The sequence below is a fragment of the Salvia splendens genome, chromosome 3 (genome assembly GCF_004379255.2).
Source record: "Salvia splendens isolate huo1 chromosome 3, SspV2, whole genome shotgun sequence".
Lineage (NCBI taxonomy): Eukaryota > Viridiplantae > Streptophyta > Magnoliopsida > Lamiales > Lamiaceae > Salvia > Salvia splendens.
The window spans coordinates 4,203,560-4,274,107 of NC_056034.1; the positions used below are offsets into that span (position 1 = coordinate 4,203,560).

A 70,548-nucleotide genomic window follows, 5' to 3' on the forward strand; every position below is an offset into this window, starting at 1 on the left:
GACGCAAAAGAAGCGTCCCTATATTGAGTGCAAATTACTCCCTCCGTCCCCGAAAATTTGTCACTTATTTTCCTTTTCGCTCGTCCCCAAAAATTTGTCACCTTTCACTTTCATTTTTAGTAGTGAACCTCACATTCCACTAACCAATTTCCACTCACATTTTATTATAAAAACTACTACTACTACTACTATATAAAAATAGGACTCACATGCTACTAACTTTTTCAACCCACTTTCTATTACCTTTCTTAAAATCTGTGTCGGGTCAAATGGTGACAAAATATTATGGACAAAGGGAGTAGTATATAAAAATAAGGCCCACAATCAACTATTGTAGGAGTATAACTTTTTTAACACACTTTACATTAGACCATCCACAATAGGAATAGCCCAGCAATAGCCCAGCCATAGCCTAGCCACTGCCACATCATCAGCACTAAAAATCCTCCTGTCACATCATCAAAACAAGCAAATAGCCCAGCAATAGCCCAGCCATAGCCTAGCCACATAATATCCACATCACTATTAACAAATATATACAAAATGAAATAATTAACAATCACACAATATACGGAATTAAATTTACGACACAAAAACAAGAAAATTCACTAATATTAATAAAATTTAAAAAGTACATTAATTAAAAAAAATTACATAATTAAAAAAAACTAACGGCGGTCAATCCTCCGCGCCCATAACTCTTCAATTAAATCCTTTTGGAGTCGAATATGAGCCGTCGTTTGGCGCATGTCGGCATGTGCTTGTAGGAGGCCGGCTTCATCGTGAGGTACCCCACTCCGTACGTTGGGGGCGGCCACGCCGTGGCTTGGACCGGCTTCATTATCGTCGTTGACCCAATTGGTCAGTTCGCCACCTTCATCTTCGACAATCATGTTGTGCATGATAATACAGGCGTACATTATATCAGCAATGCATTGGACATTCCACAAACGCGTTGGACCCTTAATTGCCGCCCATCGAGACTGGAGCACACCAAATGCGCGCTCCACGTCCTTGCGCGCCGACTCTTGCCGTGCCGCAAAGTAGGCCTTCTTCTCATCTCCTGGGCATCGGATCGTCTTCACAAAGACGGGCCACCTAGGGTATATCCCATCCGCCAAGTAGTAGCCCATATCATGTTGGTTGCCGTTGGCGACAAAACTGATGGCCAGACCGACGCCCTGGCACTGCTCGTTGAAAAGTGGCGACGAGTTGAGGACGTTGAGGTCGTTGTTCGAACCAGCTATCCCAAAATACGCGTGCCAAATCCAAAGCCGGTAATCAGCTACGGCCTCCAGGATCATCGTGGGATTCTTTCCCTTGTAGCCGGACGTGTAGAACCCCTTCCAGGCTGCGGGACAGTTCTTCCACTCCCAATGCATACAATCTATGCTGCCTAACATACCCGAGAACCCATGCTGACTCCCGTGCATCCGCAACAGATCTTGGCAGTCTTCGGGGGTAGGCGTTCGGAGATACTGATCACCGAATACTTCTATCACTCCCAGACAGAAATTCTTCAGACATTGCAGGGCAGTCGTCTCACCGATGTGGAGATACTCGTCCCACATGTCTGCCGTGCCTCCGTAGGCCAACTGCCGGATTGCCGCAGTGCACTTTTGAATAGGTGTGTGGCCGGGTCTGCCAGCCGCATCGTGCCTGAAGTGGAAATACAGATATCGAGACTCCAATGCGTTGACAATACGCATAAACAGGTCCCTGCTCATCCTAAAACGACGCCTGAAAAGGTTGGCGTTGAACCGAGGCTCCTGTGCGAAGTAGTCTTCGTATAGGCGCTGATGTGCAGCTACGTGATCCCGATCATTCACACTGCGGCGGTGGACCACTGGGGGAGGTCGAGGTATCGCCGGCTGCAAGGCCCTTTCCATCCATTGATTTATCGCGTTGGTCGTATAGGCGTCCAACGCTTCGGCCATTCGACGTTCGTACTCCTCAGCATCCCCTCCGCTACCACCACTACCACCACCAGCGTTACTCATTTCGCGTTGTTGCTCTTGTACAGAAATCAAGATAGAGAGTACTCGTTAAAACAAGTGGTGCGAATGAAAATGACGAGCAAAGCGCTTATATATAGTGTTTCGGAAAAAAAAATTTTAAATTTCGCGCTAGGCGGTGCGCTGGGCGATCCGGGCGCTGCAATAGCGCCGAGCGGATCGCCGAGCGCACCGCGCAGCGCCACGCGACCGCCCAGCGCTGCGCGGTTTCTCTCTCCATTCGCCCGCTGGGCGACTGCAATAGACCGCCCAGCGCCGGCGCTCGGCTGAGCAGTCGGCTGGGCGGCATTGTGGATGGTCTTACTCCTTCCGTCCGCAAATATGAATCTCAATTTATTACTCCCTCACGTTTTCCTTTTTAGTTTGTCCTAACATGACACATTTCCTTTTTTGGAAACTTTCTCTCTCCAATTAACACACCCAACAACTTTTTCTCACTCCTATTAAAATATTCATCTTTATTTCTCTTTCTACTTTAATACTTACACCCACTTTTTCTCTCTCGAATTAAACACTTTAACCAATAACTCCTAAAATCTCATGCCGGCCAAGGAATGTGTCGTCTTAGCCAGGACGGAGGGAATACTATTATTATACTCCCCCCGTCCCTGAAAATTTGTCACTTATTTCCATTTTCGTCCGTCTCTAAAAATTTGTCACATTTCACTTTTACCATTTTTGGTAGTGGATCCCCACATTACACTAACTCATTCTCATTCACATTTTATTGTAAAACTAATACAGTATATAAAAGTAGGACACACATGCCGCTAATTTTTCAACTCACTTTCTATTACATTTTTTAAAACTCGTAGATGGCGGGAGTAAATGGTAATGAGACTTCATATTCTACTAATTCATTTTAATCATATACTACTATTATTTAAAGTCAAACTTATATTCCATTAATTTTTTTCATTCATTTTTTTAATATTTACTAAAATCTGTATTGGAATGAAGTAAAAGTGTCCACAACAGGGAGCCTGCGGCGGCGGGACGAGGACGAGGGCGACCAGGGCAGGGTGGGGTGGATGGGCATGTGTCGTGACTGCGGCGAGGATGGGGTGGTGGGGTCCTGGGGGGCGACCGCCAGAGCCGCGGCGGTGTTCTTCTTCCAGTTTTGTGATTTTTTAAAATTTTTAAAAGTTTTATCTATAAAATATATATTCTCAAATCATTTTTTGCATTACATTTCATTCTATTTTTTTTTTCAATTAATTTTGTTCCAATCAAATTAAAATATATCAATAATTGATAAAATAATGTGATTTGTAGTTGTGGATAAGTCTTTTATCACGCTTAATAAGTTTTTATGATTGTGGACAATTTTTTGTGATGGGTGAAAATTTTTTTATAGCTATGCCAGGCTATTGTGGACACTGTTAAGAAGGATATTTTTAAAACCATGTTGAGTCAAAGTAAATAGAAGGACGGGAGAAGGGAGTGGTGCAAATTGCAACTTGAAGAATAGGCACACCCTCACGCATCTAGGCTGGCCCTAGGCGGTTCCACCACGGAGGGTTGGCCCGCATGTGACGAACACGTGACAGTGGCTTTTTTATTGCTGCACCTACATAACGACAAAAAAAAAAAAAAAACCAGCATAATTTTCTTTAAAAAAATGGCAGTACCATTAAAATTTAAATTAAACAAAAAAAAAACAATAAGAAGATGAAGAAAAGTAGGAGGAGCGGGCCCAACACTCGGGGTGTCAAGACAAGATAGAGGGGGTCCGCCACGCGTCTAACGCTACGTGACAAATACGCGTCGCTTTCCGTGGCACTCCTTGTAATATTGTTCTTGACCTGAGGGCTTTTTCGTCAGTTCACACGATGTTTGTCGCCACGTGCGTTATCGTCGGCCGCACGCAGCCAGTACAAGCTACGTACAACCCTTCCCCCATTTGAATTTTGGTACCTCCTATAATTGTAGAAAATAACAAAATTACATTGGGTAGGAACAAATATTACCAATTTTGAATGTGCGAAAATATAAAAGCCAATGAGCCTGAATAACAGTATTGACCTTCAATCTCCAATAGGAGATTGTTAATTGATTATGAGATGAACGAGAAAATTTGGAGTGCTAAATCAATCTCCAGTAGGAGATTGTTAACATGTTACTACTATAGACGTAACTTTGTCTTGTTATCGAGTGAATACATTGTCAAAAATGACATTTTTAAAAATTATTTTCAATCTTTCTCTTTACACATATTAAAATAAAAGAAATATAAATTTGAAGTATTCATTTTTTTTTGTGTAAAGAAACTGTTCATATTTATAACTTCAAGCAACTTCATTTAATTTGGTATAAAAGTTTGTTCATGTCACTAAATATATATCCACATCTAAGTTTACGGCCACTAATGATAACGAACTAGTAACAACCACTTCACTTTTAATAAATCACAACAAAAATCTCAACGTTAAGGAAGGTGATTGTTTTAAAATAGCATTTCAAAACTGAAACGAACGGTTCAATTTGCAAGATTATATTTTGAGATTAATATGTGTTGTGTGAGTTAGTAAGATTGAACCACATAATTTAGTCTTAGATAGATATATGATAATAAGTTATATCTTCTTCCTCCAACTAAAATAATCCACGACCCAATCCTAGATAGATTATTGTATGGTAATTAGTAATAGCAACCGAACGTCGCCAAAGAGAATACTTGGAAATTCAATGCAAAGAAACTAAGATCATTATATGGAAAAGGTCAAATTATTCCCATCATTTTTGGTGTGTATTTGAAAATGTCTCACCGTTTTAGATGCAAAGAAACTAAGATCACCTGTAAAAATACTTTGGCGATTGGAATATTGACGTGACAAATGAAGTTGCATGTTGATTACTCAAAATTACACACCGATTACTTAATGATGTGTAATTTTGGTTGACACGTCGATATATTCCGATTGCCAGAAGTGTTTTGCATAATAATTTATCCTAAAATTGAAATAATGAGTACTATATGTAGAGTAATTATCCAATTAATGAGACATTTCTGGATAAACTCCTCATGAGACAAAATCAATCCGGTACTATCATTATATCAGGGTGTGTTTAGTTTTTTTAGGCTTAAAAGAAGTTTGTCATTTAAAAAAAATTGATGGTGTGAATGTCACTGATTAGTCATTAGCCATAAGGTGTTTTAAATGTTTCTTGTTAATTGTTTGTTTAATGCAATTAACAACCCTCTTACACTAAAGAAATGATTTTTTCAAAGAAGAATTCTTCTTTAGAGGACATTATATATCGTCGTCTCATTCTCACGTGACCAATCGCTCTCGACGCAGATGATGTTCATTGATGGAATACGTACTAAACAAGCCCAACAGCAGTAAAGCCCAAGAAAGAGTATCAGTTCGGCATGGCTAAAGAGTATCAGTCCGGCATGACTCAAGAGTTCAGTTCGGCACAACCACAGAGTTCGGCCCCAGCCTACAGCTCGGTAAAAGCCAACCAATCAAACTCTGCTCTCTGGTCGGCATCAAGCTCTACCCTCAGATCGGCAAAAGCTGCTCGGCAATAATTCAGCAGTCCGGTCTCAGTATTCGACCGAACTAGGAAATAGTGGACTCATGCAAGATTTCCACTTCCGCTACACCGACGATCTATTTAGTGGTGTCAAGCAGTCATTAACTCATGCAGGATAGTGGACCCATGCAAGGTCGCCACGACCTCCACGACATCCACTACCTAATAAATGCTGCATGCCACGATCTAGGTTCAATGTATAAATAGAACCTAGGTCAGATAGATAGCCTCTTCTGTTAACTTCTGTTAAGCTCTCTAGAGAAAAAATAGCAAATAGCAAGTCTGTATTGTTAGCTGTAGAAAACAGATCAAGCAATACAACTCTGCCCTCTTTTCTTCCCGTGGACGTAGATTTACCTCAAGTAAATCGAACCACGTAAATCTCTGTGTTGATCTTCCTTTATTTTTACGAGCATTCATCACCATCAAAAATTCGCGGATTCATCACTGGCGCCGTCTGTGGGAAACAGAGAACCAAATTTGTGATAAAGCGAATTTTTGACCCTTTTTCCACCCCAAAAAAAAAAATGCATACCAGATCACATACCACCCGTAATACCGTTCGTGATCACCGTGAGGAAGCTAGTCCAGCTCGCAGGTCTGAAAAACGGCCTCGGGAGACATCTACCTCCGGTTCTCACGAAGGAGGAACAAGCCACTCCAGGAGTCATCGCACCGAGTCTTCCCAGCAGCCCGATTTAAATGAAGCTGTCAAGCTGTTCTTGGCCGAGAAGCAGGAGGAGTTCTTAACCTTCCTGCAGAAGAGCCAACAGCCGGAGAAGACAACGGCGGATTCTCCCTCCTCATCCAGACATGAAAGTCACTACCGCAGTAGTGACGTGTCTTCCAGAAGAAAGAATCCTCAACCCCGACATGTTCCTGTTCCTCCTCGGTACCGGAACCACAGGAGAACTCCATCTCCTCCGTACCGAAGAGATGTCGGGTTCGCCATGTACGGAGCATTAAAGACTCCGTTCTCGGACGACATCACCCGAACTCCTTTGCCGCGGAACTACCGGACACCGTCAATGACTTATGACGGGCTAGAGGATCCTCATGATTTCTTGGGACGCTATCAATATAATATGGCGAACCAGGGTCTCAATGAGGTCCACATGTGCAAGCTGTTTCCCGAGCTGCTCGTCGGGAACGCCAGAAGATGGTTCGACAGCCTTCCTCAAGGCAGCATTAGATCCTACCGAGATCTAATGGATGCTTTCCACAGGAGGTTCTTTCAGAAAGCAGAAGCCCGGATCACTTCGGCTCAGCTGCTTTCCATTCGTCAAGGTCGCGACGAAAAAATCAGTGACTTCATGACAAGATTCCACAAGGAATGCCTGCAAGTAGACGATCTCAACGATCTGCTTGTCATCTCGGCATTCCAAAATGGAATCCTGCCCGGAGCTCTCTACAGGAAGCTCGTTGAGTGCGGTCCGCAGACAGCTCAGGAAATGTGGGACATTGCGGACCAGTACTCCCGGGCCGATGAGGCTGACCGTCTCAAACGGTCGTTAGACAGCTCATCGTCCCGAGAAGACAGAAGGAAGCCCGATCATAGCGATCGCGGGCATCCTCGCCGGACTCCATTTGAAAGAATTCAAAGGGCTCCGGTGCAAGACAGATTGGGACCCCGTCTCAATCCCGAGAAGCCGCCCGCTCAGTTCGTACCACTGAACAAGTCAAGAGCGGAAATTTTCGAACTACATTCCGATATGTTCGAAAGACCAAAGCGGATGACGAAATCAGCCGCGCGGCGACCTCAGGATCAGTATTGCTCCTTCCATCACACCCACGGTCACGATACCGAGGAGTGCCGAGATTTGGCTGCAGGTATTGATGTTCTTGTGAAAACAGGAACGTTAAAAAAATACCAAAGCAAGCAGCCGAAAAAGAACAAAAAGCAGAGAGGTGCGAACTGCAATCCTCAGGATCCGAAAAGGCATGAGGATCCCGAAGACGACGACGAGCCGCAATATGATGGAGTAATCCTGACTATTGATGCTCTCCCTGCCGGGAAGACCAAGTCGTCCCTAAAAGCAGAACGCAGAGGTTCCAATCAAGAGGAGCCAACACATAAAAGGCTGAAGAAAGACGAAGTGATTACATTTTCAGATGCCGATCCCGTCCCAGCCATCTCTCCTCACCAAGACGCTATTGTCATTCAAGCCGGAGTGGCAAACAAACTGATCCACAGAGTATTTGTGGATACAGGAGCGTCAGTCAGCATTCTCTTTAAAGAATGTTTCGATAAAATGGAAGTGGATCCGGCTCGACTCAGTCCGGCTCCGCTTCCTCTGAAAAGTTTCGCCCAGGAAGACACCCGCCCTGAAGGTATTATCAGCCTTCCGATTACGGTGGGAAAAGCGCCTACAAGCTCCAATACGATGATCGAGTTCTTTGTGGTGAAAGCTCGGTCCCCGTACAACATCATCCTGGGGAGAGACTGGCTCAACACAGTTCGGGCCGTTTGCTCTACTTATCACCTCACCATCAAGATCCCTACTAAAGGTGGGATAGCGGTCATCCGAGGTGATCAAAAGAGAGCAAAAGAATGTCTGCAGATTGCGCTTAAAAGTGCCGAGCAATCAGTTCGGCACCATCAAGCATAGCAATCACAGCAACCGGAGTCAGAGGCAAGCGAGATGACCGAAGTCACTTCAGAGCCGAACTCAATGACCGTTCAGTTATACGAAGATGATCCATCCAGAACGGTCAAGGTCGGCTTCGCAGGAACGCCTCTACTCCGGGAAAAGACCATTCAGCTCCTCAAGGAGTACAAAGATGTCTTTGCATGGTCTCCGTTGGACATGACCGGAGTGCCCCCCGAGGTAATCACTCATCGGTTAAATATTGATCCTTCGGTCCGGCCGATAAAACAGAAGCAAAGACTCTTTGCGGCAGAACGAAGTCAAGTCATCCATGATGAAGTCCGTCAATTATTGAAGGCGGATGTGTTATTCGAAGTGAAGTATCCTTCATGGGTGGCCAATCCTGTCATGATCAAGAAAAAGGAAGGAGGATGGCGGATGTGCATAGATTTCACCGATCTAAACAAGCACTGTCCTAAAGATTGCTATCCCCTTCCGAGTATAGATAAAAAAGTAGAAGCTTTGATCGGCTTCGAAATTTTCTGTTTTCTTGATTTATACAAAGGATATCACCAAATATTGATGGATGAGAGTGACGCTCCGAAAACAGCTTTCATTACCGATTTCGGCATTTTCGCTTATAAAAAGATGCCATTCGGTTTAAAGAATGCCGGAGCAACTTATCAAAGGATGGTAGACAAGCTTTTTCGGCACCTAATCGGAAAACAGGTTGAAGTGTATGTCGACGACATAGTTGTCAAAAGCAAAAGCACTTCGGAGTACGAAGACAACCTCAAATCTACTCTCAACGTGCTCCGAAAAGCCAACCTCAAACTCAACCCCCAAAAATGTACCTTTTTGGTAGATTCGGGAAAGTTTCTGGGTTGTTTGGTTTCAAAGGACGGACTCAAGGCAAACCCCTCAAAAGTTCAAGTCATTCAGAACATGGCAATGCCGAAGTCCATACATGACGTGCAAAGGCTAACTGGATGTCTAGCCGCACTGAATCGATTCCTTTCCCATGCAGCCGAAAAGCAACTGCCGTTCTTCAAGGTGTTGAAAAAGGCACCCAAGTTCGAGTGGGGAGCCGAGCAGAAAAAGGCCTTTGACGAGCTCAAAAGTTATCTAGCCGAGCTTCCTATTCTCTCTGCTCCAACCGAGGCCGAAGTAATATTCTTATACTTAGCGGCATCAGATCAAACCATCAGCGCGGTACTTGTACGAGAAGAAGGCCTAAAGCAGTTTCCCATCTACTTTACAAGCCGAGCATTAAGAGGTCCAGAAACAAGGTATCAACCTCTAGAAAAAATTGCTCTGGCGTTAGTAAATGCAGCAAGGAGACTGCGGCCATACTTCTATGCTCACAAGGTATGCATCTTAACCGATCTGCCTCTTCGGCAAGTTTTGACCAAGCCAGAAGCATCAGGCAGAATCGCCAAATGGGCCATAGAGCTGGGAGAACACTCAATCGAGTACCTACCTCGAAAAGCCATCAAGGGACAAGCCTTGGCAGATTTTCTTACAGAAGCCAAGTTCGATCAAGCAATCCCTGTCATTGCCGAACAGAAAAAGTCTGCCAGTGCCGAACTAGCACAGCCCTTGGAATCCGAAGTAGAGCCGCCATACTGCTGGAGCGGATTCGTAGATGGAGCTTCAAACAAGATGGGAAGTGGAGCTGGTATTTTACTCGTCGCTCCCGACGGACACGAGGTAACCTACTCACTTCGGTTCCTATTCCCCACTACTAATAATGAAGCCGAGTACGAAGCCCTCCTGGCCGGACTCCAGTTAGCGCAAAGTCTGCTCGTCAAATCTCTCAAAGTCCATTGTGATTCACAAGTCATAGTAAATCACATGTTGGGTACAAGTGAAGCTCGTGACGAGAGAATGAAGAAGTATTTGGACAAAGCGCAAAGCATCAGCCGAAGTTTCTCCTATTTTCGGATAATCCGCGTTCCCAGAGCGGAAAATAGCCGAGCAGATACCTTAAGTAAGTTGGCCTCAGATCCGAGCTCAAAGGCGGAAGAATTAATGCATCGAAGCATTGATGAAGCCGAGGTACATTCAGTGTCCAGCTCGCCGAACTGGATGACGCCAATCTTGCAGTATCTGGATCAAGGACAATTGCCCGAGGATAAGAGAGAAGCTCGGAAGATCACGTGCCGAGCACTCCGGTACGAACTTCATGAAGGAGTCCTCTTTAGAAAGTCTTACCTCCAGCCGTTATTGCGGTGCGTAGGACCAGAAGAGACGGACTACATCCTCAGAGAAGTTCATGAAGGATCGTGCGGCAGCCACATCGGAGCTAGAGCTTTAGCTAAAAAAGTTCTAAGATGGGGATATTATTGGCCAACCTTGGTACAAGAAGCAGTGCAGCTCGTCAAGACATGCCCGAAGTGCCAAATCCATGCAAATATCCCAAGGATGCCGCAGACCGATCTATCCACTATGCAAAGCCCTTGGCCTTTCATGCAATGGGGCATAGACATAGTGGGACCACTTCCTCAAGCTCCTCGGCAAATGAAATTCCTAATCGTTGCCGTGGACTACTTTACGAAGTGGGTGGAAGTTGAACCATTAGCTACGATAACGAGCTCGAAGGCATTGGATTTCGTCTGGAAGAACATAGTGTGCCGATTTGGCATACCCCACATCCTCATCTCGGATAACGGGACTCAGTTCACCGACAAGACGTTCAAGAATTGGTGCCAAGAGATGAATATTCAACAGCGGTTCACTTCGGTCTCTCATCCACAAGCAAACGGACAAACGGAGGTAACAAATCGTATCCTGGTGAAAGGGTTAAAAGCTCGGTTAGAACAAGCCAAAGGACAATGGGTAGAAAATCTCCCTCAAGTCCTATGGTCCTACCGAACTACACCCACAACCTCCAACGGTGAAACTCCGTACAGTCTGGTATACGGCACTGAAGCCGTGATTCCGGTGGAGATCGGCGTACCCAGTCCCCGAACTCTAAATTTCTCCTCAGAAATGAATGACGACGGACTGAGAGCTGAGCTAGATCTTGCCGAAGAAAGAAGAGAATTGGCATGCATAAAAGCAGCCAAGTACAAGGAGCAAGTAGCCCGGTATTACAACCAAAGGGTGAAGAAGCTGCAATTTCAAGTGGGAGATCTCGTCCTGAGAAACAACGAAGTAAGCCGAGCAGAAAAGCTGGGCAAGCTCGAACCCACATGGGAAGGTCCGTATCGGGTGTCAGAAGTCCTCGGCAAAGGGTCTTACAAATTGGCTCACATGTCAGGAGAACAGGTACCCCGAACATGGCACATTTCCAACCTCAAGAAGTTTCATTTGTAAGAGACAGTCCGGTCAGTCAGTCTTGAGTCCTGTCCGGTCAATGTGCTTTATTTGGTTTGCTTGATCTTTGTTTCTCTATGTGCTTTTTATTTGCCTCTATGCGTTTTGTCTATGTGTTTTGTCTGTCTCTGTGCGTGTCGTCTCTTACAAATGTTACTGAGGTATCTTGTTCTTCGAAGGCTGATCCCCTTCTTAGAACAAATACAAGCCAACGATTGTGAGTCAAAGCTTCTACAGAAGATACAAGACCACAATTCAGCTTAAACAAGCAGTTCGTCTGAAACGAGCTGCAACAAGCCAACGATTGTGAGTCAAAGCTTCTACAGAAGATATAAGACCACAATTCAGCTTAAACAAGCAGTTCGTCTGAAACGAGCTGCAACAAGCCAACGATTGTGAGTCAAAGCTTCTACAGAAGATACAAGACCACAATTCAGCTTAAACAAGCAGTTCGTCTGAAACGAGCTGCAACAAGCCAACGATTGTGAGTCAAAGCTTCTACAGAAGATACAAGACCACAATTCAGCTTAAACAAGCAGTTCGTCTGAAACGAGCTGCAACAAGCCAACGATTGTGAGTCAAAGCTTCTACAGAAGATACAAGACCACAATTCAGCTTAAACAAGCAGTTCGTCTGAAACGAGCTGCAACAAACCAACGATTGTGACTCAAAGCTTCTACAGAAGATACAAGACCACAATTCAGCTTAAGAATCAAGCACTTCGTCTGAAACGAACTGCAACAAAAGTCTGATTCTCGCGATAAAACTTGCCTGAATTACGACTAGGGAAAGTCCGATCCACGCGATAAAACTCGCCGAATTAGGACAAGGGAAAGTCCGATCCCCAAATTAGGACAACGGAAAGTTCGATCCGAGCGATAAAACTCGCCAAATTAGGACACAAACCAAGTCCGGTCAAAGAAGAGTTCACTTCATCAGACCGAGGACAAACATCAACTTACCCCGTACCTTTATCCAGAATGCCGAAGTGATTCACTTCACTTTTCGGGGGGGGGTAGTGATGGAGTACGTACTAAACAAGCCCAACAGCAGTAAAGCCCAAGAAAGAGTATCAGTTCGGCATGGCTAAAGAGTATCAGTCCGGCATGACTCAAGAGTTCAGTTCGGCACAACCACAGAGTTCGGCCCCAGCCTACAGCTCGGTAAAAGCCAACCAATCAAACTCTGCTCTCTGGTCGGCATCAAGCTCTACCCTCAGATCGGCAAAAGCTGCTCGGCAATAATTCAGCAGTCCGGTCTCAGTATTCGACCGAACTAGGAAATAGTGGACTCATGCAAGATTTCCACTTCCGCTACACCGACGATCTATTTAGTGGTGTCAAGCAGTCATTAACTCATGCAGGATAGTGGACCCATGCAAGGTCGCCACGACCTCCACGACATCCACTACCTAATAAATGCTGCATGCCACGATCTAGGTTCAATGTATAAATAGAACCTAGGTCAGATAGATAGCCTCTTCTGTTAACTTCTGTTAAGCTCTCTAGAGAAAAAATAGCAAATAGCAAGTCTGTATTGTTAGCTGTAGAAAACAGATCAAGCAATACAACTCTGCCCTCTTTTCTTCCCGTGGACGTAGATTTACCTCAAGTAAATCGAACCACGTAAATCTCTGTGTTGATCTTCCTTTATTTTTACGAGCATTCATCACCATCAAAAATTCGCGGATTCATCATTCATCATTTCTTTTTCTATTAAAATTTCTTTTTCTACTTTTCTATTTAAGTGTGAATCATTAAAGAGGCAGTACTATTATATTTTTTGGACTAAAAATATTTCCATTCAAATTTATCTCTAAGATAGTGTTACTAAGTAACTTTTGATAAAAAAAAAAAGTACTCCGTACTAGTATAATTTGTGCGGTGCTTCCCTTTGCAATTGAGTTGTCCTAGTAAGTGCATCCCACTATAAGAGCATCTCCAATAATTACACTAAATTTAAACCCATTTTATTATAAGAATGTGATCAAATATAAACTCTAAATATTATACAAACTTTAAACTATAATCTGGACCATTAGAAAATATCAACAGATGATAAAATAATAGCAACAAAAAATATCAACACAATGTCAATGGTTGATTCTGTGTTGAAATTGTGTTGACATCAAAATCTTGAAATTTTACATTGTGTTGGCATTGTGTTGACGTTGTATTGATACTGTGTTGAAAAGTTTGGAGTTTGTACAATATATGAGTTTGCATTTTGTCACTACCCTTTTAGTGTAAATGTCACACTAAATCTTGATTTTACTCGAACTATACCAAAACTCAAATCCAAAAGAATATTCCCCCATCTACTTACTTTTTATAGCACTTTTTAATCATACCTATATATCTTACTCCCTTCGTTCCCTAATGGTCGAAGCGAAACTTTTCGGCACAGAGTTTAAGAAAGGAATGTTGAGTGTGTTAAATAACTAGATAAAAAAGTAAGAAAGAGAAAAAATTACTCCATTATATATGAAAATGACTCAACTATGAGGGAACTTACTCAAATGGAAAAATGACTCAACTATGAGGGAACATAGGGAGTACTATATATGGAAATGACTAAACTATTAGGGAACTTCACGAAATGAAAAAATGACTCAACTATAGGGGTGGGTAGGTACGGTATACCTTACCGAAACCACCATACCGTATACCTTACCGTAAATTCGGTATGCGAAAAAATCATACATTTATCTTACCAAAATTTTTGGTATACCGAACTTCGGTATACCTTATTTTCGGTATGGAGAATTTTCATACCGATATCGTACCTCATTTTTGGTATGCCGTACCAAAGTTCGGTATACCATACTTTTGCGGTATACCTTACTTTCAATATCAATGAAAATTGAATATTTGAGTTTTTAGAATACTATTTATATTTTATAGTAATTTAACTAATATACGGGTATTAAATACTAGTATATTTTATTCATATTATATTATATTTCACAATAAATTTTATAATTTAAAAATATATAAAATACTTTATATATTATTATATTTATATTTTACGGTATATACCTTAAATTACGGTATATACCGAATTTCGGTATGCCGCGGTATACCGCGGTATATAAAAATTCATACCTTTACCTTACCGAAATATTTCGGTAAGGTATCATACCGTACCGAAAATCACGGTATACCGAAAATTCGATATTTTCGGTATTTTTTCGGTACGATAAGGCCGGTATTTCGGCATTTCGATATTTTTCCCCAGCCCTACTCAACTATGAGGGAATGGAGGGAGTACTATACATGGAAATGACTTAACTATGAGAGAACTTCCCGAAATAGAAAAATTACTCAACTATGAGGGAATGAAGGGAATATCTAAATTACACACTAACCACATTATACTTTTTTGTCAATAACTTTAATTAAATAATATAATAAGATTTAACTAACAACGTCTCTTTGTTTAGTAAAATAATAGATCAACTTTTTCCAATTATGTTGAACAATATTAACTTTACAAATATGGCCAGCCCACTAATTAATAACTAATTAAATATGGAGTAATATAATTAAATTAAATTATTGTTTCACTTCACATCTTCGTCTTCTTCTCCGGGCCGCTGCCTTTTTCCTGTAAGTTTTTCCATCTTTCTGTATTTTAATTTCTCTTCTTCCCTTCTTCTATTTTGATAAATATAAATTGGTTTTGACTTGAATGTAATAAATCAAAATCTGAAAAGTGTTTTTTTATAGTTTTAGTGCAAACCTAAAGATAGGTAATTTTTCTTCAAAAAATCTACTATAATCAGATTGGTTTTACATCATTGTTGGAGGTATTATCTTAGTGCATTTTAAGTTTTGCAGTACTTTTGGAGAGGTCTAATCTAAATGATGATCAACGTATCAATTCAATGATCTATAAGAAAAATTATATTGACCTGACAATTTTAAACACAAACATGAATAAAGTTAATGACCTTGGGTCTGTATTGGGATAACCAATAAGAATCCAACAATTTTGTGTTGGGTCAGGTTCAGTTCAAATTACCCGCTAAGAATTAAAGTTATTATAATTAATTATTTTTATTATTTTAAAAATATTATACTTGATTTTAATTATTTAGATTTATATCATCATAAAATTTTAATCAAGTTATAACATGTTTAAATTGTGTAATACTACATCCATCATTTAAAAATAACATGTATTTCTATTTTGGTCTATCTCTTAAAATTATGCAATTCCAATATTGGAACTTTTAAACAACATATTACCATACACATCATTTTATTTATAATTTTACCATTAGAATTTTTAAAATTATGCAATTCCAATATAGGAACTTTTGAACAATATACTACCATCCATACACATCATTTTATCTATAACTTTACCATTAGAATTAAGAATTAATATTTTGTGAACCACACTATCCACTAACACTGTATAAATAAACACTACTAATAATATGAATCCTATAATCTACTAACCCTATTTCTCTTATTTTTTTAATCTTTTTTCCCTTACTAGTAAAACTTTAGACTTCTACTTCATTAATATAGTAAACTTACCTAAATTATGATATTCGAAAAGGCTCAAATTGTTCTAAGATTCATAAGTAAAGGAACCAAAGTTCAGAACAAACATATTATATAGGCTCATTCATTTTCCCAAGTATTAAAAAAATTTATTGGGAAAAAAATATGCAAAAAACTTCCTAATATGCACGTAGTATTTATTTTGATGAGGGATTAATGTGATAGAGTTAATCACGGATTTAAATATAGATATATTTGTAAGTGAGTAAGAAAAATTAATTTTTCGGAGTACTAGCATATGAAAACAAGTTATATACTTTGAGACACTAAAACAAAACAAGCTTATATAATTGAGACGAAAAAAATATATGTTCGAATGTGCGTGAAGTTAAATGATGTACTTAGTATTATTTGTACGAGGAGAATAGAATTGTACTTCGATACTATAAATAAGTAGAAAAAAAAATCCATTTTGTACTCCTATTCAATGAACACTTTAAATTTAGAATATGTATTTTCGGGTGGGTAAATTTTGTTTTGATATAGCTATGGGATAGATCAAGATGATTTTTATTTAGGATAGAGGTGGCCACGGTTCCGAAACCGGCGGTTACGGTTCGGTACCTCCGGTTCCGGTTTTGGAAATTGCCGAACCGGAACCGAACTGCGAGGGTGTTTCGCAGTTACGGTTCTGATTCCAAAACCGTCGGTTTCGGTTTCGGTTCTGAAACTTCGGTTTTTTGCGGTTCCAGTCTGGTTTCATGATTTTTCAGCGGTTTTTCGCTGTTCCGGTTTGGAACCGCCCGGACCCGACGGTTCTGGCACTGGTTCGGTTCGAAAATTTTTGAACCTGAACCGAACCACGGTTAAAAAATCGACGGTTTCAGTTCGGAACCATAACCGACGGTTACGGTTTCGGTTTTAACCACCGGTTCGGTAAACCTTGGACAGGTCTAATCTAGGATAATATTAGTATTGAATTTGATATTAGTATTTGGTTGATAAGATTAATTATATTTACTATGGTTAATTAAAATTAAAAAGTTAATTTTAATAAATTAAGAAATAAATTCTAAATTAATTAAATTAAATTAAATTAGATTTTATTAGATCTTATGAATGAATCCGGTGATTATTAAATTATGTGACTAATCAATTTATGTTTGAATGGATGACAACAACTAAGAGAGGGAGAAAAGAGGGGTTTATGGAAAATCATCGGGATTTATTTTTTTTGTTTTCTTGAGTGATAAATGAGATGAGAGAAGAGATCGGAGTGAAGTGGTGATAACTGAGATGAAAAATAGGTTAATAGAGTGAAAATAGTGTAAAAAAATAAAAAAATTTAATTTTTTGTGAAGGCACTACAATAGTGTTGATCAGGCGCCCATCAATCCGCCCTAGCCGATCGGCGCGCTCTATACCAAGGGCGAATGGCTAGGTGAATTTATCGTCCAAATCCATGTAATAAGAGCATCCACAACCGTGCTCTTGCCAGCGGCACGGTTGTGGGCCCGGGCGGTACTATTCATGCCTGCTCTCTGGCAAGAGCACAACACCCACAACTGTGCTCTTCCGCAAGGACGAGCACAATTAATATAAAATTCAATTACACAAAAACATTTTCATAATACTAAAATTCATTAAAAAAACCACAATAAAAATAACAAATTACAAATAAAAAAAAAAGACATAATTAAAATCCTAAAAATTAAAAATTACATAATTAAAATACTAAAAATTAAAAATTACATAATTAAACTCCTAAAAATTAAAAATTACATAATTATTGGCTAATATAACCCGAGGAAGACTACGCATCCGGCGGCACCAACCCCAATTGTTTTTGGAGACCCAATATCATGGACTCGTGCGTTTGAAGTTGCGTGGGGGTCATAGTTGACCTATCGGCCATATTGAGTTGGGCCAAAAGGGCCCACAACGAGTTGTTCGGGGGTGGAGGTGGAACATAGGGTGCGGGTTCGGGAGCAGGGGCACATGGAGTCGCGGCGCGACGTCGTTCGGCCGCCGCCTTCTTCCTACCTTGCGGTCGGCGTCGGGAACCGCTTGGTTGGGCATCGGGGCTACCCAAGTTAGCTTCGGCGAGTTGGCTAGCCACTTCTTCGCCGGCGTCGGATAGGGATGCCGACCGTGAGCGTTTGGAGGAGCCGCTAGAGGAGGATGTTATGCCTCCCTTATACTTCGGGTGCGTCCGCGTCTCCTGCCAAACGTTAAGATATTTGAACGACTTACCGTTCATGGATTGGTAGGTGCTCAGCGAGGCGGTGATGATGTCGACCTCGCTTCGGCCGCTCCCGGCATTCCGGGACTCCTGGATGAAAATGGATATGAGAGATTGATGATGAGAATTGTGTAGTGAAAGTGTGAATTTTTTGGAGTGAAATTGGGGGTATTTATAGATGAAAGTGTGTATTTTTGGGGTAAAAAAAATAAAAAAAAATTAAAATGTGGGGAAAAACGGTTATAAACGGATATAATTTTTTGGGGAAGTGAAATTTTTTTTTTTATTTTTTATCGATTTTTTTAATAAAAATCCGATTTTTTAAAAATAAAAAATAAAAAAATGTTTGAAACCAACGGCTATGCCGTTGGCGAATGGGAGACCGCCACGTGTGCGTCCGCTGGCACGGACGTGCTCGATACATCGAGCAGCGCCGTGCCAGCGGCGCGGTTGCAGCGGTGGCGGTCCTTCGCCTTGCCGCTGGCACGGACGGCGGTGGCGCCAACCGCCACCGCTGCGGATGCTCTAACGCCCATAAAACCTAGTGGGCCCGAACCCACTTTTATTACTATTTTACTCCATGCTCTTAGGCAAGAGCACAACACCCACGTCCATACTCTTCTGCAAGGACATGCTCAAGGGTCCCACCATTCTATTATTCAATTTAAATAAAAATATTTCCACAATATTAAAATGCATTAAAAATAACCGGAATACTATTACAAATTACAAAAAAAATAAAAAATTACATAATTAAAATCCTAAAATTTAAAAATTACATAATTAAATTCATAAAATTAAAAAACCCACTACTCGTGGCCGCTTAAGTGTTGCCCCCTCCAAGCAGTCAGACAATTCTTCCACTTCCAATGCATGCAGTCAATGCTGCCAAGCATACCGGGAAAACCGTAGACTGTTTTCGTGAAGACGAAGTAACCGTTGACAATCATCGGTGGTGGGTGCCCGAATGAATTCCTCACCGAAAGCAGAACGAACGCCGTCGCAAAAATTTTGAAGGCATAGGATTCCAGTTGACTCACCGACATACAAATACTCGTCGAAGAGGTCAGCTGTTTGCCCAATAGCAAGTTGTCGGATGGCACAAGTACACTTCTGCAACGCCGAGAGACTTTGCCGACCGGTTGCGTCTCTACTTGATTGAAAGTATTCAATACGGGCGGTCAATGTGTTAACAATACACATAAATAACTGTTTTGAAATGCGAAAACGGCGCCGAAAGCAATCTTCCGGAAACCGCGGCTGGTCGGAAAAATAGTCGGCAATGAGCCTTTCGTTGGCTCCCTCCCGGTCACGAGGGGTGTAGCGGCGAATTGATCTAGTTGGTCGAGGAGGAGAGGCGGGGGTAGTGGCGGCGACATAGGTTTTATAGGCGGCACGATATTGTTCATAGTATTCTTGTTCTTCGCGCTCCGCTTCCGCCATGATATCGGTGAAATCCATTTGAGAGGGTTTGAGCGAGAGAGGAAGATGTAGATGAGTTGTATGAAAAAATATGAATGAGAGATAATTGGAGATGATTTGATGTAAAAAAATAGATGATGAATGTGTGTATTTATAGATGATTTTGGGAATAAAAAAATTATAAAAAAATCAAAAATATTTCAGAAAAACAGTAATAAAGCGGTCTTATTTTTTGGAAATCTGAAAATATATTTTTTTAAAATTTTTGGGTCTTATTTTTATTTTTTAAAAAAAATAAATTTTCAATTGATAATCCGTTGGCCAATAGAAACGCGCCACGTAGTCTGCTCAGCGTCACTGACGCGCTCGATGCATCGAGCACCGCCGTGCTAGCGGCACGGACGCCGTCTGTGCCAGCGAGAACAACTGCAAATGCTCTAATGTGAGAATTGTGAAAATGGAAAATGAAAAATGACCACAACTTTTGGCGGGCCCTACCTAAACAGTTTAATTTTGCGCCACCTTCCCCCAACCCATTTCTCAATTTGTCGTCTCCTTCGTCGTTCTATTCCCTTTGACTCTCTCTCTACCATTTCTCTCTCTTATCTACTACTCCATGTAACTCCACGCGCCACCTTCATACCATTTTAGTATTATATACACTGAGATTATTATTATTATTATTATTATTATTATTATTTTTATTTCCCCTTCTCTCTCCTCTCTTTCTTGATCTTTTCCACTTCTGTTGAGTTAGATAACTGAACTCTGAACTCTGAACTGCAATATTTTGCGATTCTCTCTCTAATTGTTCTAAATCAGAATCCCGAAAGAAATAGAAAACTGTGTTTTCTGTCATCCGCTAAAAGGGAGAGGACAATTTTTTGGGTGAAAACAGAAATACAAATTTTTCTAGAGAGATCATTGTGTGGAGCTGCCAAATATTGAGTCTCCGGCGTTGAATTATGGCGGGTAGTAATGAAGTAAATGTCAGTGAATCGAAGGTAACCAGACGTGTTTGCTTGTTTTGAACATAATTTTATGTTTTTCCAGTATCGGATTTCTGGTTTCAAATTAGGGTATCCTGCGGTTTGTGGACTCGTGGTTTTATCCGTGAATCTGTGAATTTTGTGGTTGAAATTGGGGTTTCCTATTGTTTTTCGTGGAAAAGTTTATTTTGCGGATAAAAAGTGAGATTTGAGGTTGGAATATTGAATCTTGATCTTTTATCCACGATTTCCCCCTTCTCTTTACCCTTGATTCTCGCCTTTGTTGTTTGTTTTGCTTTGACTACTGACTTACCTAGGCCGATATCATGATTGTGCTGTTTGGGTTAATTTAGGTTGTTTCTCGACTTTTCATTTCATTTCTTTTTATGGATATATATGCTTGAAATTCCCCTCTTCTTTTCAGCATTTTCCTTTATGGTTGATTGGTTGAATCTGTTGATGATAATCACTTGGGAATGTTTGTGTATTTTTGATCAATTATCAATCCGAAGCCTCAGCTTGACTTGAGTCAGTAATGGATAAAGGAGATTTCTAGTGAACTGAAAATTAAAACTTTGGTGCTATTTTTTCAGAGAGTGGTTCCCCTGCATACATGGATCCTCATATCCAACTTCAAACTTGCATATAACATGCTCAGGCGGCCCGATGGCACGTTCAACCGTGATTTGAACGAGTTTCTTGACCGGAAAGTGACTGCAAATGCTGTCCCTGTTGATGGGGTGTACTCATTCGACACTCTGGATCGTCCTACTGGCCTGCTCAACCGTGTTTATCTCCCTGCCCGTGACAACGAGCCTCAGTTGGGGATTGCAGAAGTGGAGAAGCCCTTGAGTGCCTCTGAAGTTGTACCTGTAATCGTATTTTTCCATGGTGGGAGCTTTGTCCATTCATTGGCCAACAGTGCTATCTATGACATATTCTGCCGCCGCCTTGTGCAAACCTGCAAGGCTGCAGTGGTATCTGTGAACTACCGGAGATCACCTGAGCACCGGTATCCCTGTGCTTATGATGATGGATGGACGGCTCTTAAATGGGTTAACTCGAGAGCGTGGCTTCGTAGTGGGAAGGAGAATGATCTCAAAGTTCATATATATCTAGCTGGAGATAGTTCTGGTGGCAATATCGCTCATCATGTTGCAGTGAGAGCTGCAAACGAGAACGTGGAGGTATTGGGAAACATTCTTCTCCATCCCTTGTTTGGAGGGGAGGAGAGGACCGAATCTGAGAAACAGTTGGATGGGAAATACTTTGTGAGGATTCAAGACAGAGATTGGTATTGGAGAGCCTATCTACCAGAAGGCGAAGATAGGGACCATCCCGCCTGCAATGTGTTCGGCCCTAGAAGTCAAACCCTTGAAGGTATAAACTTTCCAAAGAGTCTGGTTGTTGTGGCTGGATTGGATCTTGTTCAAGATTGGCAAATAGGTTATGTTGAAGGGCTCAAAAAATATGGTCATGAGGTGAAGCTTCTCTACCTTGAAAAGGCCACAATCGGGTTCTACTTCTTGCCAAACAACGAGCATTTCGAGTCCTTAATGGATGAGATGAAGAGCTTCATCCAATCCTAACTGTTTATACATAACTCCCCATCACAGGCAGCCATACATGACAGAAGCTTGACTCTTTTTCGTTTCTTACTCAGGGTCTCGGGTTTCGTGGTCTATCCCGGCCTCGTTTAGCAATTATGGTGTGTAGTAGTATGATTGTGTAGAAACTACTCTTTTTCCAGTTGCTGATAACTTGTGATTTTGTGGTGATGATATGGTGATGATCTGCACCTTGTTGGTGCCGGTTTATCTCCTTGCATTGATGCTCATTGCTCTCATCTCCTTGGTTGAAGAGGGTGTTCCACATCGGAAACTCACTTGTTCACGGTGGGTGCTTGTAATGGCCGATGGTGGACAGAGGAGGTATTAGGGTTACTGGCCAGAGATGCTTGCCGGGGTCAGCCGGCCAACTGGCTCGGTTAAAAGCTAATTAAGTACATGGGTTGGGAGTAATCCATGCTGCTGCTGTATCTGTATTTTCCACTTGTGCTCTAGAAATATATAGAAATTTTGTGTTTATATGTAACAGTCTAAACTTCTCTTTTATGGTAATATTATACTACTAATTTGATTGTGATGGTTTTTTTCATGGCGAGAGATGGATATTTCTTGAAAATTTCATTATTTTATTGTGCAGACTCTTTTACTCATCACACAAAATCTTGTACACCCAAATTTAGTGAATGCTGACTGTAGTTTTTGGACTGTTTACGGCTATGCAGAGACAATGCAATTCCTTGTACATCCAAAAGATGGAATTTTGAACTAGAAGCATTTTCCTTCTCTTGTTTTCCCTCCCACAGTTGCTTTTAGTATTTTTTCATGGCCTATCAAGATCATGCAAGGCTTTAGTTAATTTTGAAAGACATACTATTTGATCCTTCTTGTATGAATTAAAACGATCTAAAAATGACTTTTTATGCAATAGGATTCAACTATCACAAAACTAAAAATGTCGTGAAATCCTTCTAATCACGAAAACCATAGATAACACAAATATTAAATGAGATGCCATCAAAGGCAAAGCAATAATATTCCCCTCATCCTCGTATCCTCGATATAATGTTATATTTTGTTAATTTGGTATGTCTGCAGCTAAAAGTCTCATTTTTTTTTCATTTTAAACTTATTAAGAAGGAATTCAACAACATAAGTATCTTACGATTCTATGCATTATGCTTTCTCCTAAATCTAATCATGTACCTCATCTAAGGAAATTTAATAAACCTTCATATTGTCATCATTTGAGAAGATAATAGTACTATGCTATTTCCTTATCTACTGGTCCATCTCATTCATGATTTTCAGTCTTCACTACTGTAACAACCCGAAAAAAAAAGAAAAAAAAGAGAGAATAAAAAAAATCAAATAAAGATTTTGCAGGGATTTTCCTTCTCCGTGATCTGTAAATAAATACCAAACAAATCCAAATTAATTAAAAAAAAGAAAGTCGAATTCCACTCCTTCTCCACGTTGAAAAAAAACCGTTCCCCCCTCACCCCCTAAATCTCTCACATATCTTTAACCACCCTCCCACTATATTATTTACTTCTCATCAGTTTATTCTTCTGTCTTCTAATCATTCTCTGCAGCCAGAAAAACAAAACACATTCTTCTCAACTTCAATTCAAGAAACCGAGAGCTCAATCAATTGAATTACAGGTAATCTGTATTCCTCCGTTCATAGCATAATTTCGCACTTCTTTCGGAAACCAAACATTATGCAAATTTGTGACAGAAACTGAATCTGCAAAATCCAGTGGGCTACTCCTCTCGGTCCTACAATTTCACAACCAATATCGGGTTAACGAGGTAAAATCATTTCCCAATTTCAAGCTTCAATCATCAATTCATGCATAAACATACCATCATCCGAACTAATCGCATAATTCAAGCATTTAACAATTTAACACTCCCACGCTGAACTCGGTAATAAATGAACAATCTGGAATCAATCTTTAATCGTTTTAATCGAAGCAAACTGAGTTCAAGAACCAGACTTTAACTCATGAAACCAAGTAGAAACTTACATCGGGGCTGGTTAGGGGTTGTGCGGGGATGTTCGGGTTGATTTCGGGTCGAATCGGAGTGTCTCGGGGCTGCTGTAAGAGCAGCGGATTATTAACCACGGCGGCGACGGCGGAATTTCAGCGGCAGCGGCTGAGCAACGGCTGCCCGACCCCCCCTCGCTGCGTCGGCGTTTTTCCGCGGAGGAGACGACGACGGTGGCTGATTCTGGAGATGGAAATCGAGGTGCAGAGGACCCGACGGTGGCAGCGGCAGTCACCATCTCCGGCGAGTTGAGGATGGCGACGGAATTGAGGGTTTGCGATTTGGGTATCTCTCAATTTGGGGAAAATTGGTGAAGAAGAGAAATGAGAGTGAGGTAGTGCTCGATGGTGGAGAAAGAGTGTATGTTTTGGGCCTTCCTTTTTCTTTTCTTTTAATTAAAGTTTGGGCTAATTAAATTGGAGACTTTGGGCCTTCTTCTAAATAAATATGGTTGAGGGCTAATGTTAATTGAGAGTTTTTAATTAATTAAATTCTCGGATTAATTCGAAGTACGAAATAAATATAATTGCGAATGGAAATAGTTGTGATAATTTAGTTATGCGCTTGTATAGTTTTTTGGAAATTTATTCCGACATCATGGTGGAAATACGAGGAGCCAACAGAGGAACTTGAGCGGCAGCCGAATAATAAAAAAATATGCGAAAACCGAAAAACGAGATAAAAGACTTTAATGAGGGTGCATGCATTCTAATTAGTAGTTTTCTTGCACTGATTGTTGTGTTATTATTTTATTTATCTAAAGGGAATTGTTCCGTGAGACTCTAATCCGGAAAGAGGAAATACTCAAGTGCGACACCTTTAAGCGAACGAGGTGGGCTTTCTTTTTAAATAAGGACTATGTCCTAAGTATATTTATTTTTGCGAAATATGTTTGTCATGCCATATTTTTTTGTGTTGTTATGGGACCTATCTGAAGTGGCTTTTGCCATGTATGGTTAATCGAATTCGGGTCTGACTAGGGAGCGAGTCCCTACTCAGGCTAGTGTACACCCCGTAGATCGTGCGCTATCTCTTTGAGTTGGCCGGTCTAGTGGCTTGGAATGTGGCCACATTCCTCGTCATGTATGTTCAGATATGGTATGGTGATGTTGATGATGTTGAGGTTGATGATGATGATGTTGGTGAAATGTTTTAGTGACTCGGGCCCTTTCAAAGTTAAAACCCCGAGGTCACTCGTTAATGGCATGATAAATATTTTTATTGAAAATGTTTTCGGCATGAGTCCACTGAGTGCATCAAGTACTCAGCCCTGCATTTCTTTTTAAAAATGTGCAGGTTGAGCGGTGACGAGCGCGGTGAGTGTTGAGCAGAGCTGGTGAAGATTTGTGTTTACTTTTAAATGTTCCGAATATATTATGTCTTCATACATAATATTATTCTTCTCTCGAATGCTTCCGCTGAATGTTGGTTTTTTTGAGTATGATTTGTTGAGGTATAATCCCTTGAGTTGTTGATCGTTGAGACACTCTGATTTTATTCGAGCTATTCCCATTTGTTTCGAGCTATGGTCGATTTGTGTTGTTTTCCCCTTCTTTCCCGCTTCTTTAATCCTCCCCTAGTCGCGATCAACCGTGTTTTCTATCCTTAGAAAATGCGGGCGTGACAACTACAAAGTGTTAATTGATGCATTCCTTTTTGTACCAAAACTATGGACACAACAAAGTTGTTTTTTAGCTCAAGATAATGTTTCATTAATCTTATGAAATCTCAACCATAACTAGGCTTTATATTATACGATTGACCACCTCACAAAAGAAAAGGAGAAAAACATTCATTCAACTTAGTGGTTGGGATAGCTTTGTTGATTGTATTTTTATAACTATATGGTAAACAAAGTGAAAAAATAAATAAATAAACGATTGGTAGTTTTGTCTGGCAGCATCTCACAATGTCGTTATCTGGCTTCTTTTGATCATAATTTCAACACGCCACTTATAGAGAAAAATAAAGTGAACTAATTTACATTGGTGACAAAAGTTATCACTTAGTTATCGTGTGTAATGTGCAGAGGCACAAAAGAGGCGAACCACACAAGAAAACAAGGTCGATTTCCATCTTGGATAATAATTGGGTCCGTTCCATACACGAAATTAGACAAATTCAATTCCAAATTTTTTATGCGGCAATGATGTAATTGATATGAAATTGAATTTGATGAAATTATATAGTGAGTGTGTGCCCGCGTATGTGCATTGTGTGTGTATTGTAATGTGTGCAGTGTCTGTGTTAGTATGTGCAGTGTCACCAGTGTGTGTATACTGCGTGCATTGTGTGTGGTGTGTATAGTGTGTAGTGTTTGTGCAATGTATGTTGTGCGTATAATGTGTGAAAGTGTCTAAATTCATAGCTATTTGGAATATGAATTTTCTAGAATTCAAATTGTGGAATTGGGGATAGAATTGGAATTGGAATTGTAATTTTAACTCCTAATCCAAATATTTTGCGGTTCCAAACATTGGATTTGGAATTGAAGACTCCGATTCCAATTCTGCAGGTCCAATTCGATGGTATCGAATGGAGCATAAATTTTTTGGCAATTCAATTCAATCTTTACAATAATGGGAAAACAAAGCATAGCAAAATCTCAATACATTACTACTTCCATATTACAAAGAAGACAAGTCAAGAAGCTATTAACTAGGAGTATTATTTAGACCTCAATGTAATCCACATGTTTTTAGAGCATGCATTTAACAACCATATCTTTAGGAGGTCAATACAAAGATAATAGAAACTACAGAAAACTGATGAAATTCTTACTTCATCTTGGATAGCGCTCTGGCATTAGGACATGCTTGCTCAGGAATTCTTAATGTACTTTGATCTATTCGACATAATCCAGTAAAACTGATGGACCACCATGTATTTCGTATCCGTTTTTACACATTACTCCGATAATCTGCTCGAGCTTTCTTCGCTCACCCCATCTTTCATATGCATGATATAGTATCCATAACGTTTTCTTCGACAAGTATATATTTACTTTAGCCATTTCAGTAAGAACCCTCTCCATCTCAGAAAGGCGCATCTCCGAAGCGTACATTACCATTTTGCAGTGGTAGAGAGACCTACAGAGCTTCCAGCCTGCAATCTCAGCACGCCGCACAAATTCATCCAGTTTGTCCACTGCATTGTGCCTGAAGTAACTCGAAATGATGCATCTCATCACACCCGCTGCTACAACATGGATTTTATGCTCAAATGCCTCGTTTATTGATTTTTCCATCTGCTCCAATAAGTCCTCCTTTGCGTATAAGCAAATCAATAGCACATTCATCCACGGACGATAGTCACTTTCAGGAATTTTGCTGAGAAGTGCCTCCACCCTCTGAACTTTATCAGAGTTGGAGCTCCTACTGTAAGCATGAATCATGATTCTAATCAACTGTATTTTGTTAGCATCAACATGACCCCCCACCATCTTATATATTTCCTCCATCTTTTCCAGCTTACCAGCGAGTGCATACCCTCGAAGCATAAGCAGATAGATATCTAAGTTAGGTGTGACAAACTGATCTTTCATAGCCAAGTAAGTCTTTTCCATCTCATCCCACATCCACGCAGTAATATAACCAGAAATTAACACCTTGTACGTTTGGACAGTTGGGTAGATGTTTAAATCATTTAACCGCCTAAAAGTTGCTTCCATTTTGTCGACAAGCATCAGACGGCCAAATACCGAAATGAGTAAGTTGTAAGTAATGATCGACGGATAACAGGTAGAATCCCTCTTCAATTCACGATACACCGACCAGCACTTCACATACTGACCAGATCCCACATAAGCACTCATGAGAGCATTATATAAAGATGTTCCCTTCAGTTGTTTACTGCAGGCCTCTTTAAAAAGTTCAACTGCAACATCAACATTGTACATTCTACCAGCTATGATGACACCTTTTGAGTACTCCTCAATTGTCATAGGAGAAGCATAATCAAGTTGCTTCCTCCTCCACTCGAGAACCTGCATAGATTCAACTGATTAATCTAGCTGTGTAAACAACAGTTGACAAAGCAACACATACATTTCACCTAATTATATCAGTGGTAAATAAAATTACACGGAAATTGTGATATATAACTAATTCACCAAACTAAACTGCAACGTAAAGAATGTGAAACATGATTTCTTAGATTCATCATGTATAATACTACAAAGCTGGGGTTCTGTGGTTTCCACGAGAGTCCTAACACCTTGTTCTCCATCTATAATACCTTTTTTATTAGTATCAACTAAAGCAGTATAAAAATAGAAAAAATAAAAATGGGGTATGCTACCTACCTCTCTATTGAACACATCTTCTACATAGAATTCCATTAGAATGTGAATGAACGAGTCGAACTAGAATCATTAGTTTGGAAATCTCAGGATTGCAGTAGACCTAAACTGCTCAATGTGTTTCATTTCAACATTTTCAAGGATAAACAAACACATAGTGCATTCATGTGCTAATTGAACAGCATCTTATTTGCATTCGTGCAAAAACAACAATTCATGAACTACATTATACCCATCAATCTACCAAATTATGAATCCCGCATCTAGGTTAAATTCATGCGCGAAATATGAAGCATCAACAAAAAAGAGTTAATACAAAAACCCACCTGCATAGCCACAGATGGAACTCTGTCTAGCTTGTTCAAGAGCTCAAGGATCGCCGACCCATCGGCGTACCTCCGAAAGAGGGCGACACCCTTTTCTTCTAGAATCTTCTCGATTTTCTCCACATCTTTCTGGGCTAAAATCTCATCCCTCAATCCGGCAACCGTCTCTTTTAAGTCATTTTTCCAATTCACCTCCGCACGCTTACAAATTAATTTGTCTTGGAACAAAGACGCTAATAACCCAAAATCCGTTTCTTTCCCATCACTTGAAGGCGTTTGAGTTGTATTTTGACAAATAAAACGAATTAGGGCAGAGGGTTTAGTGATTCTCTCATGGTGGTAGAGAAAGAAACGAGGTGTAGTCAAGCATTTCCGAAATTCGGCAAGTTTGAATGCTCGTTTCATTGGAGATTAGCTGATAAAGGAAGGAAATTTACGCATTTTTCATCCGGCTTCCCTCTCGGGATGTTAGGGTTTTTGATGGGGTTAGGGTTTTTGATGGGGTTTGGGGGAAATCCAGATCATTGGCGAGATTCAGATTCATTCACGTTGTGACAAAAATGAAGAGAGTACAACAAAATTGATTTCGGGCAGCAAAATCAGTTTTTGGATTGGCCACAAAACCTTATATTTTTGGGTCAATTTTTAATTTTCTTTGTTATTACCTGGAGTATTAATTAGAGAAAATAATATAGTTGTGACATTATAATATCTATGGCTGCAAATTCAGCTATCGTACTTCTAGACCCGAAACCTGTAGATTTTTAGGTATTCAATATCCAAAATTACGGATTGGGTATGAAAACTGAGAATTAAGAGCAACTGCTCTAATGTACACCTTTCGTATAATTCTAAGTGACATTTTTTTTAGATGTCTCATTCTAAATGATACATTAACACTATATAAAATCTCATGTCAAATACTAAATCATTCAATTAAAGTAGAAAGGAGGGAGTAGTAAAATTCAGAAACCTTATCAATATATTGATGTCACGGAGGATAATACAAGCCATAATTCATCAACACTACGTGCATATCTTGTTTAAGACTTATACATGAGACAATAGTTTAAGATAGTAGGAATAATATTTGAAAAAAAAGCAAATCTTTATTATTACTCCTCGATCTATCTAAAGATGGTATGTCATCCCAACTTTAAGCATTCTCTTGTGAGGAATAGCAAACACCCTATTGCTCTGCCTCAAGTTCTTCTTCAAGAAGTTGTACCCATAGTCTATCACCACCCTCTTCCAAAGCGCCGCCACCTCATGCTCCCCCACCATGTGCACCACCCCGCTCCGCCACGTCCTGTCCAAATCCCCAACAGCCACTCGAACGGCACCCCCTCATTCCTCACATCCTTGTAACCATACCGCACCACGCATCTGAACACCTGAAGCTCCTTCGGCTGCACCCTCTGGAACAGGAACCTCTCCTCCTCCGGCACTCGGCAGGGATTTGAACGACACGAACACGAGGAACGAGTGCAGGGCCGGGACGTTGCCCACGTAGTGCTTGAATATGGGCGGGATGCCTTGGACCAGCTCCGAGTAGAACACTGCTAGCCCAGGGAGACGCGGGGAGCTCCTCTCCAACGATCTCCCTCACGGATTCTGGTGAAATCTTGTGATCGAGTTCGAAGTGTAGACGTAGTTCCATGTGCACATGAATCATGGCGAATGCGAGGGGGAGGTAGCCGCCTTGGTCGAACTTGTAGAGGACCGAGCTCATGTAGAGCAGCTCCACCGATCCGATTATCAGAATGTAGAGGATTATGAAGACTATGTTGGTCTTCCAAATCATGATCATCACCAACACGAGGAACGTCGATGTCAGCGCCATCACCAACACCACTGTGATTCCTAGTAAGAAAGCGAATAAAATAAGACAGATTGAGTCAATTGCTAATGGGACAGTCCAAAAAGGAATATGACTCAGACAGACCATAGGCATTGCCGATCTTGGCAGTAGTCCGGAATCCGAGGGTGACACAAATGCAAGCGAACATGAGAAGATAATTGACTTCGGGGATGTAGACTTGGCCGGGGTATTTGTTGGAGGTGTGGACGATTTTGACACGGGGGAAGCATCCGAGAGAGAGAGACTGCTGGATGATGGAGAAGGTGGCCGAGATCATAGCTTGGCTAGCGATGACTGATGCTGCCACCGCCACCACAAACATCGGCCAGTACATCTTACCTGCATCATCATCTAATAGAAGTTAGGATGGGATTTGTGTTATAAGGACAGTCGATTTATATTAATTTGATATTGTCCGCTTTGATATAATATTGAACCTGGGATGGATTCGTAGAAAGTGTTAGCAACCAAGTGGTTGTTCTTGCGATGAAATGAGGCTTGGCCGGTGGAAGCTAGGACTAAGGCGGGGTAAGTGAGACAGCACATGCTTATCCGAATCGGTCTGACAGAGAAATGTCCGACATCTGCAAATAAGGCTACGGTTCCTGTAATGGAAAGAAGAGTGCCGCCGAGGGAGATCCAAGCCTGCTCCTTGTTCCTTATAAAGTAATCCACGATGTAAACGGGGTTCAGAGATTTGATGACAGAAGTGTCGTATTTGATGAAGTTGAAGACGCCAACTCCAGCGAAGAAGGAGAACCATAGGAAGATTATGGGAGCGAAAGTGTATCCAAGTTTATCAGTTCCGAATCTTTGAACCATGAAGAGTGTTACTAGGATCACCACTGATGTCCACACTATTCTATCTGTTCCACCAATCCAATTCAACTTTGTTAAGTTTCCCATTTCACAAATTTATAATACCAATTTCAAATCAAAACAGTAGAGACAGATAGAGAGACCTTCTGTCATATGAGATGTGGCCTCTTTTAATCCGCCCACAGCAGACAATACTATAGAAAAAACATTAAATGAATACTAAGTATTATAAATTGATAAACCATACCTGAGATGCAAGGAGTGAGAACTCCATCACCAATAACCATGGAAGTGCCAAGCATGGTAGCAAACAGCAAAACATACTTAGCAAAGTTGCTATTCTCTAACTTTGCTTGAAGTTTTGAAGCTCTTTGCAAGCTTTTATTAGGCAATTCCAGTTGGTAAGTCGACACATCTCGATCTTCTACTTCTTGGCTCGGAATTAAACTCACTTAATTTTACGTATCGACGACATATCAGAGAATATAGAGCAAAAATACCCCCTGATCAAATTCCCAAACAATTAGACATTTAATTAATGATTTCTATTCTAATACTAAAAGCTTTTAATTTTAAGAGACAAATTTATTAAAGAATAGAAGAGAATTAAAAAGGGATATACCATCGCCATGGTCGTTGGGGATAATGCTGGAATTACAAGAGATAAACAATACCGGGCGTAATACAACCCAAGAAGGAAGGAAGAACTAAAATTGAAAATTACAATGAAATCGAAACTGTAAAACCATAAAAGCGTTTAGCCGAGTCGAGGAGTCATCTTTCCGCAAGACGAGATACGCCCCGGTAGTGCTCTCGGTTTGACGTGTCGTCCCCAAAGATAAAATGACTACGTCTCTGGTGAAGCAACACCGCAATCAACAGAGCTCCGGCGAACTGGATGGAGGAGAGGGCAGAGCTTCGGAAAGAAAGACTATGCAGAGAGTGATGTTTGTGAGTATGTTGTTCTGATTGTGCTATATCCCTAATGCAAGGAATGACTAGCCTATTTATAGGCTTGGTCCACTGCAGGGGTCAACTCAGCCTTGATGGCTGTCATCATGGCTCATTATGACGGGTCTGTAACCGTCGGCCGTTACGAGTTTGAAAGCTGGAGTGGTCGACTTTGAATCTAGACGCTGTACACGCCCTAGTTCAACCGTCACATGTGGACTTTGACTTGATCAAGACGCTGATCAAGCCATCGCTCAAGGCGCAGCAGGTCGAGTTGATCAGGCTACTGAAGCCATCGCTCAAGGCGCAGCAGGCCGAGTTGATCAAACTGCTGATCAAGGCGCAACATGTCAAGTTGATCAGGCTGCTGCCCAAAACATTAAGTCTGGATCCAGGGACAAGCCCAAAGACCACCCAAAGACCAATTGACAAGTCCAAGTCCAAGGGCTCGGGCTCGAGCTCGGCTCGGCGCGCGTGTGCGCGCATGTGGGCTCTTTCACCCATCTTAGTCCACGATAATTATTAAGTGTAATAAGTCACTTAATAAATACACATTTAAAGATGTGTCTCATCTCCTATGTGGGATAATTAACACTAGGTAATTACTCCCTACACTTTCAACTCCTAACTTTATCAAAAGCTACAATGTGACCAACTTTAATCCACTATTTCTTACTCACCGAGAATCGAATTTAAGAAAGTGAATATACTATGGTCATCTACGCGGAACGTAGATCGATGCTATATCATTTAATTCTCCAAAATTAAATGTCTCTTCATACTTATTATTGGTCAAACTTCATTGACCGGACATCTTAAAACATTTCAACACAAATTTGGATTGTTTAGTTAACTAGTTTCACCAAATATCAGCTTTTAGCTAGACTACATCTAACAGAACATGAATAACTCAGTTTATTAAAGCTCTTGCAATTTTCGGGTGGGGATCCTCTGCTGTGCATTTTAGCACAACAGCCCATGTTGTTCCTCACAAACTAATAAAATAATATACTCCCTCCGTCCCTGGAAATTTGTCACTTATTTCCTTTTTTGTTCATCCCTGAAAATTTGTCACATTTCACTTTTATCATTTTTGGTAGTAGACCTAACATTCCACTAACCCATTCCCACTCACATTTTATTTTAAAACTAATATATAAAAGTAGGACTCATATGTTACTAACTTTTTTAACCCACTTTCTATTATATTTCTTAAAACCCTTGACGGGTCAAATAGTGTCAAATTTTAAGGGACGGAGGGAGTAATTTTTTTAGTGGTTTTTGAGGAACAGTAGCACTGTGCTTGCGCTAAAATGCACAGCAGAAAATCCCACTCGTAATTTTCAAACCAAAAATCCATTTTTCTCCAGTGCAGGTTATTGAAAGCAATATTCAGAATTTGATCAAGAAATGCCACGTGATGCTCCTCCATTTTATATTATGAGGAGTTCCCATCCTGTGGGCTAGTTGTTTTCTCATAAAACAAATGAGTAAAAGCTAATAAACTTAAGGAAAAGACATGCCGTTTTAACTCTTGTAAAGTTGAATTGAGGGTGCATGAATTTTCAATTGGTAACAACTCCTTAAACAATGAGTGGCTAAAGCCGTTTGGAATGAAGGTGACATGGCGTAACTCGACAAAAATATATCAATCACATAAAATCGTCAGAGATGTGTGGAAGCAAATCAACTGATGCATCTTTCTGTGTTTTTTTCTTCATCCCAAACGGCTTTTGTAGGAAATTATTTATCATAATATATTCAAGAATACGTAATTGAATATGAATAAAGCAAGATTTTTGAACATCATGTATTTCACTTATTAACCATAAACATAATAGATCGGAAACTTACCTTTATGATCCATAGCGGAAGCGATTGGGGAAGACGGAGAGAACTTCCTCGGACTTTGGTGTAGTGGCGCAACTCCAAGGATTTGTTTTTCTCTCTTTCCCTCGTTTATGTGTTCTCTGTAATGTGTGATTTGATGAGATCACTACACTTGTATTTATAGGCAAAGAGAGGACAAACCCTAATTATCAAACCTTAGGCCATCCACAACGCTGTTCCTATACCGTTCCTATCCCGTTCCTTAAACCACTATTTGAGGGCCCCACTGTACTTTTTTACTCCATTCCTTAACTAAGGAACGGAACCTGCATCCCTCCGTTTCTTATCCGTTCCTTAACCGTTCCTTAAATTACTATTCATTCAATTTCATTTTTTATTTTTATTTCCAATCCAATTCAATTAAAACAAACACACTTCATTAAAATTAAAATAACATTACAACATAAAATATAAATACAACTTAAAATTCAAAAAAATAAAAAAAGACATAATTAAAATCCTAAAAAAATGACATAATTTAAAATATAATTTTATAGAGACATCCTTAAATGTTTTATGTTTCACTTTCGATGTGGGACAAAATCATTCAAGGATGTCTCTATAAAAGAGAAACAACCAAGGATGATTTTATCCCACATCGAAAGTGGAACATAAAACATTCAAGGTTGTCTCTATAAAAGAGAAATAACCAAGAATGAGTTTGTCCCACATCGAAAGAGAAACATAAAACATTCAAGGATGTCTCTATAAAAGAGAAACAACCAAAAATGATTTTATCCCACATCGAAAGTGGAACATAAAACATTCAAGGTTGTATCTATAAAAGAGAAACAACCAAGAATGAGTTTGTCCCACATCGAAAGTGAAACATAAAAACATTCAAGGTTGTATCTATAAAAGAGAAACCACCAAGAATGATTTTATCCCACATCGAAAGTGGAACATAAAACATTCAAGGTTGTATCTATAAAAGAGAAACAACCAAGAATGAGTTTGTCCCACATCGAAAGTGAAACATAAAACATTCAAGGATGTCTCTATAAAAGAGAAACAACCAAGAATGATTTTATCCTACATCAAAAGTGAAACATAAAACATTCAAGGTTGTATCTATAAAAGAGAAACAACCAAAAATGAGTTTGTCCCACATCGAAAGTGAAACATAAAAACATTCAAGGTTGTATCTATAAAAGAGAAACAACCAAGAATGAGTTTGTCCCACATCGAAAGTGAAACATAAAACATTCAAGGATGTCTCTATAAAAGAGAAACCACCAAGAATGATTTTATCCCACATCGAAAGTGAAACATAAAACATTCAAGGATGTCTCTATAAAAGAGAAACAACCAAGAATGAGTTTGTCCCACATCGAAAGTTGAACATAAAACATTCAAGGTTGTATCTATAAAAGAGAAACAACCAAGAATGAGTTTGTCCCACATCGAAAGTGGAACATAAAACATTCAAGGTTGTCTCTATAAAAGAGAAACAACCAAGAATGGTTTCATAAATTCGCAAGTCCATCAAATATATATGGGATATTACGAATTTCTTGTATTCATTTATTTGTAAAAAATGTTTTTAATTATAAAAACAATTTTTATAAATAAAAGTATTTTTTTTTTAATTTGATTTTTTTTTAAAAAAAATCGAATTATTGCGTCATCGTGACGACGCCCACTCGCGGGGTAGCGAGTGGGCGTCACGCACGTCGCGGAGAGAGCCACGTCGCCGAAGCGCGTGGCGGCACAGACCGTGCCGCGTCTCGTGCCGACGGCACCCGGGACGGCATGGGCACGGAACCGTGACGAAACGTAGCGCCGCAACGCGTTCCGCTACGGTTTCGTTCCGGAGGAACGAAACGCGGAACGCCCACGGCCCGCGTTGCGGGTGCTCTTAAAGCTCTTTCCATCAAAGTGACTACTTAATTTAGGACGTTTCTTTTTGACCAAGTAATACCAAAAATCAAATGAAATAATTTATCACAATAATTTGATTTGCTAGTCAATACTACATCAAAACCAATTAAACCATAATATATGCGTCCATTTTCTTTAATCAAAGGAATGAAATATTCCTTCCACTTAGGGCTTGTTCAGTTTATGTGAGATGGATTTGCCAGAAATGAAACTTGGTTAGAAATGAGGTTGGATGGCCCACCTAATTAAAACGCTGACCCATCATTCAGTGTACAAGAAATAGGGCTGTTTTCCTCCATTTATTTATTTATTTTGGGAGCCCCGAATTAGGAATGGGTTCTGGTTTGACGAAATTGCCCCCTAATTGAGTGTAGTCGTGCGACGCAATTTGGGGTGGAAATTAAAAAAGCAAGGGTAAAAATAGTATTTTCTCTTCATATCTTGATTCAACTTCCGATGCAGATTCAATTCTTACCTCTTTCTTAAGAATTGAAATTGGTCCATTTCTTCAAGTAACAGTGCCGGCCGAGGTGAATTACAGGGCCATCAAGAACTATGTCTAATACAGTGAACACTCGTTTATAACAAGAATTGACCCACTATCTGCCTATAACTGTCCTTAATGACTACAATCAAATACGCGCATATATATATATATATATATATATATATATATATATATATATATATATATATATATATATATATATATATATATTCTCCTTTTCCTTACTTATATAGGAACCTATATTTTGTCAATCTTAATGATTAATTTAGAGAATATATTATGGCTAATTTAATTATGATAATTTAGGGAAACATCCCATTCCAATTATACATTAATAGCTAATTAATAGCTAATTAATTAGGGAAAGTGTGTCTTATACCAAGTTTATGTATTTTATTAAAAATCCAACTCTATTTAAGATTCTATCTCATGTCACGTATGTGAGACATAAAACTTACTACTTTAGTAAAAACGCTCTCCAGTAAAGGACACACCGGCGACACACTCTCTCAGCAACACGTGGATGCCTTTGTTGTAAGAGAGAGAGTACATAGTAACTAGTAAGCATCTTCCACAATTACTATAATTACATAAACAAAATGAATGCTGTTTCACATATTACAAGAGATGTAAGTCTACAGCAAAGAGAACCTTAGAATATGAACGCCAATTCACACTGCACAAGAAAACTAAAAGAAGAAGCATACATAACGGGCTTCTTCTTCTATTAAGTACCATGATCACAAAAGAAGTCAATTTTTTTACATTTTCTCAGTTTATGCAAAAAACCAACACCATCACATTGGAAATAATCTGGTGCACTAAGTTGAGGCACTGGTGCCCTTCGTCTATATATAATATATTCCTCCACAGAGCACCATCACATTGGAAAATCTGGTGCTCGGAAATGGAGTCAATAATGTGCAGCATTTCCTTAATCTCACACTCCCTTCTACCATGGCCAAAATATACAACAGATCTTGTCAAGATAACTGATTGGATGCATTCAATTCAGAATTTTTTTCTGTTGTTTTGAATCCTCCCAAATATTGGATTTTGAGCTACCTCTCTAGCGGATGGTCTCCTAGCAGGATCAGCATCCATCATGGCCTGAGATTAAGCCAACAAATGTGCAATAAAACAACTTGTAAAAATTGGAGCATTTACAGCTTCTATATCTGCACTGTAGCTTCTCAATTCTCATAGGTTTGAATTCAAGTTCAAAATCAAGGCAAACAACCAGTCAAAAAGAGCACATTCAGAATGAGAGAAAGAATAAGGCATGGATCCTCACTGCAATACAATGTTTAGCTTGCTTTCTACCATGATTTAGTTTACTAAAAACCAAGAGCATCTGTAATTCAATCTATTGATAATTTGTTCTATAAAGATTTCACACACCAAAATTAATATGAGGATAAAATAAGGTGATGATTTGATCGCATGATTGAGGCATACTAGCATTATATTCAAGCCATTAATCATAAAATGATAGACCAAGAGAAGGGAAAGTCCCAACCAATTTGAGGCAGTTCAATAATCAAGAAGTTAATGTACCTTGATTAAATTCTGGAACTGTATTGAGTGGCCTGGAAGAAGAGGCAGCTTTCCTTTCCTAAGATGGAGAAAATGGGGACCCGATTCGGGTAAGGGCGACCCCTTCACGATTTCATAGATGGAAGCTCCTAAGGAGAATATATCAACTTTGTCTAGATTATCATAGTCCTCGTTGAGGATTTCTTGGGGCATATAGCGTGCATCCCCCTCTTCAACTGGCAAGCTTTTATCAATCGTAGTTGCACAACCAAAATCACCAAGCTTATAAACTCCCTCTTTTACATAAATATTATCTGGCTTTACATCTAAGTGAGCTATGCCTCGACTGTGTATAAACTGCAGTGCTTTTGCAATCTGCGAAATGTAAACAGCCTAATGACCACAAAACTCCACATATAAAAGTCATAGGAAGGAGTAGTGAAGATGGATGTCATACACTCTATATATAAATTTGAACCTTCAAATCACTTCCCCATCTCACAACGAAGCAAATCAGAAGAGCTTAGGAAACACAGAAGAGTTAAAATTAGTCACCTGATACATGGCATCTAAAGCTTCTGCCTGTGTCAATAATTTGGGTAATGTGTTGACAGAAAGGCTGTGATCACACAACTCCAACTGGATGTAGAGATGCTCGTTTTCAAACCAAGAAGAGTAGTATCCAACTACATTCTCATGATACCCTGAAAGAAATATGATTCATATATTAGTTCGAGAACCTCTGATTTGGTATGTGTTTGGAATGCATTTGTACAGCAAACCTAAAGCTGCCAAAGCTTGAACTTCCATCAAAGCCTTCCGCCTGTAAACAAAGTATTAATAATAAATATGCTGCACAAGAAAGTGCGCTGAACACAAGTAGAATGAATTGTTAATATTACCTTTCTGTTTCCTGATGCAACTGTTTCATGCTATGTTTCACCGCATACATACAACCTTCAATCCTCTTCAGCACTTTGAAAACATGATTGAAGTTGCCACTGCCAATTTTCTACAATAATATTAATTTCAGTTAGAAGCAGGAAAGAATTTCAGAATTAGTGGAGAGAAAGGCTATGTTAGTCTCTAAACCTCAATTTCTTGAAAATCTGTCCGATACCGTGAAAGGCCATCACCACCAACACCAGCAGAAAAATAACCTGGAGGCAACAAATACAGTGTGTTAAAGGACTAATTTAAATTAGTTATTCTCAGAAATAAAATCACTTGGCCTTCTAAGATAAAAGTTAGCATCCACAATAATATAAAATGCTCCGATTGTCCAAATACTTTCATAAAATTGGATGTTTCACTTGAATATTTTTCAAAAGAAAAGCAACATAATAACAATGCCTGCACCTGCACATTTTGATCTTTGATTGCTAAAAGGATCAACATCAAAGTATGAAGCATTCTTGACGTATGGATTCTTTAGGCATGGAGGAGGCATAACTCTGCACCGTAATGCCACTGCAGATTGTGAAACGTAACCACCACGACTACTTTGCAACTCAACTGGACTTCCAGTTTTCATCACATCAGTCCTCAGAGTATCATTTCCCAGATCTCCAAATGGATGATAGCCAATATCAGGTGATCCAAAAGACGTTTTTAGATCAACATCTGGGACACAGCAGTCAGCAGTCACATCGAGCATCAGAAAAATATAAAAACAGATCATTGAGTTCTGAAGTCATTCTAAAAAAGGACAAGGGAGAAAAAATACTCATATAATGGAAAGGAAACATCTATTCCAATGAGCAAGGGCAATTAAAGTTCACAATCAGTTAGTTTCTAGCATGAGCTTTGACCTAAATCCTCTAGTGCAGTCTGCAGAAGACAATGAGATCAGCGAAATAGTCCTAAAGAATGTTTAAACTGAATAAAATAACCCCAAAGTTGTCACTATATCCAAGATAAATAACCCCAAATTGCCACTATATCCATGATAACATCCATCAAACTTGAGTTCACAATCAATTAGTTCATAGCTTGAGCTATTACATAAAAACTCTACTGCAGCAGGCAATGAGATAAGCAAATGTTCCTAGAGAATCTTTAAACTGAATAACAGTTGTGATATTCTGGATTCTCATTATTAGGTCTCAGTTCACATAACACCCCAATAGGGTATATCCACTTTAATTGGCAGGAAAAATCATTTTTTTTCATTTCCCTCTACGAATAAATCTCCAAGCATAGTACACCCAAAAATGAAAAAAATAATGTGAGCACTCACCGAATTTTTGCCGCTTGCTCGTAAGGGTCTTAACTTTCTCAGGTGATTTGGGACATTCAATATTTTCCTTCAACACAAATTGACACTGCGATATCAGCACCTTAAAATTTCACAGAAAAAACAACAAAATCATACCTTTCTCCAATCTAGGTTGCTTCCAATTGCTGGCATCTCCGGAGTGATGTAATCAGGGGTACTGCAAGCAAGAAAAAAAAATCAATCCACTCAATTTGTGACTACACGGATAACTCCCAGATAGTTAAGGACGAGAAAAGAATGAATTTTGACCAGAAGAAATCCTGGCTGAGGATGAATTCTTTGTCGTCGGCATCGAAATCGAGGGGCATGGAGTCGGATTGAGGTTTGGAATCAAGGAGGTTCTGGAAGCGTGAGGGCTTGAGGGGGACTTGATCCAGCTGGACCATGAAATGAGTGGAAAAAGTGCCTGCTCCGCCCCGCCTCCGCCTCTTGGTATTACCGCTCGGTGCCTTTTTCCTCATCAACTCTGTCTCTTTATTCGATGAGATTTGGTGTTTAAAATGGGGAGAAATAAATTCAAATTCGCGCGCGTTGGGAGATTGGAGTAATAATATATATAGTTAATAATGAGGAGAAGTAATCGAGTGTTGTGAGGTTGAGATTTGATATGTGTATACGAATCAGCACAATATGATTATTATATTAGAGCATCTCCAATGGGCGGATGTCCCACTCGGACATCCACTAGGACTTCCCAAAAACACCTCATGCCACGTCACTAGGACTTCCCATCCCACTGCCACGTCACTAGGACATCCCCTTCACAATACGTCCTTCCCATCGCCCTTCCCACAATAAAAAAAATCACAAATTCACAAATATACGTAACGGAATTATAATTTTGACACGGAATACGGGAAAATTGCAAATGCTTCATTAAAAAAATTACATTAAAAAAAGAAAAAAAAATTACATAATAAAAAAGAAAAAATTACATAATAAAATTTTTGACTCGGCTCACTCCTCGTCGTCCGTGCCGCCCTCGCCGTCGCCCGTGCCGCTATACTCGGCGCCATCATCTCCAATGGGTGGCATGCCCAAATCGCGCCGACATCCATCGATTACATCCTTCAACATCCTTTTGTACACAGGATCTGTCGTGCTATGCCACCTATGCATGGTCCGGACCAAGCTAGTCGTTATCTGCGCGCGGGCGAGACGGTCGTACTCTTCTGGGGGAGCAGGGGCCTCTGATTGGACCTCTAACGACCCGCTGCTGCTTCCCCTAGCCTTCTGCTGCGCAGCCTTTTGCCCAATCGGGTGACGACGCCGGCGGGAGTCTGATTGAGGTAGCGGGGACACTTCCTCAGCTTCTGGGAGCTCGTGCGAACCAGCACTGCTGCTGTATTCACCGGAAGCGTTGATCTTCGTCCGCTTCTGCCAGCCCGATTCGACACCCCCACAAAACTTTTGGGAATCCTTCACCACGAGATAGGACTCCCACTGGTCGAAATCTTTGAACTTCAAAAATCTGTCGGGGTACTGCGCCAGGGCACGGTTCTTCACATCCTCCTCGGACATACCGCTGGTTGCCTGGCGGAGATTGTTTTGGTAGAGGCCGGCAAATCGACTAAGCTTAGGCCTCAACCGCTCCCACTGTTTCATGCACTGTTCGGGAACGCGACTCTTCGCCCCAGCTTTGTGTGTGAGGTAGGCTTCAGCGACGCGATGCCACAGTCTGTCAATATGCTGGTTAGCACCCACATAGGGATCCTCGACTATTGAAACCCAAGCCTTCGAAAGCGCGACATTTTCCCACACGCTCCAGACAGTCCGCTTTCCCGTCTCCTCATCATCCTACTCCTCAGCCACCGTTCGCGAGGAAGAGCCCGTGGCTTTCCCCTTGCCCTTGCCCCTGCCCCTTGCCGTTGTCCCCACATCATCGGGAGTATCCCTAATTGGAGATAGCTCCAACTCCTCAAAAGAGAAAGTTTCCACGCCGGTGAACTGAGTCTCCGGAACAAAACTGGAGGGAGTATCAGTAGACATCATATCGATAACCGGGCGATAGACATCGTCCGCTAGTGTTTCAGGGCACCTGCCACCCCCTCCACCAGGCATGGTCTGCATCATCCCCGACATCATCCCCGGCATCATCCCCGACATCATCCCACCCATCCCTATCATATTTGGGGTCATGCCCCCATCCCTATCCCCATCATATTTGGGGTCATGCCCCCCATCACCGCTGCCCTGGGCATCATACCACACATCCCACCCATCCAATTGTACATACCGAAGTAAGGGGACATCATACCACCCATACCACCCATCCTACCCATTCCACCCATCCCCGACATTGCCGGAACCATTGTCGCATTTCCGCTAGAGTTTCCCTCCAGTTCGGGGGGAAACGTCGGAGTCAGCGACTCGCTCGTGCCGGGGGAGGTTCTGTCGTTCTCCATTAAGTAGAAATGAAATTTGTAGTAAAAGAAGAGAGAAACTTGTTAACACAAGTGGTGTGAATGAAATGACGGGCAACGAGCCGTATATATAGAGTTTTTTAAAAAAAATTAATACCGGACGTCCGACCCGGACGTCCGACCCACACCACAATGGCGGACGTCCGCCCGCCCGTCGCCCGCACGTCCGAGGACATCCGACGTCCTTACGGGACGTCCGTATCCTACCTTTCACGCCACAATAGCGGACGTCCCGGTCGCCCGTCGCGGATGTCCGACCGGACGTCCGCCATTGGAGATGCTCTTAGTAAGAGAGAACATTTTTTTTGGTCCATGAACTTTATCAAAGTATCATTTTAGGCCCGTGAACTTTGAAAATATCATTTAAGGTCCACCAATTATGATTTATGAGTTAATATCATTTGAATCACTTTTTACTATTTCCAAGTTTTTTTGGACGAAAATACCCTCAATACCTTAAAGGGTGTATATTTTTAATAAATTTATCATATACTCATATTTTTTATAAATATCTTTACAATATATTTTTGACAAATTTTCTAAATATAATTTGACCTTCAATATTATCATTTAATTTTGTGACATGCAAGAAAAGATCTTTATTCAAATTTTTATTATTAAAGAAAAGTTCTTTATTCAATTTTTTTAAAAAATAATATAAAAATTGAAGAAGCAATTTTACTTGCATGTCACAAAATTAAGTGATAATATTTACGGTCAAATTATATTTAGAAAATTTGTCAAAAATATATTGTATAGATATTTATAAAAAAAATATGAGTATATGATAAATTTATTAAAAATATATACACTTTAAGGTATTGAGGGTATTTTCATCCAAAAACACTTGGAAATAGTAAAAAGTACTTCAAATGATATTAATCTATAGTTGGTGGACCTCAAATGATATTTTCAAAGTTTACGGACCTAAAATGATACTTTGGCAAAGTTCGTGGACCCAAAAAAATGTTCCCTCTATTAGTAAATGTACCAGCCAGCGTGCTTCATAAGCTTTACTGCATGGGCCCCACTATAGCACTATATACTGAATATGAAATAGAAAATACTTCCTCCGTCCCGCTTAAGAAGACACGTTTTCCTTTTTAGTTTGTCCCAGCTAAGATGACATGTTTCTATTTTTGGAAACGTTCTCTCTCCAATTAATACACTCAACCACTTTTTTCCACTCCTATTAAATTATTCATCTTCCTTTCTATCTCTATTTTAATACTTACGCCCACTCTTTCTCGCTCCAATTAAACACTTTAACCAATAACTCCTAAAATCCCGTGCCGACCAAGAAATATATCATCTTAGCCGGGACGGAGGGAGTATGCTGTATCAGTATGCACGGTAGTTCAACTGATTTTTAGAGCATTTGTAGGTATTTGCTTCTCGTGACGAATACTTCCTATACGGCCTGACAGATTTGGCCGTGTCGGACTCTCTACGTTCCAGAAATGCACAATGACACTATGACAACTGGCCTATGGCACGGGTGCATATAAACTCGAAAAGCATCTCCGTGTTACCAGCACAACAGGGCGATAAGGCCTACAGAGATTTCATAAGGGGGTGATTGCAGCTTTCCGAGACACTTATTTACAGAGACCCACCTCCAATGACGCCCAGATGTTGGTGAACATGCATGAGTATGCTCATGGATCCCCTCGATTAAGCAAATTTTGGCTGGCTTGGCTTGTTCAATGTTTATGTGGATTCGATATGTGTTTCATAAAACTATGCCATTATATTTTATTTTTATTTTTTGACTGAACATTCAATATCATTTTCAACTTATAAAATTTCCATCATTTTATACTACTCCCTCCATGAAATAATATCCACATTTATTAGTTCGATCCGTCCACAAAATAATGTTCATATTTGCTTTTTTCTTTTTTTAGTAAGTGAACACTACTTTCCACTAACCTATTAAACTCGCATTCAATTATAAAATCAATATATAAAAATAGGATTCACTTTCTATTAACTTTTTTCATCAATTTTTTTCATATTTCTTAAAACTCGCACCAAGTCAAAGTGAGACTTTAAATCGTGAACGAAGAGAGTAGATTAGACGGAATGTGTGAGATGAGGAGAGATAAACCCTAAATCAGTGCATGGATTGTCGAAAATGAGAGCAAGATATGTTAGTTGTGTTTTTATAAAAGAAATAGCCCATCTTCTACATCATCAATTAAATATCAATTCGTCTTCTCCGTTATTTTGAAAAAGTTGGAATCCATCACCGATACGAAATTGCAACTCGATTTAATTCATGATATTATATAGTACTAGTAGTTTTGAAGTTTATGGGAAATAATTACTAATATTTTTGAAAGTGGTGTGATATTAGGTATTAAGAATGACTAATTTTTTGAATAATAAAAAATGTAAAAAAACAAAATTATGGACGAAGTGCGTAGTTTAATCATAGGTGCGTAGTGGGCCTGGTTATGATTAGGGCCACACAGAAAAAGACGAAGTGATGAGATTCATTTTCACAAGGCAGGGTATAAATTTCCAGTACTACTAAAATTCATAGATGTTTATCTAAACTAGTGCACTACGCAATTCTATAAAGCATAATCCAGCGACAAATCTGTCCACCCACAGCCCAACCATGTCTGATCACAAACTTACTATAATCGACGGCAAAACAGTCGCCCAAACAATCCGATCGGAGATCGCCGCCGAAGTCAGCCGCCTCTCTCAAACTTACGGCAAGGTCTCTCTCTCGTGTGCATCGGATTTGCCTAATTTTTAGTTATGATAATTGCACAAATTCAGAATGCTCTATCGATTGTATGTTTTGATTTCAGGTTCCCGGTCTAGCCGTTGTCATTGTTGGACAAAGGAAGGATTCCCAGAGCTATGTGAATATGAAAAGGAAAGCTTGTGCAGAAGTTGGAATCAAGTCGCTTGATCTCGACCTGCTAGAGAATGTCTCCGAATCTGACTTGATTTGCAAAGTTCATGAATTGAATGCCAATCCTGATGTTCATGGTTGGTAAACTAAATTTGCTCAACACATCGAGTTTATTGGCTTCCATTTTTGCATATTGAGTACTGTACCTAAAATTGCCTTTTTGAAACTTTTAGAGATGGATTTGATGATTTACCAAATTGACACATTTGCATGTTCGGATTAGTGTTCAAACCTGAGTTGATTTGTGAAATCCATGAATTGAATGTTATGTTCATGCTTGGTGAGCTAAATGTGCAAAATAAATATAGTTTATGTAGTTTGATTAGTAGTTAGATTTTTGTTTGCTGTTTGTTGTTCGTGCAATCATTTTGTAGCTGTATCAGCTTAAGTGTAGTGTATGAGTGTATCTAACAATGTTGTTTTAATCTCGTAAACTTTGTATCAATAAATTTCATCATTTGTCCATTTTAAAGTTGAATCTTTTGCCTATAGGAAGCAGTGTCGAGTGAATAATGATTAGCATAAATCCATATGCCTTGATTGTATAGTATTGTGATGGTTTTCCTTAATCTCATCTTAGCTAGCAAGATCCTCTCAGTACATACGTCGTTGGCCTGAAACTTAAGTATTTGAAAGTAGGAAAGACGAAAATTGAAAGCACTTCTGTTTGGTTCTGTAGGTATACTGGTTCAGCTCCCGTTGCCTAAACATATAAACGAAGAGAAAATTCTAACTGAGATATCTCTGGAAAAGGATGTAGATGGATTTCATCCTCTCAATATTGGTAAGTTAGCAATGAAGGGCAGAGATCCTCTCTTTGTCCCCTGCACCCCAAAGGTAATATTATGAGTGCACTTTGTTAGATGCTACGTAATGCTTTTCCCTTATTGACTTTAAATTTTGTTTTGGCATTTTGTAGCATATAAAGGAGTAAATTCTTAATTTATGCGTGCTTTTCTCTCTAACAGGGTTGCATCGAGCTTCTTACCCGCCATGGCATTACTATTAAGGGAAAGAATGCTGTTGTGGTAGGACGGAGTAACATAGTTGGTTTGCCAGTTTCCTTGCTCCTTCTAAAGGAAGATGCCACCGTCACTATAGTCCACTCTCGTACCAAAGAACCAGAGAGCATTATACGGAATGCTGACATCATCATCGCTGCTGCAGGACAACCTGCAATGGTAACAAGAGTCCTATTTATTAGTATTACCAGTTGCCAACTTGCCATGTTACAACTTAACTTTGTAATTTGTTTAGTGTTTTCTCATAGTGGCTTTGCTTTTACTCGATTTTCAGATCAAAGGCAGTTGGATCAAACCTGGTGCTGCGGTAATTGATGTGGGAACCAATGCTGTGGATGATTCTAGTAAAAAATCTGGTTATAGGCTTGTTGGGGATGTGGATTTTAAGGAAGCATGTAAGACGGCCGGCTGCATTACTCCGGTTCCTGGTGGCGTCGGGCCGATGACTGTTGCAATGTTGCTAAAGAACACATTGGATGGAGCTAAGAGAGTAATAGAGTGTTAGTGTCTCATTTCCCAAACATTAAGATGTTGTGTGTTGCTAAAGAATTTTGAATCTTTTTTAAGATATGAATAATCGTGTGAATTAGCTACTGCGCACAATAAAAGATGTTAGTTAAATTTTAATGTACTTTTTCTAAAATAATTATTTAAATATTATATTTAATAGTAGTATAATTCTTCGTTGGGTTAAAGAATTGTATTTCCTGGAACCATCACTGAGCATAATATAGCTAGCATTTTGACCGAATTGTTATTGGTGCTACAACCGATTACTCTCTCCTCCGTTCCACAAAGTTTGTTCCATTTTACCATTTTCGTCCGTCCCACAAAGTTTGTCTTATTTTTTGAATCTTTCCAAAAATAGGCATTAAATACACCCCTAATGTGGGATACTTATTCCATTGCACATCTCCATTTAATATAAAATCAAATAATTTCTTAAAACCCGTCTTGGGTCAAACTGGGACAAACTTTATAGGACGGAGGAAGTATTAAAATTTAACTATAACAACATTTTAATACTAGTGCACATGTTGAAGCTATCAACAAAAAGATTAATAAAATATAATTCCAAATCAAAGGACTGGTTTGTTTCTAATAAACTAAAATTGATCAAAATTGTTATTGAGGAACAACTGAAGAAGACCAATATATAACCATATAAATATACTTAAATTCGAAGTTGTGATGAGTATTCGTTTCGTTGGGGATAAAGGGTTGCGATTGAGATTCATATTTCGATTTTCCATTTTTACAAAGAAAACTGTGATGTCCATTTTTATGGTAGGTGTTGAAAATTTCATTGGTTTTTAGTGGCCATTAGTAAATTGACGTTCACTGACCCATTCAACTTGCTACGTACTATCAAAAATATTTTTATACCTAATCAAATATTTATATAGGTATGGACTAGTATAAGAATGTTGTCACATGATGTTAATAAATGACAAGTGGGAATGTCATAATTAATTTCACATTTGATGAATTCAAGTTTCATCATGCTCCAACATAATTAATAAAGAAATACTATATGTAATTAATTACTTGAAGTTGAAACCTAAAATCGTGTATGTCAAACTATTTTTTCAAATAAATTAGGTAATAAAGACGATATATTTGCATGTAAAACCTAATTTAATCAAGAAAAACAAGCATTACTATGTGGACATGGTCACTTGAGTTTTTGCTTAATTTTGTACTCCTTGTGAGTGACTTGTTCTTAGTGATTCACCGTGCTCAATAATCAAATAAAACTAAAAAAATTAGAGAGAGAGATAGTAATAATTTGTAATCAAGTTGCCTAATTTTCCGCCTTTAAAAGGCTCCATCTTCCATGCCAAAAAAATACTACAAGAATCCAAAAGGAAAAGAATACTACTCCATAAAAGTAAAAATGGCGAACGCTGCGCTTCTCTGGCGCCTCATTCCGGCTGCGTTGTTGGCGGCGGCTATCTTTCTCAGAGCTGCGGATGCCGGCGTTGGCCCTGAGTGGATCCCGTTGGAAAATCGGGCGGCCTGCCGGGGATCGATCGCGGAGTGCATGGCCAGCGGCGAGTTCGAGATGGACACGGAAAGCAACCGGCGCATGCTAGCAACCACGGACTTTATCAGCTATGGGGCGCTGCAGGCGGACAGGACGACCTGCTCCGAGCCCGGCGCGTCGTACTACAACTGCCAGTCCGGCGGCGGAGCTAATCCCTACACGCGTTCATGCACCGCTGCCACACAGTGTCGCAGTTGAATTTCCTAACAAAATTTCTACCTTGTTTTTTTCTCCGAATCTTCTCTGTTGCGTTTCAAATAAATATATAGATGTGAAATTTGATAATTTCGCGTGGAGTATTTCACATTTATTTTTACATCAATATTATAAGAATATGCATTTCAATTATGAAGTACTGTCGATATTAGTATATAGAAAACCGAAGGCTAGCTTGTTTCCTAAATTTATATTTATAACTTGAATGTATTTATAAAGTGTTCAAATTTATAGTTCAATTAAAAAGCTCAAGTGATCAAAAGAGGGAAATTTCATGTAATCTTCAACTTCTATAAAATAAGAAAATTATAGCCCAATCAAATTAATACGAATAAATTTAGCAAAATTCAAACCTGGCGTTGCTCCAATTCGTGGATGGTTCACCACTAATCGCCTTAGAATAACATAGGCTTCGACAAGGGGTTGAATTTTTCTAATTTCAAATAGCACTGCGGAAGAAAGCAAATGGCCACATTCTGATTTTACCCTTTCCCGCCCTCTGATTTTCTCTCTCTATGTGTGTGAGTTGTTCTTCACTCTTTCATTTGATCTTGACAAGTGTGGTAGTTGTTCTTTGTCTCTGTGATGTGGTAAGCGATTGGCTAGGGTTAAGGGTTTTGTGGAGAAATACTCTTCTCAGGAAAACTTGCGACAATCTGCAAAAGCCAGAGCTAGCTAAGATCGATACGTGGTTGTGCTAGATCTAGGGATTTTGAATATACTCTCACAGTTCAATAGTAGTTGAGTCATTTTGGTAGCAGTGGAGTCATTTTTTTTTAGTAAAAGTCAATACATTTCTTATCAACTAATTTACTTTTTCTTACTTTATTCTCTCTTCATCTCTCTACCTTTTTCTTTTCCTACTTTATTCCTCCTTTATTTAATTTACTTAATATAATTTTTCTTAATCTTCGTGCCGAAAAAAATGCCTCAACTACTATGGGATGGAGGGAGTACATGTTCATTCTTAGTGATTACTCTTTTTTTTATAAAAATATGTTAGTTACAGGTTACAACCTTACTTCCTTTTTATAGTTCTTGACTTTACACATATGAAATTGTCATTAGTTAAATAAAATATTTATTTATTTCATTTAATTTGATCAAATTAAATAAAGTACGTGTATATTTATGTGAATAAAATAATTTGAATTTTCTTTTAATTCTCACAAGCTTTTAACGTGCTTTGAGACTCACTAAATGAGTAATTTCCTTTCATAAGTTATAGTACTTAATTTAAAATATAAATGAAGCCTGAATAAAGTCAGAGACTACAAATGATTCAAAGTGTGTTAAATGCTCCAGTTAGGCTTGCACACGGTTCATGAACCGCCGGTTCCGGTTCACGTTTCCCATGAACCGGAACCGGCCCGCCAAGGGTCCCGGCGTTTCTGGTTCTGGTTCAAAAAACCGCATGTTTTCGGCCTGAACCGCCGGTTCCGGTTCCGCGGTTCGTCCAATTTTTTTATTTGTTTATGTATGAAATGTGCGTAAATAAAATTCAAAAAATCACGATGAAAGTTGCAATTTTATTGAGATTACACGTTACAACAATTACAAATCACAAAAATCTTGAGGTCTTGAATTCTTAAACAAAAATTTAAATACAAATGAGACTACTAGTCAACATCGAAGCTAATTACATAAAAGACTTAGAAGTTCTTATAAAAAAACTTATAAGTATATATACTCTTAATCGGCGAAGGAGATCTTTCTACATAACTAAATTGAGGACACCTTTAGCAATTCAACTTTAAATGTTGAGTTTAGTCTAACAATCAACAATTATAGTAGATTGTCAAACGTTTCCCGGATTTAGCCTTATAGAGAAATCTACTTCATCGATATACAAATACAATTATTTAATTGTATTTGCATATTTTTAAAGTAGGAACCAATGGAAAAAAAAAGAAATAAAGGAAAAAGGACTTGAGCTCAACTTAAATTTAAAATTTAAGTTGAGGTGCCTACGTATCCCCAATGCTCATTTGCATTAGGGAATCAAAGCTCACGTAGTTATCTTACCTTACTTACCTATTTGGCTTGGCCGGCGGCGGTTGACGGTTGGCCTACGATTCATCCCCGGTGAATTCATCTTGTGATCCCTCCTGACGATCATCCCAATCATTTTCTTGTTCTCTAACGTCAACTTTGGCCAAATCATCAAGTAACATCACGACTTTCATATTTTTCGCGGAGAGCTTACTTCTTGATTCATCCAACACACGCGAGCCAACACTAAAAGCGGACTCGACGGCGACAGTGGAAGCCGGAACAGAAAAAATCTCCTTGACCATTGACGCAAGTATGGGAAAATCTTTCTCGTGGGTTCCCCACCAATCGAGGACGTCGATTTGGGCGGGAGGAGTAGGACCTTCATCACCAAAGGAAAAGAGTGAATCGAAATATAAATCTAATTCACTTACCATACATGAGGACCTTCCGCCGGTGCTGTAGCTGTATAGGTCGGCTAATTGGGATTGCGCGTCGGGGTCATCATAATCGGCTTGAAATGCGAAGCCGTAGTTATGTTATACTTGGTGAGTATTGTTATACTTGGTTTCATATTCGGTGTAGAGAGCACGCAAATTAAACTCGAAGGTTTGTTGGATAATTGACCGGTCCGGGAGGTTTATTTGAAATGTTTCGGAGAGGTCTACTCCAAATTCGTCACTGATATCCGATTGGATTCCTTGAAGTGGACCAAGATCAATAGAACTCAAATTGTTATAATAAAAATCTAAAATCTTGGAGGTACCAGCTAATTTTCAATTTGGATCCAAGACCTTTGCAATAAAAAACACTGTTGGAATCACACTGAAATACTTAAGCCATTTTTCAATCATATAATATAAAACACACATCAATTCAAGTGAAGAGGAAGCATTTTTCATTGCAGTTTTAAAACCAAGTGATATATATATATATGCAATGCTCTAAAACACGAACAACAGTGCAATAATAAACACCCGATAATTCAACAGTAGCATTTTGAAATATTAAAACAATTTAAATAAAGCCACACTATGTTCCCAACAACTATGCGAAAGATTCGAGACATGTTCTATAAAAATCACATAAAGAATCTTTATGCATCAAAGTAGAATTCAGACAATCATATGTCGAATTCCATCTATGAGACACATCCATAGTAAAATTCATATATCTTACATTCTTTTGATGACAATATTTCTTCCAAGATTTGCCAATAGCTGGCTTTTGATGGATTAATCTAATTGAATTTTTAATAGGACTAACATGCTTTTGCCATAATTCAAGCGCATCTTGTACACATAAATTTAAAATATGACATATGCATCTTTGATGAAAATACTTACCTCCAATAACCGGAGCACAAGCCGCAATCAAATCACTAATACTTGCGGTGTTGGCAATTGTATTATCAAAACCAATAGAAAATATCTTATTGCATAATTGAAACTCATTCAAAACTTGAATAATTAAAGAAGCAATTTCAGGTGTAGTGTGTGGTGTCTCAAATTCTCTAAAACCAATTAAACGTTTGTTCAAAGTCCAACTATTGTCCACAAAATGAACCGTCATGCCCATATATGAATGCCGGTTAAAACAATCAGTCCATACATCTGAGCAAATGTTCACTTTGTGGCCCAAGTTAACTAAATAACGTGATAATTCAACATTTTTCTCTAAACATTGTCTAACGATAGATCGTTGAACGGTCATTCGACCTATTCTTTTTATAGCTACGTTTAAACCACTTTGCATAGTAACCTCAAATTTTTTGTCATCATAAACATTAAAAGGAGAATGCTTCATTGCAGCTCATCTAGTCATAACGCCATAAATTTTTTTTATCATATTTAAAAAGAGGCGTACCTGACGAACCTGAGCCACCGGATTGGAAGTTTAGTTGGGTTTGGGTAGAGGTAGTGCCACATTCTACCGGATGCTTTGTCACCAAATGACGACGAAGGGTGCCATATCCCCCCACCACTCGCAAATTTGTAGACTTTATCACAATAGTTACAATACGCATGAAACGCCGATGTCTCTTCTTGAGAGTGCGGATCATGAGGACTTGGAATCACCACCGAGTCCTTCTTGTAGTGTTTAACAAAAATATCAGATTTCAAAGCTTTTGTAGTGTTAGTGAGTGGAGGGGGAAGAAGCATCTCCTCATTTCCGCCGGTGCTAGATGGAATACGAGAATGAGATCTATCATCATTGTTGTCCGAGTCCGACGATATAGACACGTCGTACTCGTCATTTTGTTGGGAACCACCGCCCCCGCCCTCGCCCCCACATTGATGCATTTCAGCGAGTAGCATGGCCATCCTATGATATTCTTCTATCTATAAATATAATATAAGTTGAAGTTTAATTAGGAACACAAAAAAAAAAAACTCAATCTTATGAAATTATGAATTGTAAAAATAATTTAATTTTTTAGAACTTACTTGCAGGCGTTCAGCCGCCACTCGGGAAACCTCTTCCATAACTTCTAGACGACTAGGTCGCCTTGATTTTGAGGGACAACTACTTTAATCTTGGGCAATTCCTTTGTCCCGATCACCACGTCCCGGTCTACCACGAGAAGAAGACATAGTGATAAATAAAAGTAGTATGGATGGAATATGGAGTATGGAATAAATGGTAAATTAAGAACACACCAACAAATATATTACTCCCTCTGTCCTACTACAAGTGAGGCGTTTCTTTTTGGCCGTTGTTTTGTGAAGATGATAATAAATAGTTAAAGTGGAGAGAAAGTAAAGTAAGAGAGAGAATAATATAGAAGAGGGTCGTACATACATTATTATATTATTTACTTTACTTTATCTCTACTCTAACTATTTATTATTATTTTTGCAAAACAACGTCCGATTTAGAGCGCCTCACTTGTAGCGGGACGGAGGGAGTAGTAAGTAGTAACTAGTAAACAACTTGAGCAATTAGAGAGAATGAGGATAGAATAGAGAAGGGGAGATTGAGAATGAAATCCTTGTTAACACAAGAATGAAGTGAGTAAAAATGAGTGGGGAAGTGGGATATTTATAGGTGTAAAATTGGAAGAAATAAAAAAAATTGAAATTTCAAATTCGCCCGAAAACCGGCGATTCGCCCGAAAACCAGCGGTTCAGTCCACGATTTCTGAGGGAAACCGCCGCTTTCTGGCCGAAAACCGGCGGTTTGTGACCGGTTTTCAGGCCTATACACTGCACCCTATGCCCTGCCACCTGAAAAAGCACCGGAACCGTCGGAAACCGCCGATTTTTCTGCAACCCTCGCCCGCAACCCTACGCCCCTAGCCGAAATCCGCCGTTGGACCCATTGAACCGCCGGTTTGAACTGGCGAACCGCCGGTTCACGGTTCAAGATTTCCCCGAATCTGAACCGGCCCGCCTAAACCGTCGGTGCCAGATCAGGTTCCGGTTCATGAACCGGCGGTTAACCGTCGGACTGATTCGGTTTGTGCATGCTTAGCTCTAGTCAATGAGCCACTCAACCTAATCGAGTGGTGTGTGACAACATCAAAGGCATATATTACTTCTGCTATATTAGTCTCAAAAGAAAATCGAATTGATGAGAATATGATTGTGGGCTGTATTCTCTGGCCCAATCTAATTTAAAATAGGTTATCGGAACATTCAAGCCTCTTAACTTTCCAACTCCAAATTTTTTATTTTTTATTTTTTTTAACTCCAAATTAAGTGGGGTATTGTAACATAATAAGTAGATGACAAAATATATCGCCATTCATAATTTGAAAATATGAGGCATGGCTTGTGGGTCCCCAAAATAATGAGGAAAAAGCCCATACCTTTAATCAGACACAGCCTTGATACGTGTGCCATCTCCCCATTAAAAAAATGTAGAAACAAATATCAAAATCTATATTCCATTTCACCTTTTTACATTTAACCACACAATCGAAAGAGAAAACCCTCCTTATAAATTGCGAAAACATCGTCAACCTCTTCACTCCACTCCCCCATCTCGCTAATCGCTCTTTTGAATCTCACTTTTTTTAAAAAATTTATTTTCTCAATTCGATGGCGGAACCGGAAGCCACTCCGCTGCCCTCCGATCAACTTGTAATTTATCGATCTCCTAGATGTTATAACGCTTGATTAATTATTTGATTATCTCTTTCAATTTGGAGAAATGTGTTAATGGATCGATGATTTGGTAATTGAAGGTTTTGGAAAATGAGGAGAAGAAGCTGAAATATCTGGATTTCGTGCAAGTGGCGGCGGCGTACATCGTCGTATGCTTCTCGACGCTCTACGAATATGCCAAGGAGAATTCCGGTCCGTTGCGGCCCGGGGTTCAGACCGTTGAAGGAACCGTCAGAACCGTCATCGGACCGGTCTACGAGAAATTCCATAATGTTCCCTCCGACCTCCTCAACTTCATCGATCGCAAGGTTTCCTACCAATTCAATCTCTATTTCATCTTGTTTTTAACGTCACATTTTGGAACAAACTTCACTTTAAAATTTTGAGATAATTAATCTTTGTGTGTTTAGTAGAATCAATTGTACTAAATTGAATCCAGTGTTTGTGAAAATAGAACTGAATCCGCCTAATTTTTTTACTTTATAACAAGGTGCTGAAGGTCGTCTTGTTTTTAACGTAGAGCTTTGGACAAAAGAATATCTAAAATGTTAAAATAATTATGTTCGCGAAAATTTTACTTATAAATCTGTGTTTTTGTGTGGTATAAGTGTTACTATGTTTTTATTTTTGTTGAAATAGAGTGTGTGAGAAAATTCTGGATCTGCATGCGTTTATTTATTCTGTTTTACAATATTTCAAATTAAGTCCTTGCACGCACAAAAAAGGTTCATTATTGTACCAATTTAATTTGGTGAAGCTCATCTTGTTTTTATCGCAATGTTTTTTACCTTCTGCCATATTCAAATGTACCTATGTAAAGAGATTGCGAGCATATTAAAATAAATGGTAAGTAGTCATTTAAATCACTAAGTTTGATTAAAATCTGGTCTATCCCACAAAGTTTGAAATCCACTAATTAAATCACCAAGTTTCAATTTTTCTAGTTTATCCCATGGGTTGAATTTTAAGTGGAATTTTTGCATCTCTTCATTGAAATCTCAATTCAACTTTAAGATCAAGTTCCTTGTGATTACACCTTGGATTATACACATATTTTTCGTGATTTAAATCTCAATATATCTTGAAATCTCAATCCACGTCAACAAAGATTCCACATAAAATTCGACCCATGAGATAAACTAGAAAAATAAAAACTTTGTGATTTAATTAACGGATTTCAAACTTGTGGGATAGACCAGATTTTGACCAAATTTGGTAATTTAAATGAATATTTTGAAAGGATGGAAGGAGCAATATTTTAGCATTATCATTTCAGTTCATTTATTTGATCTGTCACGTGACGTGCAGGTGGATGAGTCCCTGGTTGAGTTGGACCATCACGTGCCGGCTCTACTTAAGCAGCTCACTAGCCGAGCTTGGGCCGCGGTCCAGGGGCTGGCGTCAGAGGTACAGCGAGACGGCTTAGCCGATACGGCTTCGAACATGGCTAAGAACGCATGCGCGGAGTATGGGCCCACGGCCAAGGCGGTCTATGCTGACTACGAGCCCGTGGCTGAACAGTACGCTGTGGCTGTTTGGCGTGCACTGAACGATCTCCCGCTGTTCGCTCAAGTGGCGCACATCATGGTCCCGACGGCTGCACATTGGGCCGAGAAGTATAATCAGGGAGTGTCGGATGCGGAGGAGAAGGGCTACGCGCTGTCGCGCTACTTTCCGATGATCCCCGTCGAGAGGATCGCCAAAATGTTCGGGGCCGAGACCGAGACCGAGCCGGATGTTTCCAACAACGTTGGATACGTCACCGTTTCTTAGTAATCTTCGTGTCTTGTTTGGATGGATTGTAGTAATTTTTGTGTTTCGATTGCATGATCATCCAATGCTTCCATGTGTTGTTTTGAGATTTGGATTGAATTTAAATATCTCTAATTGAGTTTATCTTGTTGCCTTATTATCTGTGTTACCAGCAATATTACTACTAGTAGTATGTGTTAATTTTTACCTTGTTAGCTTTTACTTTGTCCATTTAACACATACATAGCCACAAATGCATAGAATTTTTAAACAAGGGACTATACACAATATCGAATTGAAGGCTCTACTCAATAAGACTATCATGAATCCAGATCGAGTTAACACAATCTACATCTCAAATGTGATCATGAACAAAGTTGAAGTGCAAGGAAACGTCATAAAAGTTTAGAAAGGCATGAATTGGATCTGCAACTACGGAAAATAAATGATAAATAGAACCGTTAATATATATAGTAGCTAAATAGAAAAAAAGTTTAAAACGTAAGAACATGGTTTAGAACTTTACTTCTGTTGGGCATATAATTTTTTAGCTTTTCTTTGATTGAATTATGTATCAATAATTGTCATGGATTGAATCGGCGGCATACACGTGTATACCAATTACAAGAGGTGAGTAAAATGGTGGCTACGTTTAAAATGAATGTCAATTTGACCAATCCGCTCAACTTTTTTTGGCTATTAATTACATGCCATTCAAGTTAGTAGTATAATTTTTTTTGGGTTTAAATTTTTTAATCATAACTAGATGAATTACCAAACATCATTTTTTAAATCTTGTACACAAAAGAGTGTCTCACTCGTAGTGGGACCGAAGAAGTATAGTTTTATTGATAAGTAATGCATATACAAAAGAATGTTATTTTAATTTAAAATCAATATGTAAGTAACAAGAATATTTTTTTTTCTAAATAATTATCATTTTAAAAATTTTAAATAATTTTTTATGATGAGCATAAACGTATAAAAATAATGAATATAACTTTTAAGTAATTGAATAAATATATTCTTACATATAATTGAATTTTTTTACTAACTTTTAAAAGTTTAGAAAATAAATGAAAGTTGAAAATAAATAATGAGATTTAACTCATTTCAGTTTTATGGAGCTCAGGTTAGTTTTGGGTGAAGCATACTTGCTGGTTGCGTGTTTTTTAGTTTAGACTTTAAGAGTCATTCGCGAAATTGTCGGGCTATTAGAGTCCACTCGTTAGTTTCGGTTAAACTTACATTTTCTTAATTGGGCCTTTCTTCTTGAACTTACATTTTCATAAATTGGGCCTTCCTTATTTATCAAAACCAATTTTCTTTTGGTTCCAATATCGGCTATCGGCTAAGTCTAAAAATTTAATGGGAAATAAAAAGTTTATTAAATTAGCCTAAAGTTGAAACATTAAATATGGGCTAGGAGTGAAGTTGAGTATGCTACGAGGACAATGATTGTTGACAAGGTATTAACATGTTTCCAACTGATAAACATAGGTTTTGAGGGAATTGATTTCATTATTGGTTGAAGAGTTACAATGACTTACACGCCTCATACAGGCCCTCAATATTCTTCACATATGGTAAGCTATTAATTTCTATACCTTCTATATAAGGTATGAAAAAGATATCAATCAATCACTAATTCTTCCAATCTTGATTGTGTAGGATCTTCCCTTGATTGTGTCGAATCTTTCCTTCTAACACCCCCCTCAAGTTAAGTTACGGGATTACCAATGCTTAACTTGTCCAATACTCCGTGAAAAGATTGAGAGTTCACAGCCTTTGTCAAGATATCAGCCAGTTGATCTTCTGATCTGACGTATGGTAGTTCCACGATCTTTGCATCAATTGTACCTTTTATAAAGTGTCTGTCCACCTCCACATGCTTGGTTCGATCATGTTGAACCGGATTCTCGGAGATACTAATGGCTGCCTTGTTATCACACAGTAATCGACATGGTTGGGCCGATTTGAGTTCCAACCCAGTCATGAGTCTCCTAAGCCATAGCACTTCGGTTAATCCACTCTTGATTCCTCAGAATTCTTCCTCCGCACTCGACAGAGCTACCACTTTCTGCTTCTTGCTTCTCCATGTCACGAGATTGCCTCCTACAAAGGTGAAATACCCGGCTGTTGACTTTCGATCATTTGGGTTTCCTACCCAATCTACATCTGTATATCCATGAACCTCTAAGTGGATGTGCTTTTTGAATAACACTCAATGTCCTGGTGTGCCCTTCAAATACCGTACTATTCTTAGAACGGCCTCCCAATGTTCTTTCTGAGGTGCATGCATGAACTGACTTACCACTCTGATGGCATATGCCAAATCTGGCCTAGCATGGGATAGATAAATGAGCTTTCCCACTAGTCTTTGATATTTCCCTCGATCAGCCCGTTTAGCTCATTCTCGGATTTGTAATCCATGATTCTGAACTATTGGAGTATCTGCTGGCTTACAGTCTATCATTCCCGTTTCTGCAAGGATGTCGAGCACATACTTTCTTTGATTGATAAAGATGCCCTGCTTTGACCTTTTCACCTCGATGCCCAAGAAGTATTTCAAGGCACCAAGATCTTTCATCTCGAATTCTTTGAACAAATTCTTCTTCAACTGACTTATCTCCTCTTCATCATCCCCGGTAATGATCATGTCATCAACATAAATAATAAGACAAGTGATCTTACCATTTCTCTTCTTGAGGAATGATTCTGAACTATTGGAGTATCTGCTGGCTTACAGCCTATCATTCCCGTTTCTGCAAGGATGTCGAGCACATACTTTCTTTGATTGATAAAGATGCCCTGCTTCGACCTTTTCACCTCGATGCCCAAGAAGTATTTGAAATCATAGATGATATATATACTTGTTTTGTCCCACAATAAGAATCTCTTTTTGAAATTTTGGTTCATCCCATAGTAAAAGTCTCTTTTCACTTCTATTATAAATAGAAATAGGTCTCATGAGTAACTAACTCATTCCACTAACATTTTATTACTATAAAATAAAAATTTTCCGTCCCAAGGTAGTTAGTCGTATTCCTTTTCGGGTTATCTCATGAGAGTTGAGTCATTTCTTTTTTTGGCAAAAACTTTTCTCTCTTTCTTTCATATTTTATTCATTGTCCTACTTTCTTCTCTTAACTTTAACATTTTACACATTAATTTCTTAAACTATGTGTCTAAAAGTATTGTCTCAACTACTTTGGGACAACGGGAGATATAAAAGTGAAACACATATTCACTAACTTTTTATAATATTTTTTTATATTTCTTAAAATTCATGTCGAGTCAACTATAGACTCTTATGGTATGATGAAGGTATTATTTATGTATATAAAGATCTACAAATCACAAGTTTTGCTCAAACATTGTGCACAATTTTAAAAAAATAGTATCTAAGAAGATGTCTCACTTTTTTCTAGTCTATTCTATCCCTATGAAGATGAAATAATTTTATCTCTATTTTATTTTTATCTACTTAATATACAAAACAATGTTACATAAAAATCACGTGACATTCAAAATTTATAGCATCTTTATTGGGACAAATAGGGTATTAATTAATTCTTAGAATAACAAATTATAAAGAAAAGTAAAAATAAATAAAAATCAAGAAAGTGAAATTGAAGTATTGGACATGTGAAGGAATGGCTTAAAATGAAAAAGTAGTAAATCTATCAATATATAAAAGGACAGTTTTTGGGAATTTTTTTAATGCCAGTTTTGCCCTTTTTGGCGGGAAAGTGATGGCTGATTGTGTATTTACTTACATTTTCTTAATATTTTCGTTTATATTTAGTGCACATAATAGATACAGCAGTCTAGAATACTGATTGGCTGTGTCTGTGTGACAGTGTGAATACACTGCAATCAAGAAATATTCCATGTTTCCAAAGCTATTTTCTCTTTTTAAATAACTTTGTACCTGAAAATGAATATCACTTTGTAAATATCTAATAAAATTACATATGGCTATGTGTCAGTGACTGTGACACATTGTGAATACATCTATGATTATTAAACACACAATAAATCCATTTATTCAGCGTGTGCGTGTACAAATGAAAGTTCACCAAGTTAGTATTAGTATAAACATAAATTTTAGTCAATATTTCTCACTGAAAACAAAGATAGAAAAAGGGAATATTTTGAAATCTTCTAAAATGTTAATCGGATTTAAAATCCCATATTTAACGTTAATCTGATTTGAATTCACTGCAAAGTATTAAGGAATACTTATCAGCAAAGTAATTAAATCACAAATGTTTAATGTTTCTTAATCTTAATCTGATTTTTTCAATCTACATCAGACTCAGGAAAGGATTATTGAATTAGGAATTGCAAAATGATTAATTCTTGACTTAGAGATTACTAAATGTAATCTAAATATTATGCGAGTCTCATTTAACTATAAGTAATTACAAGATTTGAACTTTAACTTTCTACATAAATGCAGACATAGATTATTCAGACCTATTTATATATTTACCTTTTTTTCTATGTTCTTATTTCCTCCTACTCCTTGCTGAATATCGAGATGGACATAGCCTCCCACACGCCTGGCATTTCCACTTTCTAGGGCTTCTTATCTCTCCTTTTTCTGCACAGAGAGAGGCGGTTGTGAATTAGCTTTCCACTTTCTAGGCTTCTTCTCTCTTCTTTTTCTGCATAGAGAAAGGTGGCTGTGATTTTTCTAGGGTTTACTTTACTTTTATTTCACCTATAGAGCCATGCCCATACGTATATATAGTACACTAATAAGCTCATAATAGAAAAAATGGTGAAGTTATATGGTTATAAAATTATGAGTTTAAATTGGCGCCCGAAATAGACCAATATCATTTGGAATTTTTATCATTCATTAATATTGCTTTCTAATTTTTTGATATGGAGTACATTTTACGAAGCATTTATAAATTTTTATTTAGTGTTTGTAATTGTTATATTGAACATCTTTCTAATTAGTGTGCTTTTTTAGAACTTGCATTGGTTTTTTAAATAGTAGCATGCTCACCATTCTGTTTCCTTATAAATACCTTGCCCAACCCTTTCACTATCACTAACCAAGATTTAGTTCTGTTTCTTCCAAATTTTTCACTCCCCAGCAATGAGTTTTCTATATATCCTTCTCCATCTCTCTGTAATAGTACTATTATCATTCTTCCCTTTCTTTGCTACTTTCTTACTTCCTGTTTCTGAATGTACATATTTATTCAAGTTAAATTGCCATTTTTATCTCCTGCATATACCATTTTACTGAATGCATTCAAATTTATAACCTTTAATTTGTTGTTACTTCCATTTTACTGTCACTTTTCTTAAGATCAGTTTCTTCTTTAGTAGTACAACCTTTCTTCCTGTTTGTGTTTTGTTTGGTTACAATAATTTCATTTTGGTTGTCATTGTAATAGCCATTAACTAAGGATGATGATGAAGCGTTGATCCATGAATGCTCAGCAAAGAGATGCCTTGATGTGGACTTTAAAGGGTGTGATGGAGTTGTCTTGAAGAAGTTCAAGTTTCTGGGATTCTGGTGAAGATTTGGAGAGTTACAATGATGCAACTTTTTCTTCAGACCCTGAGATTCAGTTTTGATCTTTAGTTTGATTATTCAAGCCTTTTGTTGAACTATTATTGCTCATGCAGTTTTTTGGAACTGACTTTTGAGTTGTTTATTGTTATTTGACTCTTGGAAGTGCTTTTTACCTTCATTTCAGAAGTCTTTGGAACAAGCAGGCTGTAGATCCTCTTCTGTGTTTCTAGGAAGGCTAAGTATCTCATTTCCCTATTTCTATCAAGGTTAGTTCTTTTTCCAGGTAGCTTTTGTGTTCCTATGTTTGTTCTTTGAACGAAACATTTTCAAGGTTCTCTAATAGGAAAATGTTCATTTCCCTATTTCTATAGGTCTGTCTTAGTTTTTAAGGGCTTATAATGGTTCTAGGATTTTATGAATGAACTTGATGTTGGTATGCTTAAATTAATATAGCTTATTTAGGTCTTTAATGAATGATTTTTCTAGAATTGTTAATCAAATTTATAAATTATTAAAAGTCTCTTCATTGTTCTGTTTACTGAATTTAATCCACTAAAATGAATATAAACCATCATAAACAAACAAAATCCAATCATACCATCATGTTTTAAGAAAAAATATAAGCAAGATGTATTCCATTTAGATGAAACTATACTCTTATACTAATAATCAGACAAGAATATGTAAATTGATTGACCTGAATTTTTGGAACATGATGCTTTTAATTCTACAGCCGGATAAGCAATTTTGTTCTCATTTTGCATATATATATTTTTAATTTAAGCAAATGATGAAACAATAGAGATCTTCTACTATAAAGAGTATTGTTCTCTATGAAAGCTCTAATAATCACTCAGGTAAGCAATCTATACCTTACATCATCTATTTTGTGTGCAATCTGCATTTAATCTTTAGCAATCCGTTGATGCTGTTTTATTCCCTAAATGTACCAGTGGAACACAGGACTATTAGCGTAGTCTTTGTGGATAATCAACTACCCGTAGGAGGTTGGAGTAACAAATGTTTACTACTTCATAGTACATCAGAACTGTTTCGACTCCAAGCTACTCCAACAAAAAAAAGATAAAAAGTTACCTCATCAGGGTCTGGAACTTCTAAAGTAGTGCCATGAGGAGCTTTGATTGCTATAAGAGTTTCATTCTGGAAGATACAACATAACTACATTTTAGAACTACAAAAAAAGGTAATTGAAACTGGGTACACAACAATTACCAAGCTCATCATACCTGGAAGCAAGGTAAGCATTTTATATCATCTTCTGTGACAAAAAGCCACCTAGGAAAACATGCGATCTATCAGCTTAAAGAGTCCAGTTTCATAAAAAATAGGTAGATCAATGTGCTAACTTTCATTGTCTTCATCTTCACTCAGGCCCCTCAACTTATACTGCATTACTCTGAGATAAAAAAAAAAGAGAACTTATTAGAACACTTGCAGTCTAAATAGTAAATGAGGAAGTATGTTTATTAGTTATTACATTGAATTTTGAAAGTGTATGAACCGAACCTTATGCGGTCATCTAATCTGCTCTCCTCAATCTTCAGATTTTCATGCTCTTCCCGGAGAAAAGCAAGTAAATTCAAGGACATATCTAACATCAATTAAGATAAGACTACTGGCATTCAGGTAAGCAATAAATTTCAATAATGTTTGCTGTTCATATACATAATTTAGACATGCAGATCATAACAACCTAAATTTTTTAAGTTTCTGTCGAAGTTGATGAATTCAGAAGCTTTGAACAATTTAGGAATTCTAATCTATGTACTTTCAATTCGAACTTTACCTTGGAAAAAGTATTCGATTTTTGTTCGTCTGTCGTTCGTGTGCTTCATCCTTCCCCAGATTTGTTGCAGATTTGCTTGATTTACTGGTTTTGTTTGTTGATCGAGAAGTGTTGTAGCAAGTTTCCTCTTATTGAACACCGAACTGCACCTTTTGTTCGTCATTGTGTTCGTAGCAGCAAACGGCGGCGGTTGGAGGTCCTTCGGTTAAATCCTTCAATCGCCGGTTGAAAAAGTAGGAACCTTGATGTAATTTCTCGATCGTTTGCTACCTGTAGAAATTTGGCTTCAAGGTCAATTTTTTGGTGTGTTTGGACTTTGGAGAGGCGGTGGAAGTGTGTCAAGGGTCTGTGTGTTATGGAGAAAACGATGTCTTCTCTTTCTTTCTTTTTATTAATTTCATTGTTCTATTTATATATTTTTTGTTAGGATATTATGTTTATTTACTGATTTATGGTAGTAGTATTATTTATATTGGTAGAGTGAGTATTACTACTCATTCAGTCTCTTAAATATTGTCACACTTTGATCGGACACTGATTTTAAGAAATGTAATGGAAAGTGAGTTGAAAAAATTAGTAGAGATACTTTTATATATTAATTTTATAATAAAATATAAATTTGATGAGTTAGTAGAGTATAAGGTTTACTATAAAAAATGATAAAAAGTAAAATGTGACAAATTTTGTGAAACAAACATAAATGAAAAATGTGACAAAATTTAAGGGATAGAGGGAGTACTATTTATCCAAGTTATGTTCTAATTTATCTGAATAATGACTAAATGTTGTGGAGTTGTAATATTTTCTTTATTACTTTTATTTGACTCATTTTAACTAATTAATTAAGAAACTATTAAAAAAATCACCTTTTGTGTTTTATTTTTATTCTTACAAATTTGCAAAATCTCATTTTAGTATTATCTTTAGTCTAAATTACAAATGGTGTTTTATTTAAAACTAATTGAAGTTAATGCATAGTTTTTGAAGGTTGGTTTTCATGTTATATTGATAAGGAACATTGATCATTCTAATGAATTGTGTAATGGAATTCTGTTGATAATCACACGTTTTGGTGGTCATGTTTTAGAGGCGAAAGTTTTGAGTGGTCATAATATTGGTCAAAAAGTTTAGATTCCTATAATTTCTTTACCTTCTGATCCAAAATTGTCATTCAAGTTTTAGAGACGTCAATTCCCTTTGACTGTTGTCACATGAGTGATTTAATTTATAATATTTTAGTATGCAACGTTGTGATTAAAGACATTAGGGATTCTATTGTTATTATTTTAATTATAATATCAGTGATCCAAATTGTACATCATTTTGTATTACCATTTGCATTATGGGTATATAAAGAGGATAATATAGAAGCGATTGAAAAAAAAATTTATGTCAACAAATAGATAGAAATATTTAAGTGTGCAAATGTGATTATAATGATTTTTGTTTGATGCTACTTAAGATTACGCAAATATATATTACCACATGCATAGAGTTTATTTTATGAATATATAGTTTTGTTGATTAAAATTATTAAACTATTTATTTATTCAAATTATATGATTTTTTTGTCTTAGATCCTTATTTCCATGTATATTTTCTTTTATTTATATATCTTATTCTAGCTAACCCACTATTTATCCTTAATCGTATATCTCATGTTTGTCATTTGTTTTATTTATTTTACTCCACTTATATCATAAATTAAAATTGTATAAAATCGTTTACCAAACATAAATGTTACATTTCTCTTTTTGTTATATTTTTTATAATATTTTCAATCCTTTATAATGTTATGAATACTTATTGTAATTAACATATATTTTTAATTATAAATATTATTAATTATCTTTTTCCTCTTTTTTTACTTTCTTATCTTAAAATTTATTTTCATTATTTAAAAATCTTATGTCCCGTGCATAGCACGGGTGATAACACTAGTTCATCCTAATCTCATAGTATAAATTTAGTGGTCGAATATTATTCAATATTTAGTCGTAGACTCTATATTCAGTTAATACACCGTAACAACAACCTCATATAAATGAATGTGTCATTCTACGCTGGCTTCATATAAGAATATATCACAGTGTTAACTCAACGCTAACGAAGATGTTAGGTGTCAGTCATTTTTAATTGGCGTGACATGCATGTAAAAATGTCGTTTTATGTTGACTTTCTATACTCATAAGAAAATATGGCATATACTATTTAACTTGGCTATGACGAGTGTCAGATTTAAGTTTGTGTGGAAAATTATTGCATAAATATGGCAAATATTATTGAACTCGGCCGTGAGTGAGAGTCAATTTAAAGCTGGTGAGGAAATTATCCCGTTATGTTATTTTTTCTGTCTCTAAAATATAGAAATATATATTTATGTTACTGTTAATTTATGTTCAATATATTTTATAAAATACATTTAAAATAAAATCTAATTAAAAGTTCATGAGTTACCAAGTAATTGTTGACTCTAAATTAAAACCAAGCCACCCTACACTAACCCAATACCTAACCATTATTAACACACACCACACACTGTATAGCCTTAAATTCACTAAAACCGTTCTCTCCTAATCCCCGCCCTTTCAACACCCACCATTTTTTTTATTATTCCCCAAAATCAAATAAAAGTCATAAAAATAATCTATTTCTTGCTTTTTCTGTCATAAATTGCATAAACTATTAACTACTCCGTTATTACGAAAGAAGATTGCCTATATATATATACAATCCATTTCCCGCAATCATTCACTTTTTCATCTCCCCTCACTCTCTCATTTCTTTCCTTTCTCTCTCTAGCTTGCACATAATATAGTACTAGTATTTTTTGTCTTGGTGGAGGGAGGATTTTTATAAATTGTCGATTGAAATTCTTCATTTTTGAGGTTTGTGTTCGTTGAATTTTTGGATCAGAAGCTATGGTGGAGACGCGGCGAAGTTCTTCTGGCGCCAAGCACGCACTCAGCGATCCCTCACCTGCTCCGCCCAACGCCAAGCGATCCAAGGTTGAATCTTTAATTTTTCCCCCCCTCTTCCCTTTTGGGATTTTGGTGATCCGTTTGGTTGTTTCCTGTGCTTGATGGCGGTTTTAAATTCTGGATTTTTGTGTGCATGCAGGCTGCGGAGGCGCCGGCTTCATCCGTGGATGATTCGTTGGCGTCAAAGGAAGTAGTGGGCGCTGCCCCGGCGAAGGATTCAGCGGCTGGATCGGTTGATCTGTCTGGAGGCGGCGGCGGGAAGCAGCCGGATGACGTGGCGGGGAAGGCGGCTGAAGGTGAGGATTCCTCTCTTTTTTTTCCTTCTTTTTACATGACTTAGAGTTCTTTGCATGTGGTGGGATTTTAGCTCGTTTAGGGGTTTTGGTGAATTCTCGAAAATTTACTTGTGTTTTGTTGGTAAATTGTTAGCGGTGGCTGCTGGTTCCAATCTAGATACTGATAAAGGGAATTCGATTTTGATGCCTGCAAATCGTGGGCGGAAGCGGCAGCTGAAATCTAATGAAGCTGGGGATGCATGGGGAAAACTCCTATCTCAATGTTCACAGGTGTGTTGTGTGTGTTATTTATCTTGTTAATGAAGTATGGTTACAAAGATTCTTGATGTAGTTGCAATATGAATTGAGAAAAAAAGATTCTTTCTGTAGGTGCAATAAGTAGTTCTACTACTATTGTAAGGGTCTACGAAAGTAGGCATGTTTTTTTATGGGACGGAGGGAGTATGTTATTCTGCAAGGGTCTAGGTTTGGGTCTCTGTAGAATGGGATTCACAACAAATATGTTATTCTGGTTGTTTCTTATAGGAATTTGTAGTGGATTGTTCCTGTTGTCATTTTCTACTGTTAATGTTTACTGACTTTTGTCTGTCGGATTATGTCCAAGTCTGAAATTTGATGTCTGGTAATGTAAAAGCAGGGTCTTTGGAAAAATGGATATCTCAATCTGATGTAGTTGAATGGTGAAAGTATGCACCCCTTTCTGTATGTTAGGTCATGGAAAAAACTTTATTTATCTCAATATGGAATTGGAAACTGTCTATGTCCATTGAGTGTAGTATGCGTTATATGCTCAAAAGTTGAACTTGGGCTGGTCCTTTTTTGGAAGTGATGGATACAAGACAATGTTGTTTGTCTCATGCTGATAAGTGAGGTTTAAGTGGTGGATATTTTTTGTGGAATCAGTGTTGCTAAGCTTTATGTGCGACTAGTTAAAGTTTAACAAGTCCATCAATGAGGGTTTAGTTACTCTTCATTTGCATCCCAACATCTTGAATTTCTTTAATGCATCCATGTTGCTCCCCAATAATTTCTGGCTCCTGTTTATAGCAGTTCTCTATCTTAATTTGTATGGTGCAATTTTCCCATCCAGAATTCCCATGTTGTTATGCATAGCCCTACTTTCAGCGTTGGTCAAGGCCGCCAATGTGACTTGTGGGTTGGGGATCCAACAGTCAGCAAGCTGTTGTGTTATCTGAAGCACGTTGAGTCTGAGGTATGTTGTGATTCTTTGTTAGCGTGGTAACTAGGGCACGGATTCCTATTATCACGCTTCCTGATTATATACATGTTTTTTTTACGCCTTTATCCAAATTCACAGAGAGGGGAGTCAGTTACATTGCTTGAAATCATTGGGAAAAATGGAGCTGTCCATGTTAATGGAAAGGCTTATTTCAGAGATTCCACTATCCCTTTAAATGGAGGTGATGAGGTGGTCTTTAGCTCATTAAATAAACATGCTTATGTATCCTATCACAGCATAATTTTGTTCTATTTATGTGGTGTTGTAATAGTAGTTTTTTCGCCATATTGTTCATGCTGGTTGGTAAATATAGCAACTACTGTACCTGTTTATTTCCTTCACATATTACTAGATTTTCCAACTTCTTGACAACACTGGTGAATGGACAACTAGCGTGCCGCCTTCGGTAAGCATATTAGAAGCTCATGGTGGATCCACAAGTGGATTACATATTGAAGCTACATCAGGTGAAACTTCTGCAGTTTCTGTTGCGTCAACTCTGGCCTCACTCTCGCATCTCACTAATGAATTGTCTCTCATTCCACCATCTTCTCGGAATGGTGAGGATGTGCAACAAGGGTCTGAAATTCCATCAGTGCCTTCTGCTTGCGAAGTGTCAGACAATTGTATTATTCACACTGAAATGAAAGGTGCCCCTGCCTGTAACGACGATGTTTCTGGAGCAGTTATTCAGAGTGCTGGTGCTCCATCTTCTGAAATTGCCAATGATAACTTGAACAATGATGCTCAAAATGGGAAGATTGTAGGCGAAAACAGTGACTTAGGACCCGTTTTGCATTTTTTAGCAGGTCCATCAGCTTCTGACTTTAAGACGGGCCTATCAAGAATTCGTGATATGCATAGCAGAGGCAGAGATGTGTTGAAGTGTCCTCGTCCTGCCATTCCACAGTCATCAAAAAGAGAAAAAATCAAAGAGTGCATACAGCAAGGATTAATAGATGTGGAAGATCTGGATGTTTCGTTTGAGAAATTTCCTTATTATCTAAGGTATGCGTCAATATGTCAATAAACTGCAGAGATCTTGGTTATTGTGTGCCACGTTACTTTTACCACTGATAGACTTGCAGCCATTTTAAATAACTAGGATAGATTATCCATTTACTATGTCGGATGCTTACTTCAATGCTTGTTTTCTCGACAGTGAGACCACTAAGAATGTGCTCATTGCTTCGGCATACGTACATTTGAAGTGTAGGAATTTGGGAAAGCTTTCTTCAGACCTCCCGACAGTAAGCCCAAGAATCTTGCTGTCAGGTCCAGAAGGTAATATATCTCCATGCTTTGAATACTTAGAGTATGTTTTTTCCTTTTTTGTTTGATCTTGACCATCACATTATGTATTTTCTTCACAGGTTCGGAAATATTACAGGAGACGTTGACTAAGGCGCTAGCTAATTTTTTTGGCGTGAGGCTCCTTATAGTTGATACAATTACATTATACGGTGTAAGTTTCCACTATAAATATTTGGAAAGAAAAAGTGTCTGTTTTCTTTGATCAGTTTGTTCTATTGCTCTTTTTGCAAGATATTTTCTCATTTGTGAACTAAAAATTTGTTTAGGGGCCATT

The 70,548-nt window shown here is 38.4% G+C and overlaps 7 protein-coding genes, 2 long non-coding RNA genes and 1 pseudogene across 12 annotated transcripts in view; 6 read left to right on the forward strand and 4 right to left on the reverse strand.

Annotated features, from left to right (window-relative positions):
* The first annotated feature begins 20,203 nt into the window (after positions 1 to 20,203).
* LOC121794455 (gibberellin receptor GID1B-like) lies at positions 20,204 to 22,776 on the forward strand. Its single transcript, XM_042192623.1, has 2 exons — positions 20,204 to 20,646; positions 21,225 to 22,776. Exons 1-2 carry the CDS (start codon positions 20,608 to 20,610, stop codon positions 22,218 to 22,220), a joined length of 1,035 nt encoding a protein of 344 aa, XP_042048557.1. The 5' UTR covers positions 20,204 to 20,607; the 3' UTR covers positions 22,221 to 22,776.
* An 809-nt stretch (positions 22,777 to 23,585) lies between these two features.
* LOC121793602 lies at positions 23,586 to 25,008 on the reverse strand. Its single transcript, XR_006049126.1, has 2 exons — positions 24,230 to 25,008; positions 23,586 to 23,978 (listed from the first exon to the last, which is right to left on the reverse strand). It is a non-coding gene; the product is annotated as an uncharacterized LOC121793602 (long non-coding RNA).
* On the forward strand, positions 23,723 to 25,770 carry LOC121793603. Of its 2 annotated transcripts, XR_006049128.1 has the most exons (4): positions 23,723 to 23,861; positions 23,938 to 24,011; positions 25,015 to 25,083; positions 25,548 to 25,770. It is a non-coding gene; the product is annotated as an uncharacterized LOC121793603 (long non-coding RNA). The 2 variants fall into 2 exon arrangements; XR_006049127.1 differs by lacking the exon at positions 23,723 to 23,861 and having other exon boundaries at positions 23,875 to 24,011.
* A 1,019-nt stretch (positions 25,771 to 26,789) lies between these two features.
* Positions 26,790 to 29,493, reverse strand: LOC121797193 (pentatricopeptide repeat-containing protein At2g30780-like). The gene is made up of 2 exons (XM_042195939.1): positions 28,878 to 29,493; positions 26,790 to 28,236 (listed from the first exon to the last, which is right to left on the reverse strand). Exons 1-2 carry the CDS (start codon positions 29,280 to 29,282, stop codon positions 27,097 to 27,099), a joined length of 1,545 nt encoding a protein of 514 aa, XP_042051873.1. The 5' UTR covers positions 29,283 to 29,493; the 3' UTR covers positions 26,790 to 27,096.
* A 515-nt stretch (positions 29,494 to 30,008) lies between these two features.
* LOC121795659 lies at positions 30,009 to 33,940 on the reverse strand (annotated as a pseudogene).
* A 3,416-nt stretch (positions 33,941 to 37,356) lies between these two features.
* LOC121793706 (wee1-like protein kinase) lies at positions 37,357 to 41,122 on the reverse strand. The gene is made up of 10 exons (XM_042191749.1): positions 40,851 to 41,122; positions 40,698 to 40,758; positions 40,563 to 40,629; positions 39,683 to 39,946; positions 39,416 to 39,483; positions 39,226 to 39,335; positions 39,106 to 39,146; positions 38,879 to 39,027; positions 38,345 to 38,698; positions 37,357 to 37,897 (listed from the first exon to the last, which is right to left on the reverse strand). The coding sequence occupies exons 1-10, from the start codon at positions 41,060 to 41,062 to the stop codon at positions 37,799 to 37,801; spliced, it is 1,425 nt and encodes a 474-aa protein (XP_042047683.1). The 5' UTR covers positions 41,063 to 41,122; the 3' UTR covers positions 37,357 to 37,798.
* Positions 41,123 to 45,566: 4,444 nt separating this feature from the next.
* Positions 45,567 to 47,605, forward strand: LOC121797402 (bifunctional protein FolD 2-like). Its single transcript, XM_042196155.1, has 5 exons — positions 45,567 to 45,755; positions 45,850 to 46,033; positions 46,636 to 46,793; positions 46,925 to 47,137; positions 47,253 to 47,605. Exons 1-5 carry the CDS (start codon positions 45,651 to 45,653, stop codon positions 47,481 to 47,483), a joined length of 891 nt encoding a protein of 296 aa, XP_042052089.1. The 5' UTR covers positions 45,567 to 45,650; the 3' UTR covers positions 47,484 to 47,605.
* Positions 47,606 to 48,819: 1,214 nt separating this feature from the next.
* Positions 48,820 to 49,373, forward strand: LOC121794077 (rapid alkalinization factor-like). Its single transcript, XM_042192077.1, has one exon. It carries the CDS (start codon positions 48,876 to 48,878, stop codon positions 49,221 to 49,223), a length of 348 nt encoding a protein of 115 aa, XP_042048011.1. The 5' UTR covers positions 48,820 to 48,875; the 3' UTR covers positions 49,224 to 49,373.
* Positions 49,374 to 55,136: 5,763 nt separating this feature from the next.
* Positions 55,137 to 57,251, forward strand: LOC121793989 (stress-related protein-like). Its single transcript, XM_042192003.1, has 3 exons — positions 55,137 to 55,318; positions 55,423 to 55,650; positions 56,651 to 57,251. The coding sequence occupies exons 1-3, from the start codon at positions 55,277 to 55,279 to the stop codon at positions 57,113 to 57,115; spliced, it is 735 nt and encodes a 244-aa protein (XP_042047937.1). The 5' UTR covers positions 55,137 to 55,276; the 3' UTR covers positions 57,116 to 57,251.
* A 9,952-nt stretch (positions 57,252 to 67,203) lies between these two features.
* The window catches only part of LOC121794457, an 8,356-nt gene continuing 5,011 nt past the window's right edge, over positions 67,204 to 70,548 (forward strand). For 2 of the 3 annotated variants that reach the window (XM_042192624.1, XM_042192625.1), the window contains exons 1-9: positions 67,204 to 67,451; positions 67,564 to 67,720; positions 67,854 to 67,990; positions 68,811 to 68,933; positions 69,039 to 69,182; positions 69,313 to 69,968; positions 70,123 to 70,244; positions 70,334 to 70,425; positions 70,541 to 70,548. The exon at positions 70,541 to 70,548 is cut by the window's right edge. In XM_042192624.1, coding sequence (XP_042048558.1) covers positions 67,365 to 67,451; positions 67,564 to 67,720; positions 67,854 to 67,990; positions 68,811 to 68,933; positions 69,039 to 69,182; positions 69,313 to 69,968; positions 70,123 to 70,244; positions 70,334 to 70,425; positions 70,541 to 70,548 — 1,526 coding nt within the window. In that variant the 5' untranslated portion in view covers positions 67,204 to 67,364. The remainder of the gene's footprint in view (positions 67,452 to 67,563; positions 67,721 to 67,853; positions 67,991 to 68,810; positions 68,934 to 69,038; positions 69,183 to 69,312; positions 69,969 to 70,122; positions 70,245 to 70,333; positions 70,426 to 70,540) is intronic. The other variant, XM_042192626.1, reaches the window with a different exon arrangement.

Excerpts from the sequence above, each read along its gene's own strand:
- LOC121797193 (XM_042195939.1), bottom strand. The coding sequence starts at position 29,282 with ATGAAACGAGCATTCAAACTTGCCGAATTTCGGAAATGCTTGACTACA. Across the intron at positions 28,237-28,877 it reads TTCCATCTGTGGCTATGCAG|GTTCTCGAGTGGAGGAGGAA; the intron begins GTGGGTTTTTGT and ends GAATCTATGCAG.
- LOC121793706 (XM_042191749.1), bottom strand. The coding sequence starts at position 41,062 with ATGAGGAAAAAGGCACCGAGCGGTAATACCAAGAGGCGGAGGCGGGGC. Across the intron at positions 40,759-40,850 it reads CTCAGCCAGGATTTCTTCTG|TACCCCTGATTACATCACTC; the intron begins GTCAAAATTCAT and ends TCTTGCTTGCAG. Across the intron at positions 39,336-39,415 it reads CAGATTTTCAAGAAATTGAG|AAAATTGGCAGTGGCAACTT; the intron begins GTTTAGAGACTA and ends ATATTATTGTAG.
- LOC121797402 (XM_042196155.1), top strand. The coding sequence starts at position 45,651 with ATGTCTGATCACAAACTTACTATAATCGACGGCAAAACAGTCGCCCAA. Across the intron at positions 45,756-45,849 it reads TCTCTCAAACTTACGGCAAG|GTTCCCGGTCTAGCCGTTGT; the intron begins GTCTCTCTCTCG and ends TTTTGATTTCAG. Across the intron at positions 46,794-46,924 it reads TTGTCCCCTGCACCCCAAAG|GGTTGCATCGAGCTTCTTAC; the intron begins GTAATATTATGA and ends TCTCTCTAACAG.
- LOC121794077 (XM_042192077.1), top strand. The coding sequence starts at position 48,876 with ATGGCGAACGCTGCGCTTCTCTGGCGCCTCATTCCGGCTGCGTTGTTG.
- LOC121793989 (XM_042192003.1), top strand. The coding sequence starts at position 55,277 with ATGGCGGAACCGGAAGCCACTCCGCTGCCCTCCGATCAACTT. Across the intron at positions 55,319-55,422 it reads CGCTGCCCTCCGATCAACTT|GTTTTGGAAAATGAGGAGAA; the intron begins GTAATTTATCGA and ends TGGTAATTGAAG. Across the intron at positions 55,651-56,650 it reads TCAACTTCATCGATCGCAAG|GTGGATGAGTCCCTGGTTGA; the intron begins GTTTCCTACCAA and ends CGTGACGTGCAG.
- LOC121794455 (XM_042192623.1), top strand. The coding sequence starts at position 20,608 with ATGGCGGGTAGTAATGAAGTAAATGTCAGTGAATCGAAG. Across the intron at positions 20,647-21,224 it reads TAAATGTCAGTGAATCGAAG|AGAGTGGTTCCCCTGCATAC; the intron begins GTAACCAGACGT and ends CTATTTTTTCAG.